At 41.7% G+C, this 72089-nt stretch overlaps 1 protein-coding gene across 1 annotated transcript; it reads left to right on the top strand.

Annotated features, from left to right (window-relative positions):
- The first annotated feature begins 37414 nt into the window (after positions 1-37414).
- On the top strand, positions 37415-67121 carry eif2b3 (eukaryotic translation initiation factor 2B, subunit 3 gamma). Its single transcript, XM_062404565.1, has 12 exons — positions 37415-37710; positions 38309-38478; positions 40551-40705; positions 46457-46616; positions 46829-46940; positions 54731-54820; positions 56750-56886; positions 57083-57273; positions 57366-57428; positions 57956-58104; positions 61551-61654; positions 66901-67121. The coding sequence occupies exons 2-12, from the start codon at positions 38331-38333 to the stop codon at positions 66951-66953; spliced, it is 1362 nt and encodes a 453-aa protein (XP_062260549.1). The 5' UTR covers positions 37415-37710; positions 38309-38330; the 3' UTR covers positions 66954-67121.
- The last annotated feature ends 4968 nt before the right edge of the window (positions 67122-72089 follow it).

The raw sequence follows: 72089 nt of genomic DNA, 5'->3' as shown, positions 1-72089 counted from the left end.
TACCTTTGTGCCTAGACCTGCTTTGTAGATGAAACACATGACTCATGCTGATCTATACCATTAGCTTCACATCTGATGAATAGTGAGGTCAGAGGCACTTTACCAGAAGTATGGGATGCATGAATAACACATTGGTTGTAATATTACTTGCAGAGAAGCAGAATAAACCAACAGTGATTCATAAATCGATCTGTAAGATTTCTCTCAGTAAGTAAGAATGACCATCTGTGGTCATGACTACAGACGACTATCCTCGTGTTACAACATGAATGAGAACAGGGTCAGCAAATGTTTCAGATTTAGAGAATAAAGGGTGAAGCCTTAATGAACAGTCGCTAGCTTCATCCTATTTAAGGAATCTTTAATTAATCTGGCACAGCTTTAGGAAAGGTTAATTTGTTATGAATCGACAACTGTGTTAAATTATTTAACTTTGTGAGCCGTGCTTGACTGATCAAACCATTCCGCACATTCTGACCTCAATGAAGTGCCAACACTTTTAATCCTTAAATCTTTCTTCACACTTCGTGACTGCAAGAAATTCATTTGAGCTTTGAACCGCAAAGGATGGCACAATCCCAGTCTTACAGCTTTTTTGTGTGACCTGTGTTGGAAAAGTCTTTATGGGCTGAAATGAGGGTCAATGAGATTTAGATCTTGTAAAGTTATGTTCACCAGTGATTGCAACGTTTGTATTTGTTAAGTCACTTCTGTCAGTCTGTGAAATATGCATGAGGTGCAAGTTTGTGCATGAATGAGATGGGATGAATTATTCTGAGTTTTGTATGCAGTTTTCTGATTTCTACACAAATAAACCTAATTGTTATTTTCAAAAACATCAATTTAACATGTTTGCAGTTATAAACTTCAGAATCATTTGTCAATATAACGTCACATGATTTATCTCCCATACTGCGGTAGCAAGCTGTGAACATAATGCTGACTTATTTATACAAAGATGAAATAGAGATTGAGCAAGAGTTAGCACTCATGGAGCAGCATTAGCATTTATTCTGGGTCATGTTTCTTTGTAGCTAAAAAGTTAGGTCAAATATCCATGATCATTGTTTGCTTTGTTTTTGGTCTCCACCACCCCGTGACTTTGTCTTTGTGCCGTCAGGAGCAGGGCAGGGAGCATCTGGTGTTTTTTAGAGACACCGGCTGTGAAAGAAAACAATTGTGAAATGATTAAGATTGAAAAAAGAAAGTTAAGATTTGACACGTAAAAAAATACGGCGACAAAGCTCTGGTTACATCAAAAGTTAGCTACATATTAACTTGATTCTTTGGAAGTTATGGAAATATTATTATTATAGCTGCTGGAAGTAGCTTGTCTTCTATATTTTAAATTAAAATACTTAAATTAAATCAAAATGAATGCAAATATCAGTTAGAGAGACTTGCATTTCTGTACAGACGCAGAGCAGCATCCTTGCTTTTGTGAATGTGTGCTGGTTTTCATGCCCTGCGGATGTGAAATCAGAGAAATGTGCCATGCAACTGAGCTGAGATCAGCATTTCTTTCCAAGGAGGTCAGATATAATATATCAAATATAATTGAGTGTGTGTGGAGGCTCACGTTTGGTTTGCACTGATGAAAACTGTTAGTACGCCGGTTCAGGAGGGGACGTAGCAGGACAGGGAGGCATGAATAATGGAGTGGGACAGAATGACAGTGTGCATCATGCCTTCTCAAACTCACAGGATCTGCTGGGCCAGTGAGTGAGAGGGGAAAGGAGGGAGATTCCTGAGAGAGGGCAGACGCGGGGCTAATAGCTTCCTTTACAGCCATCCAGCAGACCATCCATGCATTGAGACGCAGACAGGCGGTTCCCAGAGGTTCGTCTTTGGTGAATAAGAACTGGAGGCCAGGGTGCACAGTTCTCTCTCTCTCTCTCTCATCCAGCTCTCTCTTTGTCTCTCTTTTCTTCGCCTTTCTGTCTCTTCTCTCCTTTATCTGTCCCTGTCCACCTGGCTGCTGCCTTCATCTTCACTGCTTATCTACTACATTTTTCTCTCTTCTCCCTTTCTAGCTTTCTCCTGACACTTCCTCACTCGCTCTCTCTCTTTTCCCTTCCCTCCCTTGCTCCTACTTTAAACCAAGCTGGGAACAGAGCACTGTCTCTTGGAGTAGAAACCGCAGTAGAATACCAAACAGAGGGGAAAGACAGAGAGAGAGAGAGAGTGGGAAAGACAGAGAGAGAGAGGGAGAGACAGAGAGAAGGGAGGGATGAAGAGAGATACAGAGGGACAGAGAGAGAGAGAGAGACAGAGACAGAGACAGAGACAGAGATAGAGACAGAGGGACAGAGAGAGAGAGAGAGACAGAGAGACAGGGTAAGAGGGAAAGAGATAGAGAGAGAGAGACAGAGAGAAGGGAGGGATGGAGAGAGAAACATAGGGACAAAGAGAGAGAGACAGACAGAGAAAGAGACAGAGGGACAGAGAGAGAGAGAGAGAGAGAGCGCGTCATGACGTCACACCTCGGACGTGATCTGCCTGCAGAACCAAACACCACCACACCCGTCATCCTCTGGTTAACGGATCAGTGCACGTTGGTTCCTTTCATGTTGCATGATTCCTCCGATACTTAAAGCAAAAACATTAAGAAATTAAGCATAGAAAAAAAAAACGTGCACAGTTATATGACCATTATGCTATGGATGACATCAGGCTGTGTGCGATACTGCAGTCGGTTGATTTACACTCAACCCTTATGCATTTCAGAGCCCCGAGGTCTAAATATAATTCCTTATCATATAGTTTTAAATGTCATGTAATGATTGATAGAGACTTTAGTGAACCAACAGCAGACTTGTTTTCCTTCGCTCTCTCCCTCATTTCAAAAGCTTCCCGGCTGCAGGATTCTGTGTGGACCTACAGCAAACGAAAAAAATTTAGAATGACTGACTCCAGTCGAGTAGCTTCCTTTGTTCCCGACATAAACCAGAACACATTGCGTGTCTTCAGTGAACAAAATCACACTTCAAAATGCTCCAAACGTTTCACATCTTTAATAATGAAAAAGGAAGCACACTGCTACATGGCGTGTCCGTGCTGCTTCACTGTCCGTCTCTCCCTGCGAGAACAGTGACTCAGCCAAGCCTGTGAGACATGCTGTGAATTCTTGTGCTCCAATTATGTTTAAAAATGTTGTTTCAGAGCGTCGGCCCTGCTGATGAGACGGCCGTGTGTATGTGAGAGTGTGGCTGTGTGAAGCATTACACAGTCTCAGATATTCAACGTTCTCTCGCTCTCACATTGTGACTCATCTCTTTGTTAGTGGTGTTAATTAAATGACACTGAGTAAATACATGGAGCATTTTAATTGGATGAAATAAGAAGAGTGAGTAAAGTCAATAAGGTGTCATTAAATCTGCACCTATGTATGTGACACCCCATGTGACAGCTTGAGGAGCACTTCCTGTTTTAGTGTTAGTTCCATGTTAAAGACCAAAATTCTGAGCTATCAAGAAAAATGTTGTAATATTAAAAGAATTAAGTCGTAATTAAGAAGAAACCTCACAATGTTAGGGTAAGGATATTAATTTGACTGAAATGGTCATCACCACATTCCTGCTTGCTATATTATTGCTGGTCAAGTAATTTGTTCAAGGCCAAAAAGACCATCAGGCCACTGGGAAATGTCCCACTGCTCCCTGTGAGCAGATCTTCACTGCCGATAGTCAAGTAGAACTAAAATAGATGCTCTATTTTCCTAACTTCAACACAGGCCACAGGGTGATCTTCTGATGTCCCCCCTTTAAATAACATGCAGCCTAAAATTTCAACTTTATTCTCATAAAATTGTAACTTTTTTCTCGTAATTTTTCAACTTTATTCATGTTCAAAATGTTGAAGTAAACCCTGTGAACATATTCTGCAGTTTCCCACAAGTCCTGTTCAGTTTATCCTTGATCTCCTATTTGTTCTTTCCTCGGATGTATTTGTGTCTCGTGTCGCCCTTTTGGTTGTTGGCTGAGCAAACGCTTTTACTGTAGATCAATTCATGTATTTGCATATTTAAACATGTTATGTTGAGTGCATAAGAGGATCACTGACACTAATGTAACATGCTGTACACCGCAAGAACCAGGATTTACACTTCTTGGCTACAGAATTGAAGTGGAGGGACCACAAGTATTTTTTCAGATTTGCGGTCAAGGAAGGACACGATTTTGGTGTCTGGCGACTAATTTTAGAGTCGGACGGAATTTAAATTTCATTGTGCGACCTTTGCAGTGTATGGGGGGGGGGGGCATCAGAATTTCTGATTTGTTGAAATAATTGTTCATCAGTCTTTTGAAGAAAAGTAACGAGTCAATTTCCCAAACCCACGATATGGCAAAACACACCAGTAGAAAAAAAAATGTTGGGCTTTAATTAATTGCACAGCAAGAAATGCAAATACAAATACAGTAACCAGAGAGATGCTAGTTATTAATTTACAATATACAAACCTCCAATGTTGTTTGCTTTCTTTTTCTGCAATATAGCCAAACTAAAATGCCCACGTCTTCCAAGCAACCTGTATGTCTGTATGCATACGTAACTATTGTAAAAATTACAATAATGACAAGAAGAGATATGACTTACCCAAATGCTAACTGCATACCATCTTCTGTCTCAGTGATGTATAAAGTAAATCCCTCTTGACGGCTATCTCTCCACAAATTTACAATAGGACCAATACACTGCCTTCAGGGCAGATCAATGGGACTTAATATTGAAATCTTCAACATAAATATCTATGTCTGTCATGGCATGGCTGTGATGTATGCTTGGTTTTCTTGCCAACTTCCTGTGGGCCTATCCATTTGTTGAAAGCCAGAGGGAGTTAATGATCTGAAGATTATATTGATTGGTAGAATTCCTCACTGTCATGTTGTGTGTGTATACAGGGAAATATTTATATTTACCTGTATACACACACAAGAGATACACAATGTGTTTTGTCTCTGAAAAGAGGAAAATATCTATGAACTGGAAGGTCTGTGAACGGCATCAAAAGGAAACAGGATAACTGGCTGAAGGATTAGATGAATGGATGGCTGGATGGATGGATGGATGGATAGATGAATGGATAGATAGATGGATGGATGGATGGATAGATGGATGGATGGATGGATGGATAGATGGGTGGCTGGATGAATGGATAGATACTGGGAAAACAATGGACTTTATTGAACCAAACTTGAAAGTTCCTGTGTTACATCAGATTTATACAAGATTTAAGAATATAACTGCAACATTCAATAAAACTCAACTGTTATAGACTAATGAGCTATAGGTTACCCATGCACTCTCTCTTAAAGAAGCCACGACTACTACAAAAATAACCTGACTTGGACATAAGCTGCCCTGGCACCATCATCCCCAATGTTAAACCCCACTCCCCCCAGCTCCGGGGCTGTAGTGATTACAGCAGACTGACCTTTTAACTAGATAGATGGCTACTCCTCAAGCTGCGAAGGATTTGGAAAACCAGGCTAAGCTTTGTAAACGGGGGACGCATTGGAGCAACTCAAGCTGCAGTGATGTATTAATATGCATATGACCCCAAGCAGACTGCTTTTAGAGATCCTCTTTACAGAAGTGTTTATTATGGTCGCAGACGGGAAAGAAAGAGATCCTTGAAAGGCGCAGCAGCAGGAGCAGCAGCTTTGGGGCATTGTGACGAGTCGACAGGGCAAAGCTTTATGGTCCTCAGCAGGTGGGATCCACAAGAGCCCCCTCTGCACCCAGCACAGGCAAACGCGTACATGTACACATACAGTATGTTTGCATGGATGCCAGCAAAAAGGCTCACTGTATATTTGTGTGTGGGAGCAGTATAATAAAGAGGTATAAATATCTTAATGGATCTATGGCAGGAGTGAAATAAGTTTAGGAAAAGTCAGGGTCAGACAAAAACTCCATCTGCTGTGACGAAAAGCCTTGACTTGACACATGACCTTAAGCCTCAATGACAGCCGCTATTTCAGCCCCAGAACTCACAGCCTGCCACAGCTCCTCCTTTTTTCCCTTGTCCTCCTCCTCCTCGTGTCTTCACTGCGAGCTCCGGGGGGAGTGCTGCCTGCAAAAAAAGCCCCCATAAACTAAACCCACCAACCGTCTCCTCCTCCTCCTCCTCCTCCACCTCCTCCTCTCCGCTGAGTGATCCGGGGCCCCTCGGCTCGGCACAAAGGCTCGGCTGCTCGTCTGTCAAGTGGAGGCGCAGGACAGAGCGGGGCCCCCATACTGACTCCTATTCAGCTCTATTGAAAGACATTATTGAAAACCCAATCCCAACTGTGTGCATGTGTGGAGGCAATAGACCCACACCTGTCCTCTTTAGCACGCCTGCCCGAGAAGACATGATAGAAGTGGGGGGTGCGGCTGAGGAATGTGTTGATGCGCTGCCGAACCAGCTGTTTCCACTGAGCAGTTTGCAGAGCGGGTCTTTTTCCTTTTTGTTCTGACAGCGTCTGCTCCTGCCGCAATGCTATTTTTAAAGTTTGAACCAAAATAGAAAAAATTAGACGTTGTCCTGATTTGGGATCTGATTCTCACGTCAATCGAAAGCCACTCTCGCAAACAGTAGCTTGAACGTTGAACTGAAATTTCACATTTTTGAGTTGAGGTGAAAAAGAAGAGTGTGTATTTAACAGAGCAGAAAAGTGAAAGAATAACTTCAATGTTTTGAATCTGTCTGAAGGGCAGAGATGAGTCAACGTTTTAACTGCAAGCCGGCTGAAGCCACCTGTTTCTCAGCTGGAGAGCGCTGCTTGTGAGAAGATGAAGAATGTGGAGAGCTGTGTTGGGACGGTAAATAGTTTGAAAGGCGGAGTGTGCATGGTACAGGGCCAAGTGTGTCTTAGTGTATGCACTCCTGAGACGGAACGAAGTCAGTAGGAGTGTTTGGCGTGTATCTCTGCGTGAGTGTGTGTAACAGCTATAAATTGTCACTTTGCTTTGTGCCACCACGAGAGAGAAGTGTGCAGTTTCCCATCTGTTGCTCCGCTCATCCATGCCCAGATATTTATGTATTATTATTGTCTGTTTCTGTTGTGTGTTTATGAAAATTCCTATCCCAGCAGCCAGAGGAGTGATTTCACTCAACACTGTGCTGAAACCAACTGTTTAAATAAAAAAGAGTTCCAGGAGATATCTTATTTTTCCCCTCTCTGTGTTTTTTTCAATATCAACAGATTCTTCAAAGCTAATCCTAAAACCGCTATCATTTATCTCTGTGTGCTCAACTGTTGCTACACTGGGACTGATATGGATTTCCATGTTGGGACCAGCCTCGGGGGGGTTCACACATGCCGGACCAAGGCCAATCAATAAGTGGTGCTTGTGCGGTGGACATCAGTAAAACATGTCAGACAAAGGAAATGAGAAAAACAGGAAAGGTACCCATGTTCTAGACAGTGAGTAATGCCAAGAGAAAAACTCATGTGAGAGTAATACTGGTAGCCAGTTAATGGTGTGGCCTCATGAGTAGTAGAATAAGAACTCCTGCTCACCTGGTCTCCTGAATGAATGGCTCTGGAATAAAGCCATTTCAGTGAGAACTAGTGGATAACTCTGATAAGCTACAACAGTCTGCTTTTGAAATCACAAATACATTCACATAAAAGTAAATAAAAAAAGATCCAGATTTATATTTGGTTCTGCACTAAATTGCACACGTTCATAAATATCATCCCCGTAAACATGACTGATGACCCATGAGTTATTCCTTGGATCCGCACCCTGATCTGTATCAGCACCAACATTTAATGGGTCATGCCACACCCCTCCACAAAATTTCCCAGAAACCGGTGGAGCAGTTTTCTGCTAATGAAACAAACAAACACAGATAAAAACTTCTTTGGCGGTGGTTATAAAAATAAGACATCTATAGGCATTAAGTTGAAATGTTTCATAAAACTAAATCTGACATTCTGCAATATCAAAACTGTTGCAGAAGTTTAAAGTAAGTAAGAGATCATCTCTAAGTCAGAGCAGGAACCATGACCTGGTTATGACATGATACAGTATTTACCATTTACCCAAAATCCACGTTTTTTGAGAATCTTGGGTGAATACAATTCCATTGTCAGTGAAAAATGAACAAAAAAACTAAACTGTCAACAGAAACGTTTTCCTTGACTTACTGTCACCCATCATGAAGTTTCATCTGAAGTTATTGCAGATGTGCAGCTTTTAACTGCCGCACTGTTGATATATCGCTGCTGTCACCATCCCCCTTCTTATCTCAGAGCTTTCATCACTTTCACTCTTGTCTCTGTTCCAGTATCAACTTTGTATTGATAAGAATTCCAGATCCAAACTTGTTTGACCTTCTGCCTTTGATATTTATTTTTGACTTAAAAGATGATATAACCCAGCTGGTGTGTCCTCGGATTAAAATCCATTTCTGTGGGAAAACACACACTCACACCCACAAAATACACACACACACACCTAGGTAACCTAAGGACGCATTGTAGATGCATGCACGATACACAAATGCTACATAACATTAACCGCTTACCCATACAACACCACTGAAACCACCTCAGGTGTTCTCACGGAAAAAACAGACTTCCTAAGAATCTAACTGTTTGCATATTCCAGTATGTCACGTCAGATTATACTGTTTTCATCACTTGGGGCAGAAAAACAACAAGCTGACAGTGTCAACGTAGAAAAGATACAGTATTGTGTTGAAAACAAAAAAGGCTGCGTTGGTGTGGGCACGTCGCAACAGGTACCAGTGACAAGATACAACCCAGGAAGTCGGGTTTGATCAGTGAGTTTCCAGGTTTGTCAGATGCTCAACACTTCCCTGTGGTTTATTTTACTGCAGCAGAAATTAGGATTTATGAACTGTAGACGACGTTCATGTTGTCCTTTATTTTAACAGTCTCTCTGTTTCCTTTGTGCGTGTGTGTATTTACTTCTTCCAGGATGTCCCTTGGACCCTTTGGGGTGGGTTAAGATTTGACTGCAGGTTAGGGTGTTTGGGGGTTTTAAAATACAGTTTTTGTGTTGTGTAAAGATTACATCACGTGGTTAAGCCTTTTATTTGAGACAGCTGCGGTTCAAGTCCAGCTATCAGTGATCTGTTTATGTGCTTTATGGGACTGTGTGTACACTGGCTTAATCAGAGCCAGTAACTGACGCCTTGAACATGCCTGGTCACAAACTGAGTCCTCATCAAAGACTTGCTTGGACAAAGGGTGACTGGTTTAACTTGAAGTGAATACTTTTTTAAATCAGTTTTGAAAACTTATTTTTATTTGAGTGTGCTCTGATCCATTGTGTAAAACCAGAGATTGGTGGAGTTTAACAGTAAACTCATCATTCTGATATTTCCTGTTTGAGGCACGGCGACACCAGATGGAAACTTCCGCACTGACCCACTTTGCCGTTTGGTGTATCTGAATTAGCAAAAACGCAGAAACAGAAACAGGAAGAGGTGTGGCTTGATCTTAAAAGGAAACCAAAAGGAGTAGACTTAACTAACAACAATCTACTTGATTGATTTTAATTGTGTTTATAGTTTCATTCCTGTGAAGGGGCTGTCTCATTAGAAGCACCCGGCTGGTAACTGCAATTCAGTTATATTTGTGTGTATTTTCCATTAGCTCATGTGTAAAGAGAAAAAATAAATCACCATTTGGGACAAGTCATTATAAGTTCTGTAAAGTTACACGTTAGGCTGATCTTCTGATATACCTCCACCCTCTGATAATGACATTTGAAAACACACGTATTTAAAGATTATGACTTCATTCTTATAGTACAACCTAATTCTCGTAACCAACTGTTTCATAAAAACGTAAAAGTGTGAAAGTTGTGTTTGAGAACTGGAATCGCCAGCGAAGCATCAGGGAGATAAAAAGGTTTGGATGCGGTCTGATGCCAAAGAGGTTCACATTCCTCCATGTTTGATCTCTCCCTGCCTCTCTGTCTCCCCTCACTTTCTCCACCCCCCCCCCCCCCCGCCCCCCCTCTCGTACATGTACGAACATGTCTGAGTGGAGGGAAACCCCTGCACAGGGGGGGGGGGCATATGTGTGTATCCTGAATTACAGGACTGATCAGTAACAAGAAACACAACCCATATGGTTGGAGGTGCGGAGCTTGAATATTATAATCAACAGTGCTTGGTGCCCTCTCGGAACTGTGTCGGAGAAGGGGGGCAAAACAATAGCCCGATTAGGGACAGAGAGGGGCAGATGAAGATAGGTCAAGGTGGCAGGCAGATGGACAGATAAACATAGAGCGGCAGACAGACGCAGACAGAAACATTTATGAATATGTATGTGTCTACATGAACGCGGGATTAGCTCCCGCCTGCCTGCACGTGTCCATGTTAATTTTGCGTGTGCTTCCATTCTCTCTTGCAGGGCATGTTTGACCTATGACCGTCTCCCTGCACCCCCGTCTCCAACAGACACACACACACACACACACACACACTCACTCACACACTCCCCACTTCAGCTCCCTGTATCCTGGACAGCTGTCGGCAGGGACCTGGCCAAAGAAAAAGACCCATCTGTCGCCTTCCTTCAAAGGTCACTGGTTTGTGTTGTGTGTGTGTGTGTGTGTGTGTGTGGAGAGAGGGAGGAGGGTGGCTTCTTTTCACTCACTTAATCTCTTCTGTTGTTCTCTCTCGCGCTCTCTGGCACACTTAGGGTTACGGATGTTTTAAATGCAGACACCCTTCACGTCTGTGTCTTGTGGTGTGTGTGTGTGTGTGTGTGTGTGTGTGTGTGTGTGTGTGTGTGCATGTGGGGCCTTGCTTCTTTGAAGTTAAGAGTTCCCTCTGATACTTATGCATCATAAATCTGATACAGTGGCCCCTCCGCACATTAAAAAAACACAATGCAGTGCCGCTGCATAATGAGCTCTTAGATCTATTTGTCATTCTAGTGGCTTTTTGTGTCTCTCACACATCCGGCTGCAGAGATGACGCAGACGTATTCAGGCGCTTGTTTCTTTCTCTCATGTAAATGTTTGATGCGCATCCTCATCTTTCATTACACTAATGAGATGCATCACAACTGAAAGCCACACCATTTATGTTTTGTTGGAGTTAATCAATAATTCATGATCAGGAACCGATATATGATGGTATAGAATGGCTTGTTGTGGAAGTTGGTAACATGTGCTTCACTTTCAATGTTAAATTTAGAGTAAACCAGTGTGGTTCGCAAATGGGGGTCCGCGGACATCCAGGGGTCTGTGAAAAAGTTTCAGATTCAACCATTAAAATTATCATGATTTAAGAATATTCTTTGCTCACATGGTGAACATAATTTTAATGTAGGTTTAATATCTTTCTAAGACATTACTCTTGAGTTGTTCTCTCACTTAGCAAGTGTAACAAATATTTGACTTGTCTGGGGTCCTTTCCTGGGAAAAACTTTAATACCTAAATATGATTTTTTATTAAAGAAGAATATAAGGAAATGTATAACTGTAAGACGTGTTCATTTGACGCTATAAAAGCTCAATCATCCAGTTTGATAAAGTAAGAAAGGTCTTTATCTCCCAGTGACCTCCACAGCCAGCAGAGGCCTGACTGTGTTCCCACACTGTGCCTGCTTCCTCCTTCAGGAGTGGACTCCCCCTGTTGGTCCACAATGAAATGAACATTTACAGTCACTGCATGCTGTTGTTGTCAGCCAGGCTGGGTTACACTTCATAAAACACAACTGGGCACTTCTGTTAGAACAAAATGGGCTAAAGGCTAATGAAAGGTTTTGCCTAAGATCTCATCTATGGATAATAAATAGGGTTAAAATGTGTTTTATTAAGGGAATGTATGTCTCTCTCGATCTGTGTTTTAATCTAACGTGGGAGTAAAACAGTCTGTGTCTGTTGCATATAACACAAAAGATAAACCCCGTTTCGGCAGAATGGGATCATCCACATTGCATTTTAATATCACATCAGCATGAACTATTCACATATTTAACCGTCATGTTGCTCTGCAGCAAAGCTGAACAAAACCTCAGTGTGCATTCTTCAAGACATAAATCCTATTTTTTCGCTGTGGTGTATCCCTAATCTGTGTTTCATTTCAGAGAGGATATTAAGATGGAAATCCCCTCCTTGTTCACTCTATGTTTACGACATAAATGTCACAGCATTCCTCTGGAATTACAGAATGTCCAATATGATGTTACTGTGGCTGACTTGCACCGAGGCTGCAGAGTATGTTTGGAATCCATCGCAAGAAGTGTGATACAGAGCAGTCATCAGGCCAATAAAACCTTTTGACAGGTGGAAGCTCGTTTACAATGTGATAACACAGGGAGAGAGGGAATGGGAGAGAGACTGAGCATCAATGTTATGTAAAGGGATTTAGGGACAAAACAAAGGCCTTCGCTGTGCGTTTGCAGAGGATCACACGTCAACACATAATCTACTGTGTCTAGCTCTGTAGCACTGCTGGAAATAGAGAGACAGTAGATTAAAGCCTGCAGGGGAACAGGTAGGTCACCACAGACCTGCGGTTATTATTTAAGCTGTGGTGTGACAGGTTGTAAAAATACATTGTAAATACATTTTTATTGCTGTTCAATGCAGACCGGTTGAAGGAAAGACACATTATTCTGATCTCTAAAGCAAAGATGGGCGCTCTAACATCTTGGTTTGAGAGCCGGATGGAGGTGCAGTATGTGAAGGGATCACACGTGGGATTGTTCAAAAAGTACCGTACCTATTAGAACCAAACTTGGAGCATGAGCCAGGGGAAGACTGTATTAGATTTTGGATCTGGTTTAAGGGGTAGATTCAGCATTTTCTAGTAGTTTGCTTAACACTGTGAGATTTCCAACATTTCCATATTTATTTCATCCACCCATCCATCATCTATAAAGGGGGGGGGGGGGTCCCTTTGCATTGATTGTACTGAAATGACTGTTAAAACTAATTTCCCCCAGGGGACAATAAAGTCTAAGGTCACCGGCCTATCACAGGACGGTCATACAGACAAACAACCATTCACTCTCACATTCAAACATGTTGGTAAATTTAGAGTCTCCAATTAATCTAACCCCAAATAGTGTGTCACCCGTAAAACTGCTAAAAGCAGTTACAGCTACTGAAATGCTCCCTGAAGAAAGTAACTGGGTTTTGTTACTGCTAAACGTAGAAAGCTGGTTAATTGCCCTTGCTAATGTTTGCATTTTATGCCAATTTATTTAATTTCATGTTAATGCTTCAGTCATTGCCTATGGAAGTGCAATATAAATGCAGTTTATTAATATTATTATACAGTATTATAGAAAGATCTACACCACTCCAGAGCTCCATGCTCATCGCTTCAACACATGGACAAATCCAAAGTTGCACAGCCCTGTCATACCAAGTTACTGCTGCTTAACCTTGTGATTGGATAATCACAGCTCTTGGGAGGGGTTTACTGAATAGTTCATCGTTAGCAAATAAAGAAGAGAATCATTATATTTCCAATGTCCATGGGTCAAATATGTAGCGTAAAAAAGAATGGTTGTATTGTTAAAAATGTCTTCTCTCAGCCTGTCAGTTCAGATAGAGAGGACGTGGGTAAGATAACACATACACACACACACACACACACACACACTCCATTTAGTGGAAGTGGTTTCTTATAGGGGGGTGAGCTGATAAAAAATAAATGAATGCAGCAATGGAGGGAGAGACAAGGAGGGAATAAACGCAGTGGATTACGACGAAATGAGGAAAAGGGGAACGAGAGGAAAGAGGGAACCGACTAATGATCAAAAGAGAAAGAGAAAGAGAGAGAGAGAGAAAGAGAGAGGGATGTGAGGGAACGTGTCCACAAGGAAGGTGAAAGCAGAGGAGAGAGTGAAGCAGTCGAACAGCTGCTGGCGGTTTGCAGAACGGGGTGATGGTTTGGGGCAACTGCAGTGCACTGTGTGTTTATGTGTGTGTTTGTGTGTGTGTGTGTGTGTGTTTGTGTCTGTGTGTCGGTGGTGTGGTATCGTCTACTGTGCCTGCGTCATCACCTCGATTACACTGCAGAAGGGAGAGGCGAGGAAACCCCAGACTTTTCTTTCCCCTCCCTCGCCTCCTCTCTACCTAATCTGTCTGATCGCTCTTTTTCTCTCTCTGCCTTTCTGCCCCACACATTTCATGTCACAGAACCTCATTCTTGTAACTAGGTGTGTTGTGGTGCCCCCAGTTGCCCATTAAGCTCCCACTGTCATTCTTATGACTCCATCATTCTCTTTCGTCCGATACGCTCTCGTCAAACTAGGATCTCAAAAAGAAACCGCAAGCTAAAAGTGTAAAAACGTGATTTACAGCAGAATGGCAGGGTGCAGTACAGAGGAAGTCAAACCTTTGCCTTGGAACTATAGTAACGGTTTGTGTGTGTGTGTGTGTTTGTGTGTGTTTCATCTGTCTCAACCACGTCACTATAAAATATGTGTCATTCAAATATAGCTGTATAAAAACTCCCCGGCATGCCGACTGACCTTTGAAAGCCTTTCGATCCGATACCATCCGCCCCTCGTCAGATAAACAGCCAGACTGTTTGTCATACAGGTGTCTCAGATAAACTGATCTTTATTACTGTGTGTGACTGAGTTTGGACCCAAGTTACTTATTATGTCCCTTTCACCCGATTGAACACTAAAATTAAGGGGCAGCGTTGAACAGTCAGGTCCTTTTAAGTGTATATTTTACACCTGAAACTATAAATATTGATTTCTCAGCTACCCTGCAGAAGATAAATGCACTGTAAAAACACACAGACACACACACACACACACACACACACACACACCCATATGATTAGTGCAGCTATAAAGTGTGGCCTTGTACCAGACCTCTGAATCTCTACAGCAGAGGTCACTTATAAGCAGCTGGATCAGGCCCCAGAAACCATCATATCTGGACCCACACCTTAAACTAATTCACTGAGAATTGTAAAATGTCTACAGTGTTTCTGTTTTAACCAGCTAAGGCACTGGTTTGGTGGCTCAGGAGAATGTGTTGTAAATCCTCACACATGACACGACTCAGCCAATGAAACCTGTGAATTCCCACCGGAGTTAAATGGGAAAGTTAAATTACAGCTATCTATTTCTCAAATTAAGCACTTTATTTTTTACTTAACATGAGAAAGGAGCATTTATTTTAATAAGAGTACATATTTATTAACCCTCCAGTTCAAAGTGAACCCTCACGATAAATATTGAATAAATGAAGTATTTTTAAACAATAATTAATAACGTAGTTGGAAGTATGATGGTACTTGAAATCGTTCCCATTGTCATTTTCTTTCTTTGAAGACATTCATAAAAAAAACAACCTCTCATCTAACACCCGAGTAAGTGTCATCACCTTATTAACATGGAAAACAACAGGGGGGAATTCTGATGTGAGAGACAGTGAGAGAAAGTGACAGCAAAACATCAAAGCAGACATGGGGAGGGTTTTTAGAAATGAGAGAACCTATGACCTTCTAACATCCTGTCTTCTCAACCACATCACTGCCATTCACCTTAACCCGACCAAACAGGAAAGCAACATAACCTTTCTCTAGATGGAAAATGTCTGACATCACGCTATCATTTCATTGCTCATCACTCCTCAGGTTTTGGCGCATAAATTTGTGTGGTGGTGACCCATTAAAAGTGATATTCAGCTATTTGTTGTCTCCTCGGCCTTCGAATCGCCACCCACAGATTCTCACTTTCAGATTAATATCGTGTCTGAGAAATTGTTTCGGTTTGTCGCTGTGACACGTTACAGCTTCGCCTCAGCCTAAAATGTCCCTGTGGTCTCCACATGACTGTTTATCAACTTCTGTGGTGATCCTATAGCACGTAATGGAATGTGTTTTTTTTGGGGGGGGGGGGGGGTGGGTTGGAAACGCTACTGTGCTGGCATCGAGAAGATGGTTCAACCAAGGATTCTTCCGCTTTCTCTCCGACTGAGACAGACAGAGGCAGGCAGAGAAATAAAAGTCGGTTGAGTTTAGAGCGGCTCGGTGCTGCCAGCCAAATGAGAGACCAGCAGATGGCTGGAATGTGGAAAATGCCAAAGATCAGAGGCCAGCAGAGACACAATGAGATTAGAAGGGACATGCAGCGCAACCGCCAAAAACTCAGCTATAAACATCTCTGTGGGCTTTGAGGTGTGTTTGCTTGAAAGGGAGATTTTAAGAGATGCTGCGCGCAAACATTTAGACTTGATGTTGCTTTGATTGTCCCCACATGCTCATTTTGTCGAGGCATAAAACTCTGAGTGGAGTTGTTCTTTTTAGAGTCAAAGTTAGGTTCGGTCTTTTGTTAGAATGAAGTTGTTGTTTGTAGAGCGGCAACGCAAATGAGTGGCATGAACAAGCCAAGACATTTTTCTGCACCGGGCCATTCATATTATGTGACAAATTATAAAAACAAAATGGATTGCACCTCGCGAAAAGACAAATGCAATCAACATCAAGCGATGATGAGCCATTGCTACTTTTACATGATAAATAAAAAAATAAAATTTGTATCAGCCTTGATAGATGAGGATGTTCAGTTACTTCCACTGCATCAGAAAGTGAGATGCAATCTGATTGGTTAGATGTACACATGCCACAGGTGAAATCTTAGAAAAAAATAAAGGCCGCAATATTGTTCGATAAAAGCTTGTATCAACTATATATACAGGTTTAAAAGAATATTATTAATGTACAAATTAATGGCATGAGGAAAACAAGTCTGTTGTGCAAGACCTTCAGTCTGGTTGATGTAATCATTTGAAGCTATTAGGAAATTTAACAAAATCGTATTTGTTGCTATGTGATGTGTCCTCCAGGCGACTTATCCAGCAATCAAGGCAAACAGTGTCGTTGGTGCAGGGTTAACAAAACATAAACTCAACGTAACTGGTGATCAAACTTTTTTTTCAGTCATGCAGAGCCTATAAATCCACTCTGGGCCTTTATAGCAATGACAGGGAATTACTATCATTTATATCCCAGATACAGAATTACAGTAACGTCAGGGCTGTAATCGAGACATGGCAACAGGTTTGGGGAAAAGTTCCAAAGCATTTTTTTTTTTTTCAGAAAACACATTTACAAAAACCTTGTGAAGGGTACATTATACTTTACATAAACAGAAGGTCTTTGTTGTCGGAGCCTCAATGTTACAAATCCACGAAAGGGTACGAGGGGAGTGACAGAAATAAGTAATGTGAAATCAGGAGAGCAAATGCAGGAGTGAATTTGAAGGAAAGTGGATAAATCAATAATGGTTTACCGTCAAACCAAAACTATCGACAAAGGACCGACTACACAAGTTGATTGTGTGTGTGAGTGTGTGTGTGTGCAAAGGCCAGGGACAGGGCTGCTTGTTTTAGTGTTTGACTGGTGGAGAATCCATGTTTGAACAGTCACTTCTCTCTCTTTGCTCCCAACATGCTCCCTTCTCTCTCGTTGTTGAGGCAGCAGCACACATAGCGATGAAAGGTAACAGAGTTGTGCATGACATCAGGACAACAAAGTTTCCACTTCAATGGTACACAAACACCTCTGGTCTATTCTGTACCAGCAAATTAGTGTGAGTGTTGACAACACACTACACAGATAGTGATGGAGACTTGGAGTCATGTCTTACATAACACACACCAGAGAGACTGTGTCATCATCATTAACTGCCTTTATATAATGCAGTGTTTCTAATCATAATTCTTCAAGGTAGAAGAAAAGAATAAAGGAATATTTTTGACCATGGAGATTACACAGCAGCTACAGACGGAGAGAAAGTCATTGAATGGGGATTGCTTCTTTCACATATGCCCCGGTTTAATGATAATAAAGAACAGAATGCATCTGTTGGGGTTCATACTTCCCATCCATCTTTTCCTACTGAGGCTTTTATTCTCACCTCTTTCTGCTCCATGTGACCGGTTCCTCCCAGACAGAGTTCAGGAGGAGATGAAAGAGTTTGAGTCAGTGCAGCGTTGTTAAGAAACAGTGTATTGCTGCAAGGTGCAGCTTCCCTCCACGGCGCTGACTTAGTGTGCAGCCAAGACTAAGTCAGCGCCATTTTGAGGTGAAGCGCAGTATCAAGGCCTCCAGCACACACACTAAATATTTAAATATCCAGGATATAAGTGATGTTTTGCCAAACTGTGACAGTTGCTTTGTGAAGCTGTAGAGACAAAGACGTTGGTGTTTCGTTACTTGTAACCTACATCTATGCTGTTGAGGCCATGCTCCCATCCAGGTCCCGGTGCCTGGGCCACTCTGAGGGTGACCTCTCAGCCAGCCAGAGGCAGGATGGCAACTGTACTCTCTTTGCAACCACAACATCAAAGTGACTGCAAATCCCTTCGAGACCGGCCCCCTTTCAGCTTTCATGAGATGAGGATAAAGACAGTGGGACAGCTCGCTCCTGTAAGGGTCAACAAACAAACAAAAACACAATTAAATCAAATGAAAAATCTAGTAAACTAAACAACAAAAATAGGTAAAATATCATGCCCACAAGAACTAAATGAAACAATACAGCAGTTAGTTCTGCAAATCTGTTCTGAAGTCTCTCCTGAGAGGGACTTGATTCTGATGCTGCTCTGCCACCCTGACTTAAATCAAATAAAATGATGATGAGTACTAATATTGATGACTATTGTTGTGGTTTATTCTTAATGGAAGTGATGATGATGATAATAGTAATTATTATTAATTATTGATTATACATCATTCCTTATTAATTACTGTTACAGATAACAGATTATTCCTATTCTCATTATTAAGATAAATTTCCTGATTGTCGACAAAACACACACACACACACACACACACACACACTCACACACACACTCTGCTTTATCGTTCCATTCTGTTAACTGGCCTGTATTCACTGTTCTTGTCCTCCTTGTATTGTTTTATCTTGTCTCTCAAAGCTAAAAAATACACCTACACTTGGATTATATTTGTTTTTGAATTACATAGCTCACTACCACATGTGCTACAGTGACTTCAACTGTGTGCCGACATCTAAACGTCATGCAAAATAGTAAAACGATGGCTGTAGCCAAAAATGGAAAATGACAACACATGGTGCATTTTGAAAGCAGGGCGTTTTGCGGAACAAAATCATGGCACACTGGCAGACTGAATTATCCCCAGAGCATTGGTAGAAGGCCTTTAATAGAATTGTGTAAAGACACCTGACAAAATCGTTGCTTGCTGTATTATGCAATCACAGTTTCTAAGGTAGCAAAGAGTCAACGAGGGGGATGTAGGCTAAGATCAGCTTTCGGGCACTGTTTATTCTTCCTCTACTATTGTCACAGTTCTCGTGAAATCTGCAAATGCTATCCAATGCAGGATTTAGCAGGATTGTACTCGAGAGCCAGATTTGAGATGTTGTAACCTTATTAGTCAGAGGAAATCTGCAGCTCTTGTACAGTATTGTAATATTTCACTGTAGTGTGAGTGTGTGTGTGGGGGGGTATACACATACACATACTGTACATAGACTGTTCAGAGACAGATAGAGATAGATGTTCATATTACAGCACAGCAGTCAATGGATACTATAAGAGAATATGTTGTGCTGCAACTGATGGAGCGATCAATCCGAGACAACTGCAGTGTGTGTGTGTGTGTGTGTGTGTGTGTGTGAGTGTGTGCGTGTGTGTGTGTGTTTGTGTGTGTGTGTGTGTGTGTGTGTGTGTGTGTGTGTGTGTGTGTGTGTTTGTGTGTGTGTGAGTGTGTGAGTGTGTGTGTGTGAGAGAGAGAGAAAGAGAGACATTGAGAGTGTATTGGTCTAAAGGCATTCATGCAGCAGGGCCAACTGTTGGAAGACATGGCCATGCATGAAGAAGATTCCTATCAATCACTGCACTGATAAAAAATAGTCCGATGTACAAAGAGAAACCAAACGACTGATCTGCAGATTAAAGCCCTATAGGGGGAAGATTCAAGGCATATATGCAAATGAGGACTCTGCAGCAGTCTGAGAGGACGACGTGGTGAAGCAGTGAAATTCTCTGAAATTTCCAGACAGCACAGCACTGACTTCCTGTTTTCTGTTGTACTCTGCACTGCTGCATCCCCTGCATCCTGTTGAGACAGACTCAACAGACTCAGAATGTGTTTTTCATATTTGTGCTTATTGACATGAAAGACGTGAATAACTTTGTACAAAACTGGGACCATTGGGTACAAATCTTTTAAAGGTTTTAAAGCTAAATCCTGCAGAGGTGACTGAACCTTTCCATAAACACTTAATTAGTGTTAGGCACGATGCTCCCTCCTAACATCTCAGTACTAAGCATGCAATCGATGGATTGATGGATGGATGGATCTGCTCACACTGGAAGAATCCACTCTACACATTTGACCCTTCAATGTAAACATAACTGATAAGCACAGCATATGTTAGCGATGTCTGAATGGGTGAATGACTAGAAAAGTGTCATATAAACACAGTCAATTTACTATAATGGACGACATTATATGAGACCGTGGTTATATATATATATATAAAATATAATTCATCTCTCTCCTTCTTATTACAGCTTCCCTGTCTTTGGATCCCTTGCTTGCTGTGTATGTTACCAGAATAGAACAATGCATAACTAAAAGTACGACATTGACGGAGAATATGAACAGATTACAAGGGAAGAGAAACGAGCACAATTTGATATACAAATGTTAAGAGCGTCAGGAGCGGAGTGATACATCATAAGTTACATCACAGCACGGCCTGATGAGTCCGCAGATTAAGCTGTAGGTATAAAAACATCTGGACTTCACCAAACTGCCAATTTACCATAAATACGGCTGTTGCCATTCCTTAACTTCAACCTATATTGTTCGCACAGTCACATTATGGGGACATGTCTGCCTGATAGTGACAAAAAGCAAATCCTCATAATTTGAATCCTTTCATTTTAAGGTAAAGACGCACAAGGCTTAGTTTATGTTTAGGTCAGGGATAGGGTTAGGGTTAGGGTTAGGCAACTGGTAGCTATGATTAAGTCTCATGGAAATCAAAGTAAGTCCTGTGTGGGTGTGTGCCTGTCTTTGTGTCTCTGCCTTGTCCCGCAGGACCAGATAATCTCCAGAGTGGGTGAGTGACGGAATGCGACTATTTCAGCTTTGCACTGTCTGTGTCCGGGAATCACTCCGCAGGGCAAATCAAAGACGGGTTATTACAGTAATGACACAACGATACAAGTGAAACAGCTCTGCTTTGCCCTCTCTGAGCTCAAATGTGCAGCAGTGTGTTCCTCTTCAGAGCCAAGTGGGGAGAGAACAGGCAGCTGACATTTGTGGATCTCTGAGGAGCCTCTTACTGTGATAATCTTCTTTTCTCACAGCCGTGAACATTGTGTACACATGTGGGAAATCTGCACTTTGTGTTTGTACTGTACTCGCCACCTGCTCCACATCATTCATTGTTGTATCAGGCACTAATCACCATACAATACTGGATTTGTACTTCTGGATTTGTATCAGCTAAAATATCTGAAATTGTTCGATTACCTCCGCCAGTTTCTTATAGCAGGATTACACAATAATTACTCAACTGACTTCCATGGAATTTTGTGGAGGGGTGGTGCAGATCCAGATTTCTTTATTAATTTGTCTACATTTTCCTCGAATTCTTAGCAAATAATTCATGGATCTCACGTGAAATTCATTCCAGATCTGAAGAGAAATAAAAATCTGGTGAATATAAATGTGGTTTAATAAGCCGAGTTTCGGGCCTTGGTGGAGGTAGGTGCTAGTATATTTTTCATATTGGACAATCACCGTCTGTATCGGTAAGAAGCGTTCTCTTTATCTGTGTTTGGGTCCATTACTGTCAGTGAAGTGATGAATATGAACTTCCCTGTGAGTGATAAAGGACGTGAGGTGAACTGTGTGTGTGGGCCAGTTGTGCCAGCAACACTCATTAGACTTACTCATTAAAACACATGAAGGGAAAAAGGCAGAGAGCAACAATCTATGTGATTACGACGTGATGCTGAATCATGCTCATTAACAACAGTTTTCTGAAGACCCTAACTGCTGCTGTTTGATGATTTAAGGTTCAGGAATAGAGGAGAGAATAAAAACATATTGATAGAGCAAAGAGCTGCAGAGAAACTCAAGATGTAAACCAGCTAAACAAGGGTCATCAACATGTTTTAAGACAAGGACCCCTTTGCTGAGAGAGAGACGGAGAAGGGGCCTCCTACTGCATGTGTTCTTACATAGGATAATACAATATTACATTGCTCAATAGTTCACCGTTATGGATATGTGCAAAACATCGACTGCTAAGATTAAGGTTTTGCACTCAAATGCATCAGTGTATTGTCCTGAATGAAGACTCAGATCAGAGCAGCTCACTGTCTTCTGCCACCTCATATGGGAAACGAATCAACAGTTCAATGGAGGAAGGGCTGAGGCAGAGATGAGTGAGGAGAAGTCGTAAAGGATACTCGGACAAACAGGGGGACTAGCTTGCACAAGGGCGCCCCCTAGTGGACAAATAACAACATGTCGTTAAAGGAAGCTTGGGGTCGTCCACATTTTAATGATCAATTGAAAAAGCCAGAAGCGGTTCCTTTGAAATCAAAGATACAAAGTGTGTGTTTCCCCTGTGGCGTCCTGATGTGCAGCTTGGGATTGACATGGAAGGACATGGTAGTCAATAGAGGATATTTTAACCATTTTAATGACGTCATCAAGCTTTTAAAAATAATTTATTTAATAAATAGCATAAATATATATTTTTTATAGGACAACCTGAATGTATTAACTTATGTAATACATCAGTCGTGGTATAAATCTGCCGCTGGCCACAGGGCTGACTCTGTGGGGTTTTACTGACACCTAATGGACAGAATTGAAATGTCTAAAAGATCATTAGTAAGACTTTCTTATTGATGTCATCATTATGTTATAAAATGAGCAGGAGCCACAATGCATGGCTAACGTCCTGTCATGTTTGGTTTGTCTGGAGTACCTGTCTCTATGAGGAAGATGCACGCAGGTCTAAATAAAGCATGTGCTGTGATGGTATCAGTGACAACTCTGACACATGACTGTCGCACACTCTGCCACAACATATCAGCCTTCTGGCAACGGGCTGCAAATTGAATAAAAGAAATCTGGGAAGTGATGTCGCAGTCATTGCAACACTGTCGGTCATCAGGCCTTTATTAGTCCATGACCCTTATGCCTACCTGAGGTTTAGGGGCAACTACATTTCTTAAACTTCCCTCTAAAGAATTCAGTTTATTTTTATAATTTCAATCATGATTAGTTCAGTTTTCTATCTGTTTTATTATCTATTATATTTCAACAACTTTGTTCTAAACGTTTATACAGCTAAAGTTATGGTTACAACAAAAAAACTGAATTTTCCAAAGGATGAACCTTGTATCCTTTCATTTCTAAGTCCAGTAGTCCACTCCTCTTTTCACAGTGAATGCAGCATATATGTATTCTTGTTTGAACCAAATCTAAAAAGACTTAATAAAACCAGAATAATGACAGCAGGTAGGGAGTATTTTCAATGACAACACTGAGGTCACTTTGTGAAAGATTTGAACCTTAGTGACACCCAGTGGAAGTTTAAGAGAATACACCGGCAGACGGCAGACAGTATTGTGAAAAAAGAACAACTGAGGAAAACTGAGTTTATATAGTTTGATGTTCAATGCAAATTCAATCATTAACCATGTAAAACGTAAAGGTGAGCTAGATGAGGGAGATGAAAGGGAAAAATCCTGTGTACGCCTGCCTCATCCCACAGGCCAAAGACAAACAGATTGGTGAAAGGTTGATTGCAGACTCTAAATTGGCCACAGGTCTGAGTGTGAGTGGTTGTTTGTCTCTATAGGTTTTCCCTGCGATTTGCTGTTGACTTGTCAGGGATGTTCCCCTCCTCTCACCCAATGTCAGCTGCGATTCGGCTGAAAACATTAAGCAGTATTTTGTATTATTATGTATCGAACCTAATAGATAAGAAGCTTGTTTTCAGTACTAACAGAAGAAATTTCACATAATCATCAATGCAAATAAACTGTGAAAATTGACCTCATGCATACATCAGACATTTTATCTAGTACATTTTCGGGTTTTTAATCAATTTTCCAATTTTTTTATTCTCATCGGTCAGAATCCAGCTCAATCCTGTGCAATTCATCGACTCAGTGTTTGTCAGGGATCATAGAAGAAGGCATTAGACAATAATATGCACACGCTCTATCGTTTTCACACACACACACACACCCACACTCCAGTACAACAGCCGTTAGGGTCTTTTGCAGCTGAATGGCATGTCCTTTACAGAAGGTAAGTGCTTTACAAGTTACCTCAAAAAGGTTTGTGCCACAAACAAAACCATTTGTATGGTCTATTCAAATAAGAGCTCCCACACATGCAAACACACACACACACGCTAACACACACACACACACACACACACACACGCACACACACACAAAAACATCCCCAAACGCACACAACTTTATAAGCAGACACAAATGTACAGACACACACACACACCCACATAGAGCTCCCTCAAATTGAAAGACCATGGCTTCTCTCCTAAGCGGGGCAATAAATACTTTGTAGCTGTGCCAACAGACAGCCCCTCTTTCAGTGTGTCAGCCGAGCTTTGAATGAGACCAGTAAACAATGACATAGAAAAAAACATCAGCTTATCAAGTTGTAATGTAAAAGCCTTCAGCAGGACAAAATCTCCATATTTCATTGGGCAATTATGGACTTTGAAGTTTGCTCAAACCGAGGCCACAGTCTCATTTCAGAGGGAAACATTTTTAATATGGCAAAAGATCGATACTAGAATCAAATCTATCTTATCTGTTCCCTCCTCCTGTAAAGGATCATATGCAGTAGGGGTGCCAAGTGGAATAATGTTAGGAAACATGTGACCGTTACAGAAAAGTAAACTCTGAGAAAAAAAATGACTTATTGCGATGCTTGTCCAACTTATTTATGACTAAGTGTTACATAGGCAGACACAAACACACACACACACTTGCGTTGATACACAAAGACAAGGCACCACACAAAGAAGGAAGTGAACGCTTGCTGAAAGCTAAATTGAAACATCTTGCAGTCATGATGCCACGACTCGCTATTGTTTCCGGCCCCAAAGACGTGTAGCGAGAGAATAGGGGAAGCGAGAGGAGATGAGGGAATGAGGGGAGAGAGAGGAGGACCTTGCCACCCATTGGCAGGAGAAAGTGAGAGGAGACTGATACTAGGCGGTCTGTTTTGAAAACTGGTGGACACCCATCTGCATATGCTCTCTCTCTCTCCCTGTGTCTTTCTGCCTCATTCTCTCATACTCGCTCGCCCTGCCTTGACACTGCACTGCAGCCACCCCCACCTTCCTCCTGCATCCCCCCTCCCTGGGAAAACAGGGACAACAAATTAGCCTTCTTTTCTCGGCAGGGCCCGGGGAGGAGGACACTTGGACAGCCCTCAGAGTGTCCGCCTGGAGTTCCCATGGACCCCTCTTGCCCCTTCCCCTTTCAGCTCGCAAGGAAGCAGTCATTGTGCCAGCACCTGTCTCTGAGGAAATTGGTAAAAGTGATGGCTTTGTTAGCCGTATCCACGACAACCAGGAGAAAAGAGCGGGGACAGCTTGAAGGGACTGGGGTAGAGATGGTGGTGGTTGGGGGGGGTAGTGGTGAGGATAAAGAGTTGGAGGAGGAGGGAGGGAGTTAAGGGGCCTGACAATGGAGTAGCAGTTGCATTGCTTTGGCTTTGCCAGGGGTCCGTGTGAGGATGATGTGACTTGCTGTGTATGTGTGTGTATATGTGTTGTGGGTGGGGGTGGGGGGGGGTAATTGTGCGTGTGTAAATGCAGAACTTCTAAGTAGCATCCAATGTAAGAACGTCCAGCGGCCATCTCTCACTTGGCCTCGCTCTCCCTCATCCCTGTGGGTGACACGGTGACGTCCACCAGCGAAGCGAGGCGGGGGTGTGAATGGGTTGAAAGCAGCGAGGTCAGTCACATCATGTCCAGAGACTATCCCCCCTCGGAGCAGACAGCACACACTTTCAATAATTAAGCAGCGAGTTCCCTCATCAAACATTCATGCCACAAGTAGCAGAGATGGATAGTTATTGAGATTTTGTCAATTTAAGTCTGATTCATATTGTTTTCTTGGACAGTTCAACTGAAGCTGGTGGTAAAACCTGGAATTGTGCAAAAACATGATGCTGTTTTGAACTTGACAGGCACGATGTTCAATCTCTTCACATTGTGCAGGACATGTTAAGGAGAGACTGATGACACCATCATTTTGAGATCAAAATTATATTTTTGTGGAGCTGGACCATTCCCACAACACAAGATTGTTTTCCATATATAGACATTTAAAAAGAAAAGGCCATAGTGCTTGCAAGATGGTGGAAATGTGTGTATTGATATGAAAGACCAGGCAGTTTGATGTATTGTATTTATGAGACAGATGATTGTCACACCTACATCATACAAGTCACCAAGATGTACTCAAGTAAGCTGAGGATAGAGTTTCAGCATCACTCTGCCCTCAATGGATCATATTAGTTGTAAACAGAGAGCTGGTTTTATGTATTTTTATTGAAACGCAATACCAAGTTAGCAGCAACTCTTTCTCCTCACCAGCAGATGGTGTTCTTTCACTGGTTCTAATAGAAGAAGAGAGTCCTCACAGGCGAACAGCTGAGTTTTTTATCTGCCTGTTAAACATTATGACTAAAGGGCTTGACTATGAAGTTATATCAGTCAATCTTCTTGAAAAAAGTATTTACACCTCATGAATAAATGATGTGGTGAATGTGAAATAAATCTTATCAAGTCCACTGTGGGTATAATGTAAAAGATTTGATAATTAAAATGCAGAATGTGAATTTACCATTTTCATTAGACTTGCTAGTGCTCAGCATTAGTATACAACACGATTTACTTATAAACAAAATGTATTTCATTTAAAACACTATAATTTACATATCTTTAGGGTCTATTTTCATCCTTTGATTTTATCCAATTCGTCAAGACAACATAGAAAGTTAGTGTTTTTATGGGTGTGTGTGAGTTTGAAGATATGATTGACGTCCTGTGCGCAAATAGGCTTCATATCAACACGAGAAGAACTACATTAGTGGTCAAGAACAGGAAACTGCTGTCATTCACAAAACCACAGCGGTGATTTTAAATCCTTCACTTGAAAGAGGGTCTGAGGTTCTCATGCCTCATGTGGGATAGAAACGAATGCAGGGGGCGATATTTGAATATTTTAGCTCTCTGTGATTTACCTGTGATGTTGGATTGTCCATGTAGTTTATGAAATGTAGTCAAAATAGGTAAACTTGTGATCGTGTCGCAATGCTAGGTCAAAGCTAGCTCACCTGGTTGCGTGGACATACACAGGCTTGAGTCCTGCTGCAGGGGTTGCAGGTTCACTTCCAGCATGGCCCTTTGCTGTGTATCCCCCCCCCCCCTCTCTCTCTCTGCATTTCACTCTGTCCTGTCAATAAAGACAAAATACCCCAAATATATGTATAATATAAATAAATAGTAGAAGTTCCCTCATTTTGGAAGATCAAAAATAAATCTTTGCTAATATGACGCCTCCCCAAAAGTGAAGCCAAACAGTCTCAATGGCCACCTAGTGGCTGGCTGCAGTATGGGTCATACGTACCATCTCCTCTATATAAATAAATGAGATATGTATACATCGAATATTTTTTTTACTCAAAGATGGTCTGAGTCATTGCAGATTATCAGCTGAGACTGACTCCTGATTGGTGAAGCATATGAATAGATGGGACTTCGCTACGGCGCAGACTCTGGCTCCAAATGGGCATGATGGCGGTGACGGGGTGAGGTGAAACTCAAAAACAAAGCTGAAAAGTGCTGTCAATAGAGAAGAGCAACTTTGCTCCCTTTATTTCTGCACAGACTCAATAATAATTGAGGGTAATAAATGTGTCCAATGTCAGCACAACATCCTGCTCAGATGTTATTGAAATCACTTCAACATCTTCGTCTGAAGATGCCGTGACCTTTGAAAACAGTCTGAGCATCTTCTATTTCACGCAGCGCAACATTTCCATTTCATGCGCTCCCCCAGAGCAGAATATAAAATTTGACGACTAGCATTGAAAATAATTGGCCCAGTTACTCTTGTTCTAGTATTCTCCGTGCACGAGTGTCATTCCAAACAGCATCTGTGAATATTGCCATAGGGGAACAAAGTGAACGCTGTGGGTTTACGAAGGCCTCTAAAAGTGTCTTCACTGCTGTCCAGGGGCTGTGATTTATCTTTTCTCGGATGTGAGGCAGCACTACCTTGACTGAAACAAAATATTCTCAACATCTGGAGCAGACATGTTTATCCGTGTGTGTGTGTGTGTGTCTGTGTCTGTGTGTGTGCATGCTGTTCTACCCATTTTCATATTGACAGAAACCTTTGAAATGATACTCGGCCTCTTGTTCAAAATAACAGTATTTTTCCCATGAAACAAGACGTTTATGCATTTTTTCTGTCCTCCCTCTGTCAATCACTCTTTTTTAAAACAGGCACATTTACACGCGTTACACTCATACTTCAGTGTGTCTTTTTGTTGCTTGAATGCGTGATCTAGTCAACCCACGATGTCTATACTGCACAGAATCTGGCTTCACATGCGAAAGAAGGTAGCGTTCATATTCAGGATATTTCATCCATCTTTATATATAGTTAATGATGTGGCAAATAAACATTAACTCATTAAACCAGATACACAAGAAATCAGGTTCTAAAAGGTACTAGTGGTACTAATGGTTTATCATTTGTATAATCCTACATGTGTCCTGTGAATGTGTGAAAACACCCACAGGTACATGTGTGTCATGCTATTTAGTTGAATAATGGTCTATAAATGCAAATAAGAGTTGCCATGAATTTTTATAGGGCCTGCCATTACTGACCTTCAGGGGGAAATAACAAAAGAGGTTTGAAAACCACTTAACAGGCATGGTGTGCTATTTGTTACTGAATGGATTTATTGTTATTGAGGCTGGGTTATTATTGTTTTACAACACTAGACTGTGTTACATGCAGAACCAGAGTCAGTCAGTACCTTTCTTTTGTTTAAAACATGCTGTAAATGTAATTTACATATTTATGGCTTTAGCTTATTTCAGCATGTTGCAGAATAAATGGTGAGGAATTCACTGGCGTGCAGAGCATATTGGTCTGAGTTACTCTTGACACCTTGAAGGAAAACTAATATCCTCAGGCAAACTCATTCAACCCATGGTGTTACCTCTGCCAAGGAGGTTGTGTTTACACCTCTGTTCATACGTTTGATGGTTTGTTTGTAAACAAGATTATGCAGAAAAAAAACTACTGGACTGCTTAATTTGGTGCAGATCCAAATCAAAATGGAAGAATGTAATGAATTCAAATGTGGTTTCATAAGGGGGACTTTTGGGCCTTGGCGGAGGTGTGTACTCTGCTGAGCGCCAGTCTTTGTTTGTTGTTGCTCCTGAAGAACATCTAGCTCTGTGTGCCCCCCCCCCCCCCCCCCCGCAAACCAAACTTACGTACGGTACATCCGTGCTGTCAAACAATCAGCTCATGTTCTGTGGGTTCGAGTGATAGTTTCATCAGTAGATCCACTGTGGCAATTCTCCTGCTGCATGTTTGTGTATTAGTGGATCAGGCTGGTGATTTTGCTACTGTCAACACATCCCATGGAAATCCCAAAAGCAACAATAAATGGAATTTTGTGTCTGTTTTTTTGTGTCCGCGTTTTCAAGCCCAACGATAATGATTTCCATTGCTTTACTTCTTATGTAACTAAATGTATCATATCCTCTTTGACCAAGTTCAATAAACCTACGTACTTGGTTTTCTGTCCTCACTTTCGTTGTTTTCTAAATCGTTTTGTATCAGCAAATATGAAACGTGATCTTTTTTAATAGTTCTTCATCTCTCAGCAGATATCTTTCTTTATTTAACATATAAGCAAGCATGGGTGTTCCTCACACACACACACACACACACACATCCACACACAAGCAGATAAACACCTTAACCTCAAACCTCATGCTAGGTGCAGACAGGACCACACACACTGTCTCACACACAAAATGTTTGGAATGCTATAAACATTTATTTCGGTTGAAAAGAGGATTTTTTCTGTATATGTGTGTGTGCGCGCTTGCATGACTCTGTGTGTCTGTGTGTGTACATTACTTTTGCTGAAGGGGAAGGAAAGTTAAATTACACATGTTGGCCACCAGAAAGAAGAGAGATCAAACGTGACTAAATATTTTGGGTGTGTACATAAAAAAAGGGTTAATCCCGCTGCTGAGTCACTCCTTAACCATAAAGCATTTCTTAGGAGGAGAAAAGCTCGAGAGTCAATCTTTAATTTGTATTTTTAGACCTCGTGCATCAGGATTTCTCTTATTGAATAGATGACTATGAACATATAACAAAACTTTGTAAATACACTTTTAAAAATACCTTGTAAGGATCTAAGAACCATATTAATCTCAATCACTATTTAAAATGTGTTTGTGTGTGTGTGTGTGTGTGTGTGCATGTGTGTGTGTGCCCCATGTGGTTGAGGGACCTCCCAGATAGTGGACAGTCTGTCAGACATAGTGTGGCCAAGGAAAGACACACACACACACATTGAAGACAGTGGACCTGCTGTTGAAACGTTGTGGTCTTTTCTTTCCTCCTGTCTGTTTCATTTCTTGTATTACTTAATGTCCTTCTCTGCCGCCTATGAATTATTAAATCTGTAATGTATCACCTTTCACTCCTGGTGGAGGACAACCCTCATCGAATGCGGCACCTAATTTGGAAAAGTATGATTCTTTTAAACTACATAAGAAGGAATGAAAATACAACATTTTTAACAGCTTATCCACTTTTCCTACTCTGCATTGCAAAAGCTGGTTCTCCTTCAACCCAGATATCACCATGCAAGGTCTCAAAACACAAGATATTAACAATGCTATTTTATAGAAAACACAATTAGATACAAAACTCATGTAGCATCGAAATAACAGGCAACAGTGGCCACCACGGCATTTAAACAAATATGTGGACAACACACAGTTAGACGTGTCAGACAGACCCACGGTCCGACAAGCAACTTGTAGAGTAAAGTAGCCCCTTCCTGGCAGTAGGGAGTTGCCGGGCTTTTCCCACACTGGCTCTTCAAAACCCAACCCAGATATTTCCTGGTTCTGACACCAGCTTGGCTCGCAGATCGCTCCAGCATGTGGAGAGAGCCGGGAGAAGAATTACACCAACTGTGTTAAGACTGAGAATGAATTTTAAGGTCTGGTGACGCAGACTGTTGTTGAAACTAAAAGCGTGAAATGCGTTTAATTGCGAAAGTCCCTGGAAAACATGCTTCACATCTCCTGTTAGGGTCGATGACACTTAAGGTTTTGCAGCTGGAACACAGACATTTTCGCTCCAACAAGATGATGACCTCTGTCTTGTAAAAAATCTCACATGAGACATAGTTTAGAATGGGTACACAATTTAATTAAGAACATATTAACCAATCAGCTGACGATTAAATGGATTCCAAAAAATAAATCAAAGGAAAGTCTTTTCACAGTAAATGTATATCAGCAGCATTGAGCAGCAGTGCAGTGAGACATCTTTATCTGTGGCTTGTGTGTCTGTGTGTGTGTGTGTGTGCGTGTTAATCTCAGACAAGTCTGTTTTGGTTTCCACGGCAGCGGTGAGGGCCCCACAGTGCACTGGCCCTGGAAGTGGTGCAAACTCCAAACCACAGAATAGGTGGATGTGTGCGCGTGTGTGTGTGTGTATGACAGAGAGCGAAACCACATTCGAGTGTGTGCCCACCTCTATACTCAAAGGGAGGCTACACACACACACACACACACGCTCTTACACAATCTCGCCTTGGCTCCGCTCGCTCCCTGGGTGGTCTGCGCAGCAAATGTTTATGATCTAAACCAAGCTAATCCAACTGGCTTGTTTCAGTGAATTGAGAATGATTTACAAGAGGCAGCAACAGGGCCAAACAGGGAGAAGGAAATCGGAGGAAATCTTAGGGCTCCGTTTCAAGTCATTCCGCGACCAGACGTGCACACTTGTCTCTACATCTGCTCACATGTGTATCTTCATCTGGTTCCCTCTTAGACCTGATAGTGTTCCGTGTTTGTGTCTTTTCTTCATTCGTTTATCCCCTAAGACGGATGTCTTTATTCGACAAATTAGCCGTGTTTTGAGGATATGCAAAATACAAGGGATCAGGGGATTTCCAATTGCCTGCGAAGTGTCTCACCCTCATCCTCAGCGCTTTTTTCTGCTCTGCTAATTCCCCTAAAACAACAGAGTAGGAACATTTTGATAATAACCTGTACCTGTCACACACCCTTCACTCACCCTCTCTTCCTTGTGCCAAGAGCAAGATGATGTAATTTCATGTCTCTGAGACAAAAAAAGACCCCATTGTCCAAAGTCAGCCTTTAACTCACTGACAAGTTTGCCTCTTATCTTGTGAGCGTTCAGTGACACCAGTTAGCAGCTGCCCGGTTCTCCCAGTTTAGTGGAATGTCTCGAACACATCAGTGCTCTGTGGTAAAACAGCCAAACAGTAACCTCTCTGAGTGTCAGTGGTTTGGGTTGACTTTTATTGCTGCTTTGCTTTGCTTTACTATTTAGCCAGATCCCCCATTTTATGAAGAGAGAGGGATTCCTCTTGCATTGTGACAACACCTCGTAAACGTCCAGGACGGAGAGGAGAAACCGTCGACTGTATACAAAGATGGACGACACAGTCTCCCACTATCAGGAACTGAAGCTAAAATGTCCCGGACACGAATCAGCCATCTTACATATTCTGAGTCAGAGTCTGTACAGTAGTGATCAGAGATGGAGCCGCGGTACAGAGGCTCTGTCAATACCCATGCTTGACCAATAGTGAGTCAGTCTCAGCTGTCAATCATGATGTTTCACCCTGGTTATATAACATTAAATTACTTATTCGTTCAGATTTATGTGGAAATGCGCATTCAAACAAACATCTGTGTCACTACCTAAAATTACAGGAACTGTCTTTGAAAAAAATGTATTTAAACTGCACTCAGCCCTTTTAGTTTGGTCCATGTCCCATCTGTTACCATGGAGGAGGTGGAATGTAAGAGCTATAATGCAGCCAGCCACCAGGTGTTGATTCAAAGACTTTGGCTTCGCTTTAAGGAGCTATCATATTGTCCACCTTTATTTACAGTTCATGAGAGAAATTGAAAATAATAAAGGGCTTCTATGAGAATCTATAATCTGTTGCATGTAAATAATACAATAACTTCATGCTTTTATATATATATCAATCTATTTTTCAGCACCAAGATTTCATCTGTTATCTGTCCACTGGCTACAGCATTTATCCTTTAATCCAAGACTCAGAACTCATATTTCAACCTGCAGCTGCATTCAGACATCAGTTTTCCTCAGTATGTCCCGATAAGGTAAATGCAGTCACTGCTTCTACATTGAGGTTTGTTTGGAAGTAAATGTGTCTAGTCAGAGTAAACACTACGCCTTTTTGTTTAAAAGAGTAATCAGTCCCAAACATAGGCCAACAATTCACAAATCCATTTAAAGTCGGGCTTTGGTGTAAACATTTCTCAGTTACTACCAAACTAATTGGGGTAAGTGATTTCTGGTGCATCATAGTGTTGCAAAACAATGTATCTATTATAAGGCATTAAATAATGAATGTATGTTTTTCCTCTTGTGACCAAGAAGCTTGTTTTATCCGTATTTATTCACAGTTCAATGCTTTGCTCATATCTATAATCTTGGTACAGTAACACATTATCATTATGAGAACATCGCTTAGGTGGGGTCCTAACATTCAACCACAGCAAGGGCTGAGGTACAAAAAGACACTTTCTGAAGAGACTGATGTAAATGCAGATACAGACCAACACCTAAGGAATATTCACTTTGGTGGTAAAGAAGCTCCAAACAGAAGCTTGGTGGTAACTGGCTACAACGGATGCTTTGGACAGACAATCAAAGGTCTTGTGCAATAACTTGAATCAGTTTTGTGTTCGTATCGCTGATAAATAAAGGTCCTAGAAGGCTGAGAAGGCCACAACTAACTGAGGAGCTTTAATAAATTAGCTAAAAAAATTGACATGTGAAAGCCTGTCGCAGAGGAGGTCACCAAAAAACAGCATCAGCAGGCTGGTGAAGTCCAAGCTTGGGTGAAAGAGAAGAGGACCAACCTTAAAGAGAGGGCAGAATCTGTGCTACATAAAAAGTCTGTACAATTAATGATATGATGGAGCAGGAGGGTTGCAACCATGTAGGCAAAGCTGCCATTTTCCTGGGGCCCCTGCTGAGAAAGGACCACCACATTGTTGTGAAAATCCTCTTAAATGTTGGGTTAGCAAGGTTGTTTCTGAAACTTTTTTATCATATTTGTTGAAATCATCTTTGCATCCCTAAAGCCATCAATGAATTAAGTTAAAAAGAAAAGACAAAAAGCCGATGGTGATAATATACATGATGAATCATTTATCTCGCACTGACTAATTTGTTGAGAAGGGGTCCGATTTAATATTTGTGTATTTTAAAGATATAGCCATCTCTTGCTAACTTCTCTGGGATTTTCAATCCAAACTTTAAATTCTATGATCAACTATGTACAGCAGACTGCAGTGGCATCATAGTCAGAAACCTCCCGAAGAAGCTCCGTGCCACTTTTTCTTTGCCTAAAAATATGTTATTTTAGAAGTTTGGTTGAAGACTAGAATGTTTAAATGCGTGGGTATGATGTTCCTGGGATGATGGTGGGGAATTTGCCTAGGGCCCCAAAAGTCCCTTGAAACGCTCCTGTTTGCATAGAAGAAGTTAAAGGAGGGAAATACTCAACTCCTCAGCCATGAGGTTAGACAGCGACAGGTTTCCAGAGCCCAGCAGAAGCTGAGGGCCTCTGAACAGGAGAAGTTTCTTCCTAACCATCAAACTGCAGGATCTGGAACAAAAGATGTCAGACTCTGAAAAATGGACTCGCCCTAAGCTCACTGCCAAGTCCACCTCAGAGGAGGAAAACCTTACTGGTGATGGCCTCCAGCCTGAATGTCAAGTCCGAGCAGAAGAAAGAGACCAAAAACCGTAGAGGGTGGAACATTTTTTGAAAAGGCCAAACCATTGAATTGGAATAAAAAGTAGTTCTTTAGTAATAGTTTGACGTGACAAAGTTTCACCTCCCTGCTACATTCGCCCATCTGCGACCGTGTCTTATTAATGTTTTCATCTCAGTCGCTGTCATTTCAGAGATTCACTGTGACCCTTGTCATCCACAGTCACCTCCAGTTCCAATATCTAGAGCCATGCTGGAGCCCAGCTGAGTCCACTCATCTTATCAGATCCTCAACATTTTCGACATCCCATTCACCACCAGTGTCCAGACCGTGGCTAAGGGGGTTTCCTATTGCATGCAGCCACACCCCCTGTCCAACCACAATGACATCAAGAGGGGTGGCATCTCAGAAGAAATCACCTCTGTGTTGTCCCCATCTGAATATCTCTCTGCGATCGTCTTCCATGCACACATACTTACCTAACCCTAACCCTACATTGATCACTGCTCTCCGCACTCTTCATTGTCACCTCTGTTATTTCCTCCTAATGACTTAAAGATCCCTTTTCCAGGATCCTCCACTCTCTCTAACACAATTTTCAATTCCTCTTCCTTCCTACTTCTACATTTCCTTGCTGGCAACAACAGACGGACCAGATTGTTTGTCTCTTTTCTTTATTTTTTTCTCTCTCTCCTCCTTCCCTCCTTTCTCTCGCTCTTCTGGTTTTCGAGCAAGCAGCAGCGAGCAGTCAAGCTCATCTCCTGGCCAGAGCAAACAAAACCGAAGCCACATTCCCCGAGCTCAATTTGCTGTTACGTCTCAGCTCTGTGAATTGGGAGTTTTCAAGCTTGAAGTCTGGAGGAGTAGCTGGGTGGCTTCTGGCTGCTAATCTGTTCACACCACTTCTTGTGTGTGAACCCTAGGAATTACTACGACTATGGTCCGAAGGGTGGGGGGGTGGGGGGGCGGGGGGACGCACATGTTTTTGGATCTCTTTTGGTTGCAGAGGGAAACTAAAACTCAGCTATCAACAAGGAACAAAGAACATAACTTATAAAGTCATCCCATTTTCACTATATGGTCCTCAAAGTTTTGTGGTTTAATAGGTGAAAAAGAACTGGCTACCGACACATAGTTAAACTGCCTGTTTTGTGGAATTTTGCACAGTAGCTTGGAGTTTGAGCTTCTTGGGATGAGTCATGATTTTTTTTTATCTCTAATGTTGACAAACTGTTAAGTGATAAGTATCATAAAAATATCCCCCCACTGACAATTGGGTTGGTGATGACTGGTCTAGCTGTACTCCCTGTTTTAAATCATACTGTTATTTCATTATATTTAATGAGGTCTAATTTTAGCCTATGAATAATGAATAAACATTATTTGTTTCGCTTAGGTGAGTATTGTGAGGCAGATTTCATTTGTCTCATCTTCTCTCATATCTTGTTTTTACTTTTCACCTGTGTTTTACATGCTTTGATCTATTTTGTTTAGATCTTCTCTTCAAGGTAAACAATTGGTTACACAATTGTTCCTGGTCTCCCCCTCTCCCCCCTCCCCTATTTCTCTCTCTTTCCTACTCCCTCTTTGCCACCCACCTCTCCTCTCTTCCCCATTTTCTCTCTGCTCACCCCAACCGGTCGTGGCAGATGGCTGCCCACACTGAGTCTGGTTCTGCTAGAGAGGATTCTACTAGTTAATGAGGGAGTTTTTATCTCTCCCCAGTCAACAAAGTGCTGGTCATTGAGGGAACTCTTGGGTTTCTCTATACATGTTAAAGTCTTGATCTTATATGTTTTGATTTGGGTCTTAAAATAAACGGAAGAAGTACTAACTAAAACAGAAACACCTTTTATTGTAGTTCATTCATCTTATGCCATGGATTTTTTTGTAACCTTGTTTAGATACGTGCAAATAAAGTACAATGCAAATATGTGCATATAAAGTGTATGAATATAAATGTAAAGAAAACACAAATTTGTATAATTTAGATGATTACACGCTTGTGAGTAAGTATGAGGATTAGTTTATATTCATATGCCAATAGATGCCTTTCACCTCAATCTTACACATTGAACCTTTAAGTTGAGATGAGTTAACGGACGCCCAGTCAGACTCGGTCTCACCTGTTACATTGAGTTTAGTGTTTATTAATGTAAACAATTCACTGAATTGGTTGAACTAGTAACCTACTGTACTTTGAATTGCAAGTTATATTTTTAGTATTTACCTTTATACATATGATATATGGTTTCCTCCTTATTCTTCTCCTCTCGATGGTAGGAACCTTTAAGCGGAGGAAGTGTATTTTCCACACGGACGTATGTCACTGAAAGCCCGCAGATGTCATCATACGATGCTAGCTGTTAGCTTCCTTTACTCAAACCCCATCACGTGCTTCTGAGAGTAATTCAACTCATCTCTTGCAGTTTTTCCACCTGAGTGTTTTCTCTTCAGTGGACGTGTCGGGTTTCTCTCTGAAGTGTCTGTGAAGCGGCGTGGGCTGCTCCGTGCTAACCGTTAGCCAACTGCTAACAACCGGGACAGCAACTAAGTTACATGCGTGTTCTTCCACAGCTGTCATTTCCAGTGGCAGCTGATCTGCGAGGTACGTTCATCTATCAGTACTCGGTGATTTACCTTGCTGTCGCTGCCATGCTGTTGCTTCTGTTAGCAGTGGGTCTCGAACACATGCCCGGTGCACAGCTCGATGATGCTTTACTTGAGTGACAGCCACGATCACTCTGTTCAAAACAAACCAGACTCCAGTACAATGAAGGAATAAATGCTCCTGCCAACGAACATTGATCGATATGTTTGTCATGTGGGCGACATTGACTTGTAATGGGATTCTGCTGTGGAGAACGTCTGACACCACTTACACTTTTTTTAAACCAGCTTTATTTATAACAGCAGATAGAGACTGTCTGCTCCTCCTGATACCCAATGAATTGTGTTTTCTGTTCATACAGAGGGAACATTTCGTAATAATCATAAGATAAGATAAGAGATTCCATTATTAGTCCCACAATGGGGACATTTGCAACATTACAGCAGCAAGTGTCAAAAAAAACGCATCAGTTGGTAAAGTCATGTCCCCGGATAATAATACTTAAGTGTAGGGAAATGTAAAAAGATATATAGAAAGATATGAATGGATTGAAAACTAATATCACAGTGTAAACAATGGCTACAAGAATTCGTAGCCATCCATCCCCGTCAGACATCATGGAGCTCCAGGCGGTGTTGATGGCGGCTGGAGGGGGCTCTCGTATGACTGATCTGACATACAACACCCCCAAGCCCATGCTGCCCGTTGGCAACCGACCCCTCATGTGGTATCCGCTTAACCTGCTGGAGAGGGTGGGCTTTGAAGGTAAGAGCTGGATTTTTCATGATACTATTACTTGTTATTAGGGATGGGCGTTCGATTAAATAGTCTTCATCGATCGTCGGGAGAATTAATGATGAATTTTCGATTAATCATTTATATTTTGAAGTTAAAAAATTCACTATTAATAAGCTATATTAAAATGCAGTGAAAAAACAAAGCGTGTTTCCTCATTGAGATCTTTATTACAAGATGAACAAAATATGCACAGCCGTAATCTTAAGCAGCGGAGCCGAGAGCTAGAAGCTGGAGCTACTAAACACAACTGACCATGGTTTTTTTTTATTCTCAAAATAAAATAATAATAATTCAAAAGAACATCATGTTAAACAACAACTTAACCACAAATATATAATACTTAGGTATTAGGAGAAAGCTTCATAAAAATAACCAGTAACTCACATACAACCTCAGCACCAGCCTACGGGTTTGTGTTGCGAAAGATGAGCATGTTAACATTCCCCGAGATCAGACGCAAACGCAGCCTGGTGACCGGCAGTCCAGCCCCCGAAAAAACACACAGGCATTTTTTCAAACACTGCCCCCCGTGGTCAAATGTGTAATAAGCGAATTTCTCAATGAAAAAATAATTTCCTCGACGAAATTCTTAATGATCATCCCTACTTGTTATACTATAGAAACTACTGTATATCGATGAGCCCTGTTTGTGTTAGTCCTGCCATGGTTAATGATAACAGTGGTATCAGGTTCTTGGTCATCTCAAGAATCGTGGAGGCTGCTGTGTTCTTCGAAACCTTGAATTCAGCGGAAAACAATTTGTAGCTTTCTGCAGATCTTTGTCTCAATGCTCTCCTGTCTCTGAGCTCTGAGCTGTTCCTTCAACCAATGATATACATTATCAGCTGCATGACCTTGTATAGACTGTATAGACAGCTGTGTGCCTCTCCGAGTATGTAGTTGAAGCGTACAGTCAACACAGAAAACAATTTTGGTCAGCATATGGACATACGCATAGGGGTCCTAGTGGACATGGATCGGTCATAACATTTATGTCACAAGAACCATAGCGCACCCCAGACTACTGGTGGACTCGGAAACTGGGAATTTTCCCTAAAAGAAAGTGAGAATAAGTGATCCTGGATCCACCTCTCTGTCTGGATCTGCTCTTAAATTTAACGAGTTCTTAATGGCCCACGTCTCGTCCTGTTTTCCGAAAAGAAAATTGACACCAAATTAAATTAGTGTTGATTACCTGTGTTAAAGCATAGTGAAATAAAATATAACTGATCGTTTAAAACTGTACCACACCTTAACTGAAGCTGTTACATTTTAATTACAAGACCAGTCATGAGTCTCGATTCCACTCTTGGTGGGTGCACAGCGAGTGCCTGAGCAAAATTGCCTCAAGGAACATTGCGTTGCTCCGTTCACGGCGTAAAACCTATTAAATTTACAATTGTGCTGCTTTTTCGAGTCCTACTTTTACCAGCTTGTCAGCACATCATCAGCCATTGTCAGGTGTGCATTTCCTGTCTAGATTTACAGTCCAGACTTTTGCCTCTTGCGCTGCGGCATGCAGTGGGTCCAAAACGCTGGACGTATAAAGGGATCTGTTGTAGTGCGCTGTTCTTGCCAGTAAACAGGGCTGTTCTTTATAAAAGCCTGTAGGTCCTCACTCACCTAAACAAAACTGGCTTTCTATACATAATCATCCTGTGTGGCCTGTAGTTTACTGTGTGCAGCCAGCTAGCCAAAGCTCTGCAATTTGGTTTTACTAGGCTGACACAGCTAGAGTGAACAAATGCCCGCTGGAAAACATTGTATGGAGACCAGGCCATTTAAAGTAGATGCACTCTGCATTGACTTGGATTCATGAAGCTGTCTAATAATGTTTCATCGACTTTATAAAAACAGCACAACAGTGGTCTTAGCATGATTTAAGCTCTAGGTTGTGTCAATCAAATACTGTAGATATTCAATGATAACCAGTCTCCTCATCTTTGCACTAATTTATTCGTTTGAATCCATCGTAAGAGTTTGTGTTGGTTATTTACTGTGAATAACATCTAAATATTATTGCTAAACTGCGTCTTCAGAGGTGATAGTGATCACCACCAAAGAGGTCCAGAAGATGATGAGCACAGACCAAAAAATTAAGGAGGTGAAGATGAAGCTGGACGTGGTTTGTATCCAGGAAGACGGAGACATGGGGACTGCAGACGCACTCAGACACATCTCGCAGAAAATCAAGGTATGTGGCCTATTTATTTATCTATAAGCCGTGGTTTTAGTCAATCATATAATTGTGTCTGCAGACATATTGATGGTATGTTATTTCAGGTGTGTCTTATTGCAGTTTGATGTCCATTCTTCCACTGCAGCACTGCTTCGCTCAGTCTTGGCAGAGAGGGCTAAACAATACACAGTGACCACTGTAATGCAAGCCATTGTTGTTTTAATGAAAGAAGCTGTTCTCCTGTGTATAATATCAACTCTATGCAAAGAAAACTGCAGAATGTTCTGCGGAAGAGAAGAAAAAAGATAAAGATTGTGGGGGAGTTTGAGGTGGGCTTTGTGTGTTCTGCTGGGTGACCACTCATCCGTGCCTTTCCCTCTCCCGGATGGTCAAGGCTGCTGAAGTGCCTCATTTCACCTTTTTAAAATACACACAAACATACACAGACACACACGTTTTCAAATGCTGACATGCTGACATGCTATCCATGACCCCCAACCCTAATTTCCAGACCCCCTCTGTATCCTGCCTGCTGAGCCCTCCACCCAATACTCTCTAAACAGATGAGGTCATGGTTAAGACTCAAACCCCCCCTGCTGCCAGTTTACCCAGTGCACCATTTACTCTCATCCTGTAGTCATGCACATCTGTGCAACATTTGTATTTGGTTATATGTCATCCCTTTGTATATGCCATTGGCCTGACGGGCCTCCTGTGGCCATTAAAGCATGTTCTCTCTAAGGCTCTGTGGAGCTTAGAAATGTAAATATATTTCTGAAGCTTTTGCTGTAGTTTGGCTATCAAGGATTTTCATATAGTTTTAATTGCAGTTTTCTAGACGGTCAGGGGGAGTTTATTTATTCAAGAGTTGCAATAATTGTCTTCCATGTCTCCGAACTGATTAGTTCTTAAAAAAAAATATTATTGGAAATAAACCATTAAAAATGCAGGCAATGATTCCTAAGATGTCTTTAATCAAGCCCATATGTAAAAGAAAGAACTGTGTTTGATTATACACTTTAACCATTAACATTATCATATATCCAATTACCTAGAACTTAAATTAAGAAAAGCAGAAACGCATATAGAGTTTCTATATAAACGGTCTCTATTTGAAGATTATTGTGATAGTAAAAAATGCAAATACAGTCAGGAACTCAGCAGGTACAAGTTTCTGATACGGATCAAACCAAAAACATCTTTTTTAAATATATTTTAAAGAAAATGAATTTGTTTGAAAACATTTAGTCAGTAACAGGACACATGCAGTTTGGTGTCAGAACATTTTGTGAAACAAAACAAACTCATCTTCAGCTTCAACTATTAGCTCCTTTATTTACTTTAAACCAATCTTGGCTGAAATATTGATTTTGATTTATTTCATATAATTAAGAATTGAAAAGAGATATTCTCCAGTCTCCACATATGCTCACTGCCAATAGTCCCAGTTCAAACATCACTGAAATGTGCTTACAGATACCTTTTGTATTTAGCGTGTGCCACGTCAAACATTGGAAGACCTAATTGTCCTTCCACTGCAGTTCATTACATTCATCACAACAAAATAAGTTGGCTTTGCTTTGATCAAATACTCAAAATGCCATATTTGTTGTGACACGTGAGTTAAATGTTTTTTTCCTCTGGCATTTGAATTGGTCTGTTCAGATTCAAATTTTTTTCTCTTCACCCAAAAGCACTTTCACAGATGCAAGGTGTACACTCACACACTCACACACACACACACACACACACACACACACACACACACACACACACACTTAAATAGGACTAGCTCTAGCATGCTCCCATTGAGAATAGTCAAGTTCCTAATCCTTTGAGCAGCCAGCTAGATTAGGGGCATTGAGTTACACACACTCACACACTGGATGGGTGATGAGTGAAGAACTGTAACCGGGGCCTGCCAAATCCCAGCACAGAGATCACTCAAACTGTCAAACCGATGCATGAGTACAGTATAGACGCACACAATCACTCATCCCTTTACACAAACACTGTGTAAAGGGATTTGGTGTATCCTATCAAACAAAATGCTCACAGGAATCAGTGTTCACTCTGGGTGAGCACAGTGGGTCATTCCTCCTGATTACTGAAAAGAGAGATTACGAGCAGCATATTTTATTTTGTTCGCTCTTCAAACAGCGATGTTACACAAAAGTGGACGGATATGCCTGATTATTGCTGCGCTCTTTCACAATAATCCAAACTAGTGAAAGGAGTACTTTACGTTGGTCTTTTCGCTTTGTACGCTCAAAGCCCCTTTGACATATGTATTATCACTCAGGCTTAATCACCTGGCAGAATGGGTCTATGCAGGTCAAAGGAGCCATATATACATTGGAAATGAAGATTCAAAGGTTCAAATATGTTAGTCAGCTTCTAAGCCACATGATAAAGGGTGAAGAGAGACGGAGGAGTGAGAGATTGAGCTGAGGATTTTCATGAGAGGGACACAGTAAACATGCTTATATGAGAGTTCCTTTGTATTTCTTCTCCTCTTCGTTCTTTCCTCCCCCAGCCATGTCCACCTGTTTTCCCTTTGTCCTGTAACAAACAAGAGCTCAGACCAAATATTTGAAGGAAGTTGATGTTAAGCAAGGACAAGGTTTGGGAAAATCCCATTTTCCTTTCAGTTTATTTTAAGTTTGTTTCGGCCCACAAAACATTGTTTACAAAGGATTTGTTAACCCCCCAAAAAAAGAAAAGCAATATGTCTACAAAATAAATAAATAAAGGCGTAGAACAAAATGTATGCACCAAAAGGTGTAGGCTTCATACCCAGAAGACTCCAAATGAAACTGGCCCTAAAAGCTTTTATCCTACAGTGACTTCTCTATTTTTTATTCTGTTTTAGGTAACGACAACATTAATCGAGTCTTTAATAGTTTCAGTTTTTCAGATGTTTAAAAGTTGTTAAAGCTTCCAGGTCTTAATATTAAAATGATATTTACACCAAACATAAGTCTGACTAAAGAAGACAACTATGTGTCAATTAATAGGTGATGGTTGTCATTTTTTAACAGAAGAAGTCAGGAAATGACACCAGGACTGTAGACACGACCTAAAGCTAATACAGATTGGAGAATAATCAATGATCCTTTTGGTCACAGGAACGATGTCATGTTGACATCACTATAAATTCATGCATTGAGGTTAACATCAGCATGATGTCGTCATTATGAAATTTGGTCATTAAAATTTAGTGCATGCAGAGTATGCATCGCCCCTCCAGTCCTTTTCATTTGGGAATGATGTCAGTTACCAGGGAGGCGTCTGTGTGTGTCTGTATCAGTGTGTGTGTGTGTGTGTGTCTGTGTATCAGTGTGTGTGGTCCTGACCTGTCCAGAGATTCTGGCTGTTGAAAGGCCAAAGTCTCTCTGTCTCTCCAGCTGACTCCACTCTGCTGCCGCCTGAGTGAGTGCCTGTGTGTGGGGATTGTGCAGGCCCCATGCGTGTGCGTGTGTGCAAATACGTCCTTGTGTGTTCTCTCCTTGAACATGTGTGCGAGCTTGCCTGCGTGTGATAGAAGGAGAAGAGTGTTGAAAGGTCTCAGTGTCAGTAGGTCTCCAGCAGACACCTCCAGCATGTGGCAGCTTCCTGTCGCCAGGTCCAGACCAGGTTATCCTCAGAGTTACCTCTAGGTCAGCTGCATGACCCTTGACCCCAGTGATACCACCCTCACTGACACACACACACACACACACACACACACACACACACAGACACACACACACAGACAGAGAACTCTACTGTTCAACATTTAAAAACAGTGCACATCTTATTGAAGTGGATTCTTTCACGCTTGGTAGCTTTGCTCATCATCAATATTCATTATTAAAACGGTGAAAAACAGGTTAGTGTTCCTTATGTACTACAACAAAAATCACATCATATATAATCAATATTTGCCAAATACTGTTGAAGTATGTTAACTTTATTTTCACCCATATTTTTTTTGAGCAAATATATATGGTGTAAACAAAGATTGATAGTTCAGCGTTTCTTAACTTTCTAATGTAGTTGATCATTTATTGTTCAACTATTAAGGTGATTGCTGCAATATGCTAAGATGCAGATACACTTCACTAATGTCATATGCTCTTGAAGGCCTGCATGTAGTTTTATAAGCTTCAGTGAATCAAATTCTTCCAGTATTTCTTTGATGACAGGGAGAGATTGAATCTGGTATTGCCTCCTGTTCTCTATCCTTGAGTCTATCCTGCATCCCTTCATCCATCTTTAAATTTTTTTATACTTCCAATTTATCTTTCCTTTCCCATTCTGTCTTCTGTCCTGTTGAGAATGGCTGTAAATTCTTCACACGTGTGCTCTTCTTCCTCATTAAATGCCGCCCCTCTCCTCTCACTCAGTCTCTTTCCGTCTCTCTTAGTCACAGTGTGAGTTAAGATGTCTCTGTCATTAAGGTGGCTGGTGCTAATGGTGGGATTAGTCCTTATGCTGACAGCCTTCATCACTGGATACACAGATGGATACCGCACACATACACACAAATGTGGGCGTACACACACACAAGCACCCACACATGACTAATGTAGGTTTTGGTGGAGTTACAAAGATATCAAAGGAGGTTGGTACTGAATAGTTTATGGGGATATGGATAATCTCCCGAAGATGAAATGCTAAAATAAAAAGATTAGTTCTCTTTCTTCTTTAAAGGGTCAGTGTGTATAATTTAGTGACATCTAGTGGTGAATTTGCATGTTGCAGCTGAATACATTACCCCTCACCTAACTCTCTCCTTCCAAACATGAAAGAGAACCTGTGGTAGCCCTCAGATGTCATAAAAACTTTAAAAAATTTTGTCCAGTTTGGGCTGCCAATAGGTCCCTTTCAACAATGGAAGGCTTCAACAATGAGTGTTATGTGCTGTTTTTGAATCAAGTCAGAGGAAAGTGCTGAAAGCCAACCAGCATAGATGGTTCTGAGTAAAGTATGAGGATACAAAGTTATTTATGTGATATTGTTTAAGTTGATGATAGAAATATGAGCCAGGGCTGAGCAAAAACTTATTGTGGTCCTGGTTTCTTTCAGCCACTGCCCTGGCATGGACCACTCGCCTTGGGTCTATGAGCGGACCCTCCAAATGTGGAATGATCGTTTTTATAATTTTTTTTATCTGACTGGCTCAATGTCACTGATCGGCTTATTAGATAAGGCTCAGTGTGTGTGTATGTATGTGTGTGTGTGGACCACATACAAGCAGTGCTAAACTTCAGTGTTGAACAAAACAACCTGTTCTTTCATTTTCTCTCTCCATCTCTGAGTGAGCTATTGTGAGAATTTAAAATAACACAGTCTGAGCTCTTGTGTCCTGAGGTGTTTATGTTGCCACATATATATATTTATGTATAGTCTGCATGCTGCAGTGAGTGTCACAACTGAGCAGACCGCTCTTCATAACTATAACTCACCCTTCAAACTGTATTTTATGCATTTCTTTGTCTTTATGGGTTTTTGTATGTGTAGGGGTGACAATAGAAATGTCCCTAAAATCAAAACAAGTGGTGAGGTCAAGCTCCAAAATAGATTATACCAATTACAGAGTTCTCTTCAAAAGTCTGAAATGACTGTACTTGATGAGGCAATCATTTCCATCAAGCCCCTGCAGAGACACTATGTTATGGTATTTTTTTTTTTCATACCTTATTATTACACAGAGAGGTAAATTGGCAGCTTTGGAAATGGATCTTAATTTGCCCTCTGTTTCTCGTCCACCTCTCTCCGCAGGCGGACATCCTGGTGGTGAGCTGTGACCTGATAACAGATGTGGCGCTTCACGAGGTTGTCGATCTGTTCCGAGCCCACAATGCAACACTGGCCATGCTAATGAGCAAAGCACATGAATTTACCGAGACGGTCCCGGGCCAGAAGGGCAAGAAAAAGACAGGTAACGGGATGTTATATGATGTTGTTGCTCTATGCAATTGTTAAAACCTTTTGTTGTTTTCATTTTTATTGGTTTTTCTTACAACTGAAAGAAAGAATTGTTAAATTGCAATTGTTAAAAAATGGCAGCTATAGTGCTATATAAGAAAATGTATGATTTCTAATTAATATCACTCTTGCTTTATTGACACTATATATATATTTTCTCACCAGCTGAGCAGAGAGATTTTGTCGGCGTGGATCAGTCTGGTAAAAGGCTGCTGTTCATGGCCAACGAGGCGGATCTGGAGGACGGGCTGTCGATTAGGAAGTCCATCATGAGGAAGTAAGTCAGCTTAACGAAGGAAATCAAGCATTAAGCCAACAGAACTTCAAACTTATTTACTAAACTAACCTAGTTTAACATACTTCTGATAAACATGGGTTGATGTATTGGTATTAGGTTTGTGTAACTGTTTTTGATACTCATATGTTGTTCAAAGTGAGTAAAATCACTCAGTGGTCATTATATGGTTGACATCATCTTATAAGCCTTTAATTATTCCAAAAAACAGCTTTGCCCTTCACATTTCAGGAGCTGTAATTAATGTTTATTTTTGGGATCATGGGTATCAATAACATTTTGATGATATTTCTGCTCCTAAGGAAAATATTTATTGATCTACTACTTTAAAAGAACTCCTAATAGTTCTTTTTTTTTAATCTTTATTAGACACGAGCATTGTCAGCATAGAATCTTGTGAAGCTTCATTCTTTCCGCCATTGTCACTAACAGCAGGATCTCTTTGTGTGTGTATGGTGCAGTGTGTGAGTGATGGCTGCTCCCACCCCGCTCACAAAGGCTTTGTGAAAGAGGACATGTCTGGTTTAGCAAAAACAAAAATGCTTCACAGTCTTACACATAATCATAATTGTAATGTGCTCTATTACTTTAATTTAGCAATTATAAAAGGGAAAACAATTTTCCCTTGTATTGAAAGCAGAACCAGCCTTTATTAATTTAGCCCCAGGGCCCATTTAATACCCACTTTTGACACCCATCTCCCAACTTTTAATTTTGTGCGTATTTTGATTGTTTGTGGTTGGATGGTAAGTATGTCCTTTACAGCTGTAGATTCTTAGGCCCGGCAGAGCAGATGTCTAGGTTTCTAATCAGAGGCAGTGTGTTTGAAGGTTGTGTGTTCTGTGGCGGGTGTGTGGGATTTTTGTTACAGGAAGAGTCCTCTAGGTAGGTTTTCGTTTCAGGGTCCCAAAATGCATGTATGTGTGGGAGCGGGTGTTTTGGGAGCTCGTAAATACTTCATGGAGCCAAAGCGACTGTAAATTCTGGCCAATAAGAGGGGGACCTGAGCAGCTGCTTGCATGCCTCTCTCTGTGTGCGTGCATGTGCGTGTGTGCGTGCGTGTGTGTGTGTGTGCGTGTGTGTGTGTGCGTGTGTGTGTGCCTATACACATTGACTGTATATACTGTCGTTTTCAAACACACAGAACTCTCATACCGTGTCACGGTGTTATGGAAACACATTTTGCCCACTGCTAAACATTTACAGCTGACATTGAAAGATATATAACCTTTAAATCACCATTGATCATGTACACACACACACACAGGTCAAACAACCACACAAAACAGATATAAAAAATCCATCAACGTACCGTATTTATCACTTCAGGTAAAAACACTATAAATCCCAGAGTTCTGGATTTTTAGAACCACCAGTGAATAGATTTACAAGATTTTACTGTTTTTCACATCAGTGCCATCCAATCAAAGTTCACCACGCACACACACACAAACACTCACACAGAGATAGATTATTTAATTTGTGATCTGTAGACACATTCATGATACTTGTTTAGCTTCATTGATGAGAACTTGGTCTTTCATTAAATAGTGTACTTACTCCAAAGACATTATTCCAAATTAATTATATTAAAATTTAGTGTCTATCTGTTACAGCTTGAGATTTGGTGCATGCATCCAGTTAAAGGCCCATTTCCTCTTTATTTCATCTATGTCTTGCGATGACTACTCTTCCATAAAGCCCAGCCATCCTTGTTTGCATCCTCCATTCTTCTTCAAACCTATCGTGTGTGTGTGTGTGTAATTTATTTCCCACTCGTTCGCTACGGTTTCCACATGGTTGAGGTGTGTGTTTGCTCAAAATATTCTGCACATGTGAGATCGTCTGACCTGGAAATCATTTAACCGGTGTGAAAGGACTCAAGCAGAGCTTCCCCTCGTACATTACAGATTCTCCTGTCACGATCTTGTGCACACTGGCCTAGGGAAGAGGTTTAAAAAGGTGATTCAAAAATCATCCTAGTCTGGATCATGAGAAGGACGAGAACAAAAAATGATGTCATGGTTAGTTGGTCATAATAGTCAGCATATAATTAACAAACGTATCGCCCCCATCTGCATCAGTTGCCCTTTAGTTAACACTCAAATTTGTTTTACGATGCGTGCCGTCAAGCAGGGGAACTGGATGCTTGGATCAAGTGCTTTAGAAATATATCTTAACCACAGTGACCTTTAAGATGTTGGACCAGAAGTTTTTTTGCATCTGTTACCAATGATGGCACAAGACACCAAAGCTAAAACTTAATCAACACAAATACCATATGCTGTACCTTCCAAATTTGAAATAGCCTCCATTGCAAAGTACGATATTTCATATATCTAGATGCTTATGCAGCTCCCGACATGCAGATTTCAATTCTAACATCTTTGTGAACTAGTTGTTTGTACCATTTGTAAACATAACCTTCAGACTGGGATATTTTTTTATCTCTGCCAAGGATGTTATGTTTTCACCCTGATCCATGTGTTTGTAAGCAGGATTATGAAAAACTACTGGACGGATTACCATGAAACTTGATGGAAGGATGTGGTTTTCGGTCAGGGAACAGCCCGATACATCTAGGATTTTGAATTTTCCCAGACTTCCAAGGGAATAGTTCATGAACTTTGATGAAAATAATTAGGAATTTTAAGGCACTGATGCCATTGTAGCTTATTCATAATTATTTTCTGACATTTTATACAATGCACATTAAACACATTTAGAAGTATGTCTATAATCTTTCCTACAGAATGTGCAGATTTTGCAGGGCATTGTTAAAAAAAACAACTCATAACACAGCTTTAAATATGTGAGTTATCTTAATTAAGAAAGCATCTGTTACTAGAAGAATATCAAGGGAATCACACACGTTTTATTTTGAAGGCAATAGTTGAATGTCCTAAATACATCCTAAGCCCTTCAGCCGTGTTGGCTCTGTAGTGGAAACCCTACTAATGAGGGTATTAACAGTCATTCTCCTGCGTCTGAGTCATCGTCCGCTGTGGGATTTTGGTTGTAACTAAATAAGACATTATACTGTGTGTGTGTGTTTGTGTGCATTAGCGAGCAAGAGAGATGTGACTCTTCTCTCCCACTGAGGACTTTAGTGGTACTTAAGTAGTCAGCCATTAATCCAAGGGTTGAGTCATCCTTGCCTGCAGAGGCAGTAAATTCCTGCTCCCCTTGAAACCCAGCTCTATAGCACAGGCAGCAACCAGAAATCACATGATGCTGCTCTTTGGAAAAGCAAGATGTTTAGCCTTATTTGGGAAATGTAGGATGTTTGTATAGGCGGGATTTTGTGGGTAAAAGTGAAAAAAAACTAAAATAAGCACGTGGCCAGACTTTAGTGTTATACATCAGTGAGTAAAGCAACATCTGAAAGTGAAATGTTTCGAAATAGTAAGTGTATATATACAATTTGATTAGGTGTTAATATTTCTAATGTCATTTACCTACAGCCATTTGTTTATTTATTTTTTTTTTATAAAAGGAGATTACACAAAAACATCTGAATAGATTACCACACAGCTAGTGGCAGCATGTACTATGTGTCAGGGAAGAGCCCATTCAATCTTGGAACAGATTTGGATAAGGATCGGAGCTGATCCAGGATTTATTTTCACTTTCTTTAACATTGTGAGACCTTGGATCTTGTTGATTAGAAAATCTGGTACATTTAGGGGACTCATGTCTTTGTGTGTAAGATTTGAATTTAAGAGGACTCTTGGGCCTTGGCGTTGGTATGAGCTCTACTGAGTAGAATTAATCTCTGAAGTAAATATTTGTTAGTTGCTGTCCTCATTCTGGAGATAATGTGACATTATAAGTTATTGGACATGTAATATGCAGCATCTGTACTAACAACACTTGCACCTGGATACATCCTTATTGTCCTTGGACATGTGGCAGGTGATTAGCCATGTGTTCTTGTAGCTAGAGCAGGCAACACTGAAATGCAACTGATACATCCCACCCCCTGGACTTTCTCCGCCTGGGCCCCTAGGATAATATCCTTAGAAATCCAGGAGAAGTCGATGTGAACACATCAGGGGATCCCTGTTGGATTAAAGGCTAGCAAGTGGGGGGGTTGATGATGCTTCAAACGAGGCGGAGATAATACGTCACTTCCTGCCTCTGTCTGCTGCACCCGATTGTTCCACCTCTCCCCCGCATCGTGTGGAGGATTGTTGCTGTTGTGAATGCTTCTGTGCAGAGAACCCCCCTCTGCTGTGTTGTGCATGTGTGAAAGGCAAACTGCAGGTAAGCTACGTAGCCAATTATCTGGATATAAACCACAGGTCATGTTTCTGAAAACGGCTTCAGTTTCAACAAATAAGATAAAGACTTTTAGACTTAAATTACAGGGACACCTGTTCTTACACACTCCTATCCACTCACTCTCTCCCCTCACTCACTCACCCCCTCACTCACTCATTCACTCCCTCACCCACTCCCCTCACTCACTCCTGTCTCACTTGCAGATGCCAAGCAGTGATGTCACATGCTGGGTGTTCCCATAAATTCCGCTTTAAGCCGGCAATACCCGCACACAGGCACACACCTGGGAAATGTTGTGTGAATAAATACATTTTACAAACACCCGCAGAGTGTGTCCATGTGTGTGTGCAGGCACATGTGTTTTTATGCTTTTGAATAGAATACCTTAACGCAGATGAACACACACACACCGTTTGATTTATGACTTCCAGCATCTGGTTGTAAAATATTTGTGACCAAGCAATCCTCCTCAGTCACTCTCGTTATCCTGCTGCCTGGTGGAGAGCGGGAGTTCAGAGGAGCGGAAAAGGAGAAATGTGGAAAACTGTAGAAAAGAGTTTTTATTGAGGAAGAGAGGAAGGAAGTGAGTGACGTAAAGCAATAGGAAACATTCGAAAAAGATCTTTTGAAACTCCGATTCTCAAATCCAGGTGAATCATCACTAATTAATCCGGCCTCATGCCAATAAAAATATCACACCTTGGATCCTTGCAAATGTTAAATTAGATATTTATGAATTAATGCTAATTTGGATGCACACGCAAAGAGGTGCTAAAGAAGAATTTCAGCCATTAGTTGTGTAAATCAAAGCTTTACTGAATGTTGCTCCTTCACTTTTGTTGTAGTAGTTTTCTAATCTTGAATATTAGCTGTATGCACAGACGTAGAAAGTCAGTCAAAAACACCCATACAACCATATTGGTTCATATTTTGAATCACACGTTTATGATACCATCTTTATATGTTGTGGTATTTCGACTGGAACCATTTCCCTTGTACCCACTACAGATTTTTTATTATTATTATATAACTCGATAACAAGAAGCGTTTTTTTTGTTTTTAAAGAGCAGAATCCGAGCCGCAGGCAAGATACTAATGTGTGAGTGGAGATAGAGTTCGAATTTGAGTCACAATGGATTGCCTAAGAGTCTTTTGATCTAACCATGTAACCATCTTCACATAGGTCTCGACCTTATTATGTAAAGTGCCTTGAGATAATGTATATTATGATTTGTGGCTATACAAATAAAATCGAACTCTTGTACTCGATCATGCAGGCGTATGCTCCATCTCTGCCACTCTGTTCTCTCATGGAATGTCGTCTGGCACTGCCATCCCTTCACACGAGCCAATCACTGTCCAGACTGTTCTCGTTAGTGATTCCCTGATGACGAAACCTGATAGGAGGATAACCAGAAGAACCCGTTTGCGCCGCAAGTGTTTCAGTAACGCGTCAATTGTACAGATGGGTGAAAAATGGATGAAACCAAAAATGCACATTCTTCCATTCAGCATGAAATCGTCAGACTTTACAGTCACCACATTTAAAATCAATACATTTTGTGTCTATTTGTGCCAACTCTTATAGCTCCTTTCCACCGGTCAAAGTGATGTCATATTCTTGACATCGAACATGACGAGCACATGACCGAAGGAATACAGAGTCCAAATCCCCTGCTACCAGTGGGAAACAAGTCAAGTGTCTTTTTTGAGCGGATTGAATTGTGCTTTAAAAACCTTTGTTTACCTGCTAATTTTGTCTCTAAGAGATATAATACATAGTTAAGACATTTTTGCATGAACATTTTTTTTTTTATATTTAGAATTTTTGCGACAGCCCATATTGTCTGTACATATCAGTTCAGACTTTGTTTAACAGCCAGTATTTATTTTCTATTCATTTTAATGTTTTAAGATTAAGATTAAGATGATTAAGATGCATTTATTAGTCCCAAACACATGCACAGACATGCAAAGGCACACTCATGCAGGTAGGGAAATTTAACCTCTGCTTTTGACCCATCTGGTACAGGACACACAGAGCAGTGAGCGACCATGTACGGCGCTCGGAGAGCAGATGTTGTAAGGTGCCTTGCTCAGGGGCACTAGACAGGGTAGGGAGACTCTTGGATTTTTGGACGGATCAATCCAGGTTCGTCTTTTGTTGTCTCTCTGTGGAGTCGAACCAGAGACCTTAGTCCAAGTTTCTGCCACTAGACCACCGCCTCTTTATTATGTGGAATAATAAATCAATCTGCTCAGCTCTCAGCGTCACTGCGAACAGTGAGAACCATGTCTGCTTCAAATTTTTGTCAACGTTTCATTATTGTTTTGTGGTAATGAGACACAGACTTTTCAAGTCATTCCCCTTTTACAACTTAAAAAAATCGAAATCACTACAGCGTGCTTTGAAAACATAGAAGGTGTGTGTGATTTGTAGTAAATGGGCTAAAACATGTAAAAGCCCTGGTTTGGTCCTTTCACGAACAATGCTCCCTGCAGTTTTTATGATGTACTGATTGCAAGGGCCAGAGGAAGAGGAGGATAGGTAGTCATAGAGGATGAAGGGGTGACGGTGGATCTGTTTATTGCACCCTGAAGGATGAAATGGTTTTCTTTGGGTCTCGCTTCGTAAATGTCACATATTCAAACTCAAACTATGTGTTGATGTGTGAATACATGGGTGAACTAGTGAATGCATAGATGGATGAGTGTGTGTCTGCGTGCATGTGTCCCTCCACCCAACATAAACCTGTCTCACCGGCAGCAGCTCTGCGGGACGACATCTACGGTGGCTGACAGACGACAATAGACAGATGTCACTGGGCTCTGACTTTTATGTAAGCCCATGGCGCTGTCTGGTTTTCATCAAATGTTCCTGTTTATTTGCAAAGAGGAGGTTTATATTGAAAGGAGGCACATTTAATGAGAAACAAACATAACACACAAAAACAGCAAAGGATGAAAAGAATCAAACCAAATTGTCCTTCAAGTAGCCAAGGTTAAATGTTTTGTCAGGAAAGTGTTGCGTGTGTGCAGTGTGGTGGGACTCCACGAATGCACATTCTGATTTATCCTTCAGTTCATAAAATCTTTCTGTATAATCTCGTTAACCCTTTTTAAGGCATAAGCTCAAAAAAAATCCTTGACAAAGGGGCCTGGATTTTTCCCAGAGTTCCATTAGCATAGGAGGAACGCAGCTGGAGAATCTCAGGTCAGACACGTTCACAACAACACAGAAATCTCCAGATCGTTCAGGAAAGGGATGGTGGAACACAACACAGCACAACACAGAACTCCTGCTGCTGAGATCATATGTTTTTGTCACTCGCATCATCCTGTATCTCCAAAATTTGACATCTTCGTCATTGTCTTCTTCATGCTGCCACCATCTTGCATGTTAGAAACGACAGTTAGAAACGGTGAGTTTTTAAAGGGGATGATATTTCTATAACATCACTTACTGCCTCCGTCTCTTTTGCCTGCAGACATCCCAGGATGCACATCAAAACGGGCCTCGTGGACGCTCACCTCTACTGTCTGAAGAAAGCGGTCGTGGACTTCCTCACAGAAAACAAGTGAGTTCCATCGCTAATTTCTTTTTTCAATAATTTGAAAAGTGACCGGTTTAAGTGCACCATTACAACCGCACAGGTCGACACCAACTCACATGTGCTGCTTAATCTGCACTCAGTGTTAAACATGGTAACTTGGTGTGTAAGGCTTTGAACGGTCCTGTTAGCAGAGTATTCTAGTGAGGTGTTAATTTGTTTTACTATGTGTCACTGAGGCAGGCTGTTAGGCCTTTAGCCTCTGAAGTGAAGCAGTGTCAAGTGGAGCCCTCTGTAGCTGCACAGACTCTATAGCCCTAGAATCTGAAAATAACCTCTGATATCATTCAATGAATCTCTCCCACTAATAACTGGTATTAGTGAAGACATAATGGTTTTCTGGATATGTGAAATGACCTCTCCTCATTATTTATCCGTTTTGCTAATAGTTTCTTGGCTCTTTCTCAGAGGTCAGTGGAAAGTAGACCTGCTAACTTTGTTTGAACCTCTCTTACTAAAACAATAATTTGCAGTAACAAATATTGGATAACAATTTTCCTCCATCTGAACTTGGTTTGGTTTTGATAATTGAAGAATCAACTCACAAATAGGTAGTCTTTATATAGCTGTTTTTCTATCACACACACCATTCCTACAAAGCTTTTAGGGCAATGTAGGCTTGTGGCCCAAGGACACTTCAGCGTTTTGGGAGGCAGGGTCAAAGTTAGCTTGTGGAAATCTTTAGTTATATTAGTGTCATTTCAAAAGAAGTGAATACTCATCATACTAGTTTTGGTTTTCACACATAAATAAATCTAAAGCCAAGTTTGTAAGCACAGATCCCACAACTATAGATAACTCTCCACCTTTTTTTTTATTCGGTTAAGGCGGGGGGGGGGGGTTACACTTGAATCGCCATAGAGATGTAGATATAAATCTTACATCATTACATCACTAACGCACCTTCTGCCGCCACCATATATCATCTCCCTTGTTAGATGACTCATTTCTTTCTTTGGCTCTTTTCTTGGGACTTCCTTTCACGGCTCCTCTGTCTCGCTTCCTTTCTCCTCCGTGCTCTCGCTCGGGGAGAGAAATGGACAGAGTAACTGTTGTTTTTCTCCTGTCATTCAGATGGAAATTCTAATCTCCCTTTTAAAAGAAAGTAAGAGAAGGCGAGTAAGAGGGGGTGTGGGCTGATGGAGGGAGACACTGAGCACAGCCCAGGGCGGAGAAGAGGAAAAAGATTTGGGGGGGAAATTACCTCCAGGTTTTCACAGACATGAAAGTATGATTCAACTTCGGAGGGGCTAATTATCACTATGAAGTTTTTTTGAAAGCGAATATGTCTGACAGTAATGATAACTTAATGTTACTGCTGTCTGCGATTGCTAAATAACAAATGTCACTGCTACTGCCTGATCTTAAGATCATATAGTAAAAATACACAGCTATTTCAATAATCCCTTGATGAGCGGTCAACTCGAATTAATCTTGAATCATATCACTTTGTAAATGACTCTCACCACCACAGTAGTGCACTGTGTCACTGTGTATGTGACTTGAAGCAGTGAATGACCTTGGAACAGTATGAAATTAATAAATGTATTGCTTTTTTTGGCACAACTTTGTCAAACATATCTCAATTGCCAAGGACATTGCCAGTACAGGCGGAATTGAGAACAGCAAAAGGTTTTATTCAAGTCCATGCAAGGTCACGGTTAATGCATACATCATCCCAGTGCTTTTTTTTTTTAAATTTCAGATGCACAGTGAATTCAGAATGTAGCTTCACTGGAAGTGTTATTCAGTTATTTATGAACTTGTTTTCTTGCTTGTTCATTTACGTTTCATTCAGCCTCACCCCTAGTACACTCGGTGATGAACAAATTCCACGTCATCAATGACCAGAAAGTGTATTGAAGTATGTTTTCCTTCCTTTTCTATTTTCCGCAGGTCCATCTCATCAATCCGCGGCGAGCTGCTACCGTATTTGGTGCGGAAGCAATTTTCCAAAACGACCAACAGTCACAAAATCAAAGAAGACGCAGAGGATCAGAGCCAGAAGATGAGTGACTCCTCTACGAACCAAGGTCAGAGTTCACACTGACCCATCATCACATGAAACACAACACTGAACAGCCACAGCGCTGTTACTCATTTAAAATAGCTGTGGGTCTTATTTATTAGTGTCAATATGGAGAACATCTAAACTCGGCCCATGCAACATCTCCTCATCATCTTTATCTACTGCTAACGCTGCTGTCCCCACTTGTCCTCATCGTTCAGAGCTCCTGATCACATCACGGGACGAGCCTCTCCTCCAGCTGGCCCAGGAGCGCTCCTGCTGGAACGACCATCACGGTGACATGAGCGAGGCTTACCACGGAGGAAAGCTGCGGTGCTACGTTCACATTACAGAGCAGAGCCTGTGCTACCGCGTCAACACTCTGGCTGCTTACATAGATGCAAACCGACTGGTGAGTCAGACATCATCAGTAAATATGCTGTCATTTCATTGCCTGAATTGTCTCCTTCCTTCCTTCCCCCCCCCTTGTCCTCTTCCTACTAGGCCCCAAAGCTGTTTGAAGAATCTGCAGTTCATCCGTCTGCTGTAATTTCTGAGAAATGTCAGGTAAGAGTGACATATCACAATTATCAGTGGTCATTAAACTAGACATAATCTGGGATCTTGCATTTTATTCAAAACTTTAACTTTGCATATTGTTTTAGATTTCCTCATTCTCTCAGCATCTGAATTACACGTGATATTAACTGTTGAGGATTTGCTATGTATCTCTGTTGTTTAAGGCTATGTGCTGATGTAAAGCTGATGCAAAAATATCAAAAACGGCAACGGTGAGAAATATCAATTGGGATTTAAATTCTTTGACTCGCCGCTGGTAGTTGCGTCGTGACTGATGAAACTCAATCAGGAAGCGAAAGCAGGTGGCTGTTCCGCTTCTGCTCATTCAGACTAAAATGTGGCCCTAGAGGTTTTTAAACGTATACAGGGCCAGCAGTCCTTTGTTTCAGAGGCTAAAAAATAGCAGAGTACTGTGGATGCCAGGCGAGAATGCAGCTACTTTAATGCTTTTTAAAATGAAAAATAAATCTTGGTTGGATATATGCAAAGTAATGTTTCTGTTTGTGTTTGCTAAGATGGGATCGGACAGCATCATCGGAGCTCTGTGCCAGGTAGCAGATAAGACCTCCATAAAGAGGTCCAATATTGGCAACTCCACCACCATAAAGGAGAAAGTCAAAGTTGCCAACTCCATCATCATGCACGGGGTTACCATCGAGGAAGGGTGAGAACACACACGTCCCAGAAAAACACACATCATGCAAACACTTGTTGAAATGCTGTGGCGAACACATTAATTTAGCTTGAAAAAGAATTATCCCTCGGAGGCATGTTTAGGAATTAGAGGTGCTCAGTTCGTACATGTTTACTGTGGGCGACAAAGGGGTGATTAGAAAAGATTACAAATCAAATAAATCATCTTTAATTGCCAGGAAAATCTTGTAATGAGCCTTTAAAATTATCTTTACACACCTCCTACACACTACCACCAAAAATCAAAACAACTTTTTACACTGCTACTTCTTTTAACACTTTTTTTTTTTAAATAAAAGCAGTGGTATGTGTAGAACTCCATTCAATGCATTTCCTGTGTGTGTGTGTGTGGGTTGGATGCTTGTGCATGTGTGTGTCTGTTGATGGGAGTTGTAACAGGTTTTGTTTTCGGAGCACTATGGGGTCAAACAGGGATCACTGAGTTAACAATGCTTCTATTGGTGTGCGACCAGCCAGAGACCAGTTCCAAACAAACACGCTGGTTATGGAATTGTTGAGGTACCATGTGGGTTTGAAAGATGTTATCCACACAAGCAAGAGTCTGAACTATTTGATCAATGCTATTCGAAAATTAGTTCCATCACAGCCAGCTCATCGAATGCCAAAATGAATGAAGTAAAAAATGTTTTCAAATGACACAATTTACAACAGAAAGTAGCCGAGGAATAAAGTTTCACAAATTTGCTTCAATTCTTCTTTTGTCAGCTGAAATTAAATAAGAATGATCCTTTATTAGATCCACCGCAAGGAACATTTGTGGGGATACAGCAGTAAGAATATGGTCAAGATAAGAAACATAAGTAAATACAATTTTAATGGCATTTAATAGAATGCAGACCTCTAGGGGAAAAAGGTGAGAGCAGGGATTTATTTTCTTGGACTGGTTGTTTTCTTCTGGAATGGGGTCGTAAGATAAGAGCCTGGCCAATCAGTGAAGGCTACATCATGGCTGAAAAGACACTTAGTGTCATCGTTTCGAAACATCTCCGGCTCTGCCCCTCCAGACTAAAACGCAGGCATGGAGGTTTCAAAATAAAATGAGACCCGGAGCATTTCAAAACTTTGGATTTAGAGGCTGTAAAACTCCACAGACATTTGTGGGCTGCAGGCAAATCCGTAGCAGAGATTACACATTCTGAGACGAGGACGTAGTGAATCTCCTTAATGAACCTGGTCGATACATTACAAACATTCAATTGCAACTTTGATGAATGAGGAAACTCGGAGGGTCAATGCTGGTTTAGGCAGATATTGTAATACCACATTAAGATTTAACTTGGGGTTGGTCGGGGGGGGGTCGCACATCAGGATTGCTCTCAACTGTAGCCAGTAGTTTCAGTGGTCAAAATTGCTTCGTAGCCACAAAAGAGGACTTGTGCAGAGAGCAGCACCAGAAGCTACCGTAGCATTAGCATGTAGATTGATCTGCTCAGTCTTTCAGCCAGAAGCTCTGATGGAAAGAGACTTTAATGCACTCGTTCGCAGGCTCCTTGTCTTTTATCTCAATTTCTTACTCCTCCTCTTTTCTTTGCGCCAAGGCCCCGACGCCATCTCTCTCTCTCTCTCCACTCTGTTTCTGTCTCTCACCCCATCTCCTCTTAAGCCTTTCAGGGACCCCAGCCAGCCAGCCAGCATGGGGACCCTCATCATGCCCATGTAGGTGCACGCACAAAGGCATGAAGGAATAAAGAGAGACAGGGGAAGGGAAGAAAGAAGCGAGGGGAAAGCAAGCAAGCGAGCATGCAATAAAGAAATTGCAATTCTTTCTTTTCTTTCTTTGAGGACCTAAGAAGGAAGGAGAAAGAAGGAAAGAAAAAGCCAGTATGAGGGGATTAGCAGACCCCAGCCATGTCGCAGAAACCCCGAGCATTTCTGGCTTCTTTGTTTGGAGCTGACCAGAGCTTGTTGACAAAGCGCTGCGTGTTTGGGAAGGGGGATAGTAGGGGTCAACTTTACAGGGAGGGAGGGGGGGTGGCACGGAAGGAGGGGGTTGACGTGAGTGTGTTTGTGTGTGTGTAAGTGTAAGAGAGGGAAGAAGGATGGGGGGGGGGGGGTCATGGCAAGGAGGAGCCCTGGTGTTAGTAATTAGCGGTGTTTCAGCTCTGAAGCTTCTTTGGTGGTCTCTCGCTCTCTCCCACTCTCTGTAATGTTACAAAACTCTGAATCTTGTAATCTCCCATCACCATCTACCACCAGCACCTCCTGGGTAGTCACTGACACACGCACGCACGCAAGCACACACGCACGCACGCAAGCACACACACACACACACACTCTTTTCTCCTTCTCCCTTAAGGCCTAACCACCTGAACAGATCGGGCCGATACAAACCTGTCTGTGTGTGAGGTGCAGAGGGCCAAGTGTGTGTGCGTCACAACCTGGGCAAGATCAACATGTGTTCTCCACTGGGCTCCCCAACCTTCTGAAACTCCCTCACACACACACATTCTCCAACCCACACACACCTTCACACACACATGCCCTCCACGATCAGCCGACGCAGGACACACAAGACTGTCTGTGTCTCCCCTCCAAGAATTTTTATGGTGATGGTTTGGCTGAATGTGAGTGTGCATGGTGGCTTGGCACTGGTTGCTCAGGTGGGACTGCAACACGGGGCCAACAATGTCTTCACATGCAAACACACACACCGCATGGCCTGCCGTGGTTTTTTAATACACTGCACATATATGCTAATGTCATGAAGCACATGTCTCAGTCTTCGAAGCAGGTGGGAGGACGCTGAATGTGTCTACTGTCAGTTGGACCTCAGTCCACAACTGTGGAGGGGAGAGGGTTCGCAGCCAACAGAGGAAGGCTGTGGTTGTACTGGGCAGCTCCCAGTATGAGCGTGCTAAGCTATGTGCCTGTTTGTGTGTGGGTGTGTACATAAGCTCCAAAGAAGAAATCTGAATATGAACCATGTTGGGATCTCAAGCATAGCCTGAAGAGCAAACAGAAAAATTGTCAACATTACGAAACCTATCCCAGCAAAATATGAATCAAAACTATCACTTGGTCAGAAGGATCAGCCACGTGCTGCACCTCCTGCACTTCAATGCCCGACAAAATAATATTGTTTAGTTCATTACAGCTGCATCTGGCACATATTTTCTAATCTTCTATCCCTAACTGTCATAAGACTGACAACAAAGTTTTCAACCAAAGCTAAACGTTAGTTTTGGTGAGTTGAACACTGTTTGATTTGAATTATTTTCAAACCAGTTTACTGTTCCTTAAAAGGAAAATAAATAACTTACATGTTTTTGCCTTCACTCATATTAATCTTGGGACTCACTAAGGCCTTCAATCACTTCAGTTGGGAACCACAAAGTCTTTTGATGCCATATAAGAAGAAGAGGATTCATTCAGTCGTTTGTGTGTTTTGATTTTCAGGTGTAATATCCAGGGCAGTGTGATCTGCAGTAACGCCATCATTGGCCGAGGAGCAGACCTCAAATACTGTCTGGTTGGAAATGGACAGCGGATCGAATCAGAGGGTGAGGCACAAACACACACAGTCATCTAACGCTCAAGCATTCGATCTTGTATTGTATTTAATTTCTTCCCTCTGTAACTGTGGCTGCATATGAGCGTTTTATGCCCCTAAATGAAGTTGGATGTTTTGAATCCCTCCAATCAACTGGAAACTAAGCCTCAAAAGACGAAGAGAACAAATGATACAGCAGCAACAACTCAGACTGGAAAGAAAACAACCGCTTTCCGATATAACACCACTCATCATACAAGACGTAGTGTCTATTAAAGTTGGTAATGTCCAGGTTGGTTGTGGCTGTTGGGTTGTCCACCCCTCTCTCTGGCCCGACTCAGACAAGGTGCTAATGTATGTGTGTGGTATCGGCCAGCTATGAAAGTTTCTTAATTCTGAAGTCGCTGTGATAGATTTGTCAGAGATTATTTTATTTCCTTAATCCTCTTGTCCCCGAAGCTAGCTCAGTGTGTGTGTGTGTGTGTGTGTGTGTTCCTGTACTTATGTCTTAGTGAGGACATTTTTGGAAAGTGAGGACATTTTGACCGGTCCTCCCTTTTTCAGTGGGCTGTTTCAGGGTTAAGACTTGGTTTGAGCGTTAGGGTTGGAATCAGGATTAGGTTAGTGTTAGAGTTAGGCATTTAGTTGGCATGGTTAAGGTTAGGGTAAGGGGCTAGGGAATGTATTATGTCAATGAGTGTCCTCACTAAGATAGAAGTATAAACGTGTGTGTGTGTGTGTGTGTGTGTGTGTGTGTGTGTGTGTGTGTGTGTGTGTGTGTGTGTGTGTGTGTGTGTGTGTGTGTGTGTGTGTGTGTGTGTGTGTGTGTGTGTGTGTGTGTGTGTGTGTGTGTGTGTGTGTGTGTGTGTGTGTGTGTGTGTGTGTGTGTGTGTGTGTGTGTGTGTGTGTGTGTGTGTGTGTGTGTGTGTGTGTGTGTGTGTGTGTGTGTGTGTGTGTGTGTGTGTGTGTGTGAGTGCGTGCGTGTCACATTGATGGAGAGGTTAGAGAGCAGGGCCAGAACAGGACCACCCGGAATTCAAACAGCAGCAGCTTCCAGCCATGTCCTCCACACGCGCGCGCACACAGACGCGCACATATAGAGAAAGAGAGAGTGAGCTGGGCCACCAGACTGAGCAGCCTAATTGAGTGAACAACTGGGAGACCCACTAATACCTCTTTTCCTAAAGGACGCCGGTGCCAGTGTCATTTTAGAACCGAGCAGCGTCTCGACAGGTTTGAGAACCAAACACTACGTCGTCCGCACTTCAAACCAGTACAGACTGATCTAATGTACCATTTTGCTGTTGGGCCAACCGCACGTGAAGCTCACAAGAGGAATGCAGTGTCGAGCAATCATTGCTACAAAACCAATCTGGCTTTAGCTTTTTTTGGCAGGATGCTCCCCACTAGGCAGCACATTATGTTATTGAACCCTGGAAGCTTGGACTCCTTGTTGCATAATTGCTCTGCATACAATGTATAGCCAAAATTCAGTCAAGCAAAAGTAAAGTAAAAGTTTAACAGCCTCTGTTTCTCTAATGGAGGGTAAATCTCTCTATTTTAAAGTGATTCTACCGTTTATAGTCAAGTTTCCTTAACATAGCATGGAAGCCTAAGTTTTTGAAGATATATCAATAAGTTTAGCATATAGTATCTTGTAATTGTCATTCCCATTATGTTAGGACCCCCTCAAAAATGACATCTTATCCCAAGATGTTTACACTCATGAATAAACTTAAAAACCTTAACAGGTGGATTAAGACTGGGAGAAACCTCAGGAATGGCGATAGAGGATTGACTGAGGGGATGTAACGAAATCTAACTTGTATGACGTATCGTCACTGAAGGAGAGGAACAAGGTACAACACCTCCAGTTCTTGGTTCCTCCTCTTCAGGGAAACGAACAGTTACAGGGAATTTCCAGTTGAATCACTTGCTGATAAGGATTTAAACCTCCAGCACCAAAGGGCATAATAAGTTCTATGATTTTCAATAGACAACAACACACAGCTTTTGTTGGTTTCAACCTATGAACATTTGCTACTTCAACCTTTGTTTTAGTCACATGAGGAACAATTAATGCAATCACACAGAAGCCAAAAAGTGGGACAATGTGTGTGAAAATGAGTTAGCAAAACTGCTAGTTTATATCCATTGTAGCAACCAACATGAGTGAATAGCACTCAAAAAGCCCCACTCACTATTTAAGACATAGGTGGACATCAACATCTATTTTGCGCTGGAAAATTCCAAACAAACCAGACCTCGTTGCTCATAATATTTGGTTATAAGTGTACTTGTACAGCTTAATATACTTATACAAGTTAATCCTCCCTTGTCAGGAAATCTGCTTAGTTTATTGAACTTAAAACACACTGAACTGATTATAAACCCACTCTCCTATTTGACTTTATATTGTACTGTAAGAAAAAGCAGAGCATTGTCTTCTGACACCAGTCTCACTGACTGACCATAGGCTGCTAAAGACATTACACACCCACTCCACTGCTGAAGCTGTTAGCAGTAAAGGACCACCCTGACTGTCAGCCTCACACGCTCACGCACGCACACGCACACACACACACACACACACACACACACACACACACACACACACACACACACACACACACACACACACACACACACACACACACACACACCGCTAAAGTGCACACATGCGTGTATCAGGTGTTGATATTTAAAAGACACACACCTTCGCTGTCGCCGCTCTGGCAAATGCACACATGCTTGCATTTATAAAGTAGGCATCATACGTGGACGTGTTCCGGCCTCAAAGGTGAAACTGTCCTCAGATCTTATGATACATCCTGGTGACTTTGCTTCTCTGTCATTTGAATCTATTTTTGGACAGAATACTTGTTTCCAAGACTTGTCTCTTATGAGCAAAGGGCAATTTTCATTCTTTTATTTTTTATTTGTAAATATGTATGATTGGCAAAGGCACTAAGTCTGAGAAAAAACCCAGTTGTGCCATCCAGGTGTATTTATTTTACAGTCGTAACATAAATAATAAGAAGAAGAGGAAAAAGAAAGGATGGATCATTTGGGGTTTTGTTTCAGTTTTACGTCCGTCACAAGTCAGAAACAATACATCCACTCACTGGCATGAATTTCCCTGCTGTATTCTCATAGGGGCTCCCTCAGACATTTTCTGGATATTTAACTACGGGTCGGAGCAACTCACGGACATTTGTGTTCTCACAATTAGCCCCACACAACTTTTTTCCTGGTTCATACAACATACTAAAAGCACCAGTATGGCAAAGATAAGAAGAACTTAGGAAAGAAGGAACTAAAAACGAATACCACACCTTGCTGAAGTCATGCCATGCTAGTGTATAGGACGACATGGCTTTGCAGGGTGTGTGGACGTGGGTCAACCCTGTGACAAAGACTTTTAGTTTTGGACAAATCAAAGCACCTAAACTGAGCAACTTTTTGCCCCATTCTCTCCAGTCACCCCCTCGCCTTCCCCCTCCTACTGTCCCATGCTCCATTTATACTCCCCTCCACACACACACACACACACACACACACACACACACACACTCAGCGGAGAAAACCCAGTCTGAGCAACAGATTCCTTCACACTAAAGCTTCCCTCGTGTGGATGGAACATTACTCTCTTCCACCGTTTGCTTTGGATCGGTACTGGTGCTCAGGGATGGAGGGAAGGAGGGAGGAGCGGCGGCTGCTCTCCTCATGCTGAACCGGGTTCGGGTTGAGGAAGATAGTGAGAAAACGCTGGCAGACGTAGTTTCAAGCACCATCTATTTCTTGCAGTGAGGTTCAGGTAGCGGTCAGAGTGACCTTACTCTCACCACGCAGGAGATTCTGGGAGTGATCTCAAATAAATGAAAGGACCATACAGGGGATATGCATGTTATAGCCCATTAACTACAAATTGCACATACATTTATTTGTGCCCCCCAGACAACCTTTGTTTTCCATTCAGTTCATTGTGGTATTAAAAGTTATACGCAGAAATAACTAAATGGGTTTTCCATTACAGCAAATACATTTCGTTGCAGTAAAGTATGTGTGTGGTATCAAAGTCATAAAGAGCAAAGACTTTTTTTGAAAAGTTGCCCCGTTGATTTACTTGACGAAACATTGAGGAGTTGACAGTCTCCTGCCAAACAACCGTTTTTAATACCAACGTCCACATTTTGCCAGATTCAAGCATGATGAGTATTTGTCTTCTATCCTTTATTTTCTCAAATCTTGCACACCATGATACACTCAACACGCGGATGTCCCTTTTGAGCAGAGTTCTGTTTAACTTCAGTGTTTCTAAACAAAATACATGATGTGTCCTTGAGGGACTTTTTAAACACACATTGTTATTTCCACTTGAGATCATGTTTTTTGCGCCAAATATTACCCAACTAATTTCCATGACTTTTTTTTGGAGAGGTGGTGCAAAACCAGAGAAAGAGCCTATTAAATTGTGGTGTGGGTCCAGATCAGAGGGCCGATCTAGGAATTTGTTTTTCTTCTTGCATTTTCGTTGACATTTTGAGATGGGGCTTTTTCTAAATGTTTATTGATTCAGAGAATAACTCATGCTTCTTGATTTTAAAAACAGGCATGTCAAGGCCTGCAAGTGTAGTGAAGAAGACAAGGGGGTATCAAACGTGTAACATGAAAACTAGAAGAGGAGAGTGCACTCCTCTGCCAAGACCCAACAGTCCCCTTAACAAACCAGATTTAAATTCACTAGATTACATTACATGTCATTTAGCTGACGCTTTAGCTGTCCAAAGCGACTTACATTTTAAGAACACTCAGCATTTATGAGGGGCCATTTAGGGGTTCAGTATCTTGCCAAGGACACTTAGGCATGCAGATGGGAAAGAGTGGGATTCGAACCGGCAACACCCGCTCTATCTCCTAGGCCACGCTCTCCCTAGATCTGTATTTTGATTAGGATCACTCCAACGTATCAGTCCCCTAAGCAGGCCTGGTTTGTCTAATGAAGATCCATGATTTATATTCTCAGAAATAATGTTGAAAAAAGAAAATGACAAATTCCTGATCCGGAGCCGCAAATTATAATGGGATCTTTAATGGGACCTGTGTCCCATCCTCGCAAGTTTCATGGAATTCCGTCGTGTAGATTTTGTTTAATGCTGCTAACTTACAGACAATCGTAAATGAAAACAACCTGAAGATGATGAAGAGTGATTAATAACTTTTTCTTTTCTGTCTGAATATCTTTGTCCTCCTCAGCTGAGAGGACTAACGAGGTCATCGTCGGAACCGACCAGCTGATGGAGATCTAGCTCCCACCTCATTACCCTATCAGAGAGCAGCGAAAACCCAGAGGAGAACTGATTAACCGGTCGCCTGACCAAGCAGAAGCCTGCTTGACTGTTCTCCGCTCTCTTCCACCTGTAGGCCTTTTTGTACATTGTGTTCAAATAAAAACAGGTCTGCTTAAACCCCGTGAATCCGTTTGCTTGGTGTGTTTTGCTTCCTTCATCTCCTCCTGATCTTTGTAATGGTTTAACCACACTAGTAATTATCCGATCGTTACTGTCTCCTAATAGAAGGACTGTTTACCCTGTTGTAGAAGGAGGAGCGTGGGCGCGTACACGTCTGAGTGTGCACGACTGTTTACACGCGCACACTGTGCAGCTGTGAAGACCAGAGATGTAGAGAAGAAGCAGTGGGAGGGGCGACCACAATACCGTGGGGGGGGGGGGGTTAAGTTTATTTGTACACAGAAATGGTGTATGTGTGTAGGCCCCGGACCACCCAGCTTGATGCTGTATCAGTTAACGCCGACACCCCACCCTCGCACACGAACACAGCGGAGGAAGAAGCGAGCCTGACTCTCCTCCTTTCTTCCCTTTTTTTTTTTTTCTTTTCCTTCTCCTTTCCGCTGCCTTTGCTGTCACAAGATTTATTGCATTCTTTGGGCAGAGCATTTCTTAAATTACATGTTTGAAGTTCCTTAGTCACGAAGGAAGGAGTTGAGGCCGGGGATGTCTGTGGGGGTGCTTTGTGTGCACATGTGTGTGTCTGTGATCTGCTGTCCTCGGTCTCCTGTTGTGTCTGTGGCCGCCGCACGACTCATTCAGACTTTGTCTCTCACGGCTTGATTATGTGATCTAACTGTGAGCAGATGAGAGAGAGAGATTATGATCCCTCTCAGCTGTACTTTAAATAGCTTGTTATTCTGTCAAACCCAAAGGAAATCACCAATACGAATGGGGCTTTGAGCTATAATTTATATTTTTTATTAATAAAGCTGACTAAGTAATACTGGTGATTTTTACCCTAAAGTTTTCCGGGTGTTTACCCAGATATGAGGGTCAAACAAAAGATGTTATAGAGCTGCATTGTGGGAAATGTAGGACCCAGCCTATAGGAACTCAGGATCATCTTCTGGGCCAAATTAGTTCAGTAGTAGTTTTCATCTATTTCTTATCAAAAGGTCTTTATCAAATCACTGGAGGAGCAGTTTATATTTCCCCCAAAATGCACTGCACACCACACATAGAGGAGGGCCCTACATGCGGTATGAAAAATTACAATAGAATAAGGAAGTCAGTGAGATAACTTCACAGAGAGTTTGGAAACATCCTTGGTGGTTTGGAGGCTAAAGTCACAATTTGACAGATGACTTTGCACATATGGGTTATTGTTAGTTTAATTTGCTTAAGTATGTCTTTGTTGGTTTGTTCTCCAACCAACACAACCGATTTCTGGCTTGTGGTTTGGCCTCATAGGGTTCTTGTGAATAGATGTGTCACATATTTGAATTCCAATCTGCCAGCTTGGTATTTTATACTCAAAATCTTTTTTCAACTGTTTAGAAAATGTAACAGATTTGACTTCTAATAAAGAATAGGATAGAATAATGTCCTTTTAGGTTCCACCACAGAATTGTCGTCTCCGGTGATAGCTGTAGAGCTCAGACTGAAATACTTTATAGTTCAGTACTTTTCCATGCGTTTGTAACTGTATTAACTGTATTCCTTACTTTGTTTAGCTTTCAGTTACAAATTGAAGTCAGATTGAGTTGTAAATATAACAAATATAACCTCAGCCTTTGTTTACCCCTGTGCTGCATGTTCATGTATGTATCCACATTTCAAAAGTCCTTAAAACCTGAATCAGTTTGAGTGAATCACAGTAATACGACACGTCTTCGTCCCTGGGTTGAAACCTGCTTTGGACGTTTCCTCGACCCACTTGTGTCACGACAAGCGAAGGTTCAAGACTAAAATGTAAACCTGACTTTTGAGTTAAAACACATGAAACCCACAGTTTCTAAGTTAAAGTTGAGCTTCTCTGCGCCCTTTGTCTTGGCTATGTTAACCTTTTTCGCGGTCTCACACTCTGACCTCTCTCTTCAAACCACATGATGAGATCTGGCAGCCGGGTGTGTTTGGGTAGAGGTTTGTATATTTATACAAAGACCCCAGAGTCCCCTCAATACAACGCCACCATGGCTGAGCCCGCCCCTACAGAACATATGTCTGTTTGCTAGTGGTGTGTGTGCGTGTACGTGCGTGCCTACCTGTGTGTGGCTGTTGTTAATCCACTGTCGCACAAACTAATCAGTGCCGTCTTACACCGCTGCGAGTTAATGAATGTATGCATGAGTGGGCGCACACATGCGTCGACAAATGTGAATGTTTGCTTTGCAGATCTGGAGATCCCGTGTCGAGCCACAGATCATATACCAGACTGTCGGTCTTGGGTTTTGTCGCCTCGTGGAATTTTCTGACCTCTCTACAGAAGATTTTTATCTGATCATGTTTCCCAAATAAATCTGTCCCGCTCCAGAGACGTCATCGGTCAAACCCTCAAACAAGCTGCACCAATTTGCAAAGTCATAGATACAATTCCCTTATAGTGAGACAGATCTTTTTTTTTTCTTCAGAAATTCACAGATTTCGAGAAAAGAAATAAGTGCATTGTATCCGTCCTATGAATCAATTCAGCTCCAAAAGTGAATTGTTTCTTTCTTGACCCACACCCCAAACTTCCTCTTCTGGATTTAGCATTAACCAGTAATGAAAACGCAGTAGTAGTCTGTTCATATCTGCTGTGACATTTTCAAATTGAGTTTGTTTGGGGCTCAGAGCTGAAGGGACTCTTGATGCTTACAGTCAAGATGAATGCACAACGTGTCACTTCTGGAGATGTTAACTTGATGTACTTTGTCCATCGTGTTCCACGTCTACCTTTAAATCACACTTTTGTAAATAACACCAGATGGTTGGTTAGATCGTTCAATGGGAATGTTCACCCGAATCGCAAAAGACATATTTTCCCAGTTATTTCCTGTGAACAAATTGAGTGTTAGAGCCTCTGTTTTCTGATGTTCACCTCTGCCAACACCTGAGTGCGAAAGGGAGCGAATGGAATTCAGCTCTCGTTGCATGAAGTTTTGAAAAACGAGCTGCGATGTGTCTTTCACCGAACAAATGTTGAGGCTTCTCTGGATGATCCTGGGATCCAAGTGTCTGACTGGCAATCGTTCGGGTTTGGAAGTATCAAGACGTTTCAGTGAAGTCCCGTCCAAAGTAAAGTCTGTGGATGATCCGGAGAAAGTTTGATCAAATTGGGGCGAAGACGTTCTCTACTCTTCCTCGGCTTTGATTTACGACGTGAGAGACGTGGACTTATAAGAAACAACCCAACAACGTTTTTTTATGAGCAGAGCATGTGCAGCCGCAAAGTTTGGCCTGCATGTGCTCCTCTCGTTTTTTTTTTTTAAGCCACGTTAAATATATACTAACAAAGAAGGGCACACACCCTCAGATGGATGTGCTGGGTGGACGGAGGAGAAACATGTACGACACACAGACACAGATGCACGGTGAGGTGAAGGTGGAGTTTCAGCCTCTGGGTTGGGGGGGGGGGTCGGTGGGTGGGAAGGGGGTCGGCTGAGTAGCTGGGTGGCTTCATGGCCTCAGGGCTGATCGTGGGTGAGCGAGTGAGAGAGAGAGGCAGAGAGCAGGCCACCCAGGAGGCAGTCAGAAAAACCTGTGTGTGTGTTTGCTGCTGACCCCTACACATTAGCACAACACTTCCTCAATTTGTCTTCTGTGTTCTCCGGCCACAAATGAATTTCCTCCACAACCACCACCAACGCCTCCACCCCCAAACACACACACACACACACACACAAACACAGACACACACACACTGACACCACCCCATCACTAACTTAAACGTCTGAATGCATACACACACGCAGCCTTTTTTAACAAGCCTCTGAGATTCTGCAGTTGCTTGGTCAACAAAGAGTGGAGACACAGATCTGCATGTATGGGATAACAACCTCAGTGACATGCCTCACACACACACAGACACACACACACACACCCACTGCAAGATATCCCTGTCGATCATTGTGGAGGCCCCCCAGCTAATTATCTAAACATTGACTGGGTGGCTGATTGGGATCTCGTCTTAAATTGCTTTTGCAATAAAATGACAGGAAGAAGCAAGCGTGACCTGCGTTTACACCCTAAGGTGACCTTTTCTTTCTAATTGAATTCATTACACTGTTTATAACAACCAGAGCTGTAACTACAAAAGGGTCGGCTATTCCAAAAAGTAGGTTTTTTTCCCACCTCCACTTTAAATCACGTTGTACTCTTCAATTTCACACCAAGGCTTATTGTAATTAACTTTAATTAACATTCAAAATTGAGTTGGAATTTGAAAGGAAAATGAAAAAATGACTAAGGTAAGTTCCCATATGATTAAAAGAAGCCTTATTTCCTGTTTTCCTGTTTTCCTGTTTTCCTCGAACAGTTCTCAAAGTGACACCAAATATAACGTGTCGGTGTGAGACGACAGCTGCATGCCGTCCCCAGGTCTTTCATCCGATAAGCTTGTTCATCATTTGTAACAGATCACAATAGTGTGGAGCTACACACCATTTCAGCGTGATTTGCGTACATATATATGCACATGCACGCAAACCTCTTTCAACCTACAGGTCTGAGTTTGCATTACCACCTGCGAGCTGCGTCTGACAATACCTCTGTTACAACCACACAAACAAAGACTTAAAGAAAAGTGTGTTTCTGTGTCTCTCTGTGTGTTTTTCCCCCCAAGAAAGGCAACCATTCATTACTGTGACAAAGGGGTAAAGAAATGCATTATCATAATTAATCTTGTGTGAGACTGTGGGTGGCAGCGCTGACTCTCCTCAGAGACTGACAGAGGTGCTCAGTGCAGAAAGCGTCTCCCTGCTACCGAGACGCAGTGATTTGCAGTGATTTCCTTGGAAAATTGTGTAATTACAGACTTGTAAAGCTGGAAATGTCTCGCGTGTTTCCCCCCCTCCCCCCCGACAGCGTGTGAGACGGCTTTGGGAACTTTCAATTAAACACCCAACATGAAAATGTTTATGACTGAAAAAGCACCATGGTTTTTTTTGTGTTTTT

Source organism: Platichthys flesus, chromosome 14 (assembly GCF_949316205.1).
Source record: "Platichthys flesus chromosome 14, fPlaFle2.1, whole genome shotgun sequence".
Classification (NCBI taxonomy): Eukaryota; Metazoa; Chordata; class Actinopteri; order Pleuronectiformes; family Pleuronectidae; genus Platichthys; species Platichthys flesus.
Note: the sequence above shows the minus strand (reverse complement) of the source record. Positions and strands in the feature narration are given on the sequence as shown.

Excerpts from the sequence above, each read along its gene's own strand:
- eif2b3 (XM_062404565.1), top strand. The coding sequence starts at position 38,331 with ATGGAGCTCCAGGCGGTGTTGATGGCGGCTGGAGGGGGCTCTCGTATG. Across the intron at positions 40,706-46,456 it reads ACATCTCGCAGAAAATCAAG|GCGGACATCCTGGTGGTGAG; the intron begins GTATGTGGCCTA and ends CTCTCTCCGCAG. Across the intron at positions 56,887-57,082 it reads TGACTCCTCTACGAACCAAG|AGCTCCTGATCACATCACGG; the intron begins GTCAGAGTTCAC and ends CTCATCGTTCAG.